We start from the raw sequence: 72,089 nt of genomic DNA on the forward strand, positions 1-72,089 counted from the left end.
CCTGTTACTGCGGCTACTATAGCCAGATGGTTAAAAAATGTTATGCAGGAAGCAGGTATTGATACTCAAGTCTTTGGTGCACATTCTGTTCGGGGTGCTATGGCCTCTAAGACCTTCATGTTGGGGTCCACTGTCCAAGATATCATGCATTCTGCGGATTGGTCATCTGAGTCAACATTTAAACAGTTTTATTATTAACCGGTGGGTGACATATCCTCTGTGGTTTTTAATCAGTGTTAAACTAGCATAATACGAAGCCTCCGGTCCTGTAATAGAATAAAAAATTAGCTAGCATTCGCGCCAATAATTTTCAATTCTATTAAGGACACGGAGGCGAGGATTATCCCACCCGGTTAAATTACAGTATTGTAATTCTTGCCCACCCGTTTGCATATGTATTCTGGTTATACAGAGGTTACGGGTTGTTCTATCTCTGATTTTTTCAGGATCCGACAAGAAGATGGATTAGACGTAATCCTGTTTGAAGTTGACGTTCCTCCCAGCTGGTCTGGTTCTTCCACGTTGGAGGCTGTTATTGGACTTTTTGTTGATATAGTTAGACTTTGATGTTCGAAGCAAAGAAAGAGGACAGGTTCCGGTATTGCTGGCTCTTATGGGGCATTGCAGGGAGTGATGTGGTGCATGCATCATGGGAAATGTAGTTTGTTTTTACACAATACAAGTTTCATTGGCTGCTGTGGGTAGCAATAAATAAGAAAGAGAAGCATAATCTTCGCCTCCATGTCCTTAATAGAATTGAAAATTCTTGGCGCGAATGCTAGCTAATTTTTTATTCCTGACTTTCAGAACGCACAAAAAAGGCACCAGAAACGAGGCTCACACCCTTATGCCCAATCAGAAACTCAGATAGGACGGAAGGCTGTCCTTTTCCTTTATCATGGCTTCTGATAGGGCATAACGGCGCATGACGTACTGGCTCCGATTCACTATTATTATTATTATTATTATTTTATTTTGTAGAGCGCGTAGTCACCCGGAGGTATCCCAGCGCTAACAGATCCTAAACTCAGATTCAGTCAGAGTCATTTACATCCCCATGTACCAGGAAGGGCCCTGGCACTTCTAACTATATCTGACATGCTGCACTGCCTGGCGCGAGTGCAGCATGTCAGATATGTATTGCATCTGTGAACAGACGGGCTGTAACAGCCCATGCCTGACACATGCGTAATACAGCTCTGGGAGCCCTCTTCTGGTGCAGGGTGATATTGCAGCTTTTACATGTGAGGAAATAATCATTGAGATTGTTTTGTTACATATAAAAGCTGTAAATATTTTGTGAAATAAGATGCAGCTACGACGTGATTGTCGGGGGGGGGGGGTCACCGCCCTTTTGGCCCCTATGGAGAAGCCGTCCAGGGCTCGACAAATCCACTCGCCCGCTCGCATATGCGAGGTAAAATGAATGAGGGCGAGCTATTTTTAGGTCCTACTCGCCCTTTCTGGCGAGTAGGAAAATAAACTAACTTTTATCCTCTGTCTTTAAAAATGGAGCAAATGTGACAAGTTAACAAGATTTAAAGGCATTTTTATTGCTCACAAAGCTAATGAGCAATAAAGATGCCTTTAAATCTTGTTAACTTGTCACATTTGCTCCGCTTTCAGAGACGGAGGTCAAGTAGGGTGACATTAGGTCGAGGAGATTTTTGAAGGTACTAGACCTGCAGGACTAGTACCATTTTTCGGATTTTTGAGCCCTGCCGTCCCTGGCACCACCAGACCATATGGTGATGAGAGAGGAGACAGACTTTCGTTAGAAGTGCCAGGGCCCTTCCTGGTACATGGGGATGTAAATGACTCTGACTGAATCTGAGTTTAGGTAGATGGCAGTGGGTATAGGGTGAGGCGTGCAGTATTTGTTGTGAAGGACAGCAGCCCTTTCAAGGGGCTCATATTGTTGTCTCTGTGAGGAGGGGTCATAATTAGCTGAATGCACTCTCCTTTCAACTCTTTGTACTTCTGTGGTGGGCACTCTACCTGGAGACGGTCCTGCTCAGCAGAGCATTCCTACAAAGTCCAGGCTTGCAAGGTGGCCTGAATGGGACACATGAAAGGTGAACGATGCAAACCAGTTCCAAGGAAGTAGACCTGGAATGCACATCCCTTGTCGGCGAAACCAGTATGAAGAAAGATCTGAAGACCCATCGCTGTTCATTGTTGTGGTATCATCTACCAAAGAACGGGTAATCTGCAGAGTACTCAATGACTACCAGTCAGCCAAGGTTTGGTGGCGCACTGATAGCCAACGCCCCAGAGGAAAGGGAACATCGCCTGGAGTCTGATCTGAAGAAGAATTACTGCACTGTCCAGGGTGCCAAGGTATCCTCCTACCTGTGAAAGAGGGAGGGAAGGAAGTGCCAACCCTGCAGGAGTTGCCGATGGTGGACGGGAGTGCTGTAATTGACCCTGGCAAAGGGTTCGTCTGACAGAGACTTGCTAAGCAAATACGACGAAGGGCTTGTGGTACTGCCGGATCGGAAAGTACGACCTTCATCATTTATCCCCGTTGTAGCCGCCAGGCATCTGGAGCGGAGTGAGCATGTGGTAGGCCCAGCTGAAGCCAGGATAAACACCTGCTGGTGGTCTGTGTGCTCAACAAGGGGACTGCATGACTGTGGGACTTCCAGGTTGTCATTGGGTCGAATCCAGCTCAAAAGATGAAGTGAACCGAGAGGTGTCCTAGGGGAACCTCGTGAAGAATCGCGGCTGTTGCCTCAATGCACTGTGTGCCAGAAATATTACCTGGCATCCACCATGCCGAAGAATGTGGGTGTGTGACTGTTGTGTTCAAGAAGAAGTGTGAAGTACTCACCGGATGTTGGAGTGAGCCACGCCATGAATCAAATATCCACTGCAGCGCCGGAGTGAACCGTGATCTGCAGTCCACCGCCAGAAGAGGGTGCCTGTTAGAAGCCTCCTCTCCGGCTGTGACCCTCCAAGCGACGTGCTGCTTTGCCAGCTGCTGCACAGCTCCTGAGAAAGTCTGCTGTGTGCCGCCTGGAAGTTCCTGTTGCCGGTGAGATCCTGCTGCTGTGGGACGGTTGAGAGCAGGCCCACACTGCTGCTATGACTTTGGTGAGAGACTGAACAGACCCAGGCCTGACATACTTAGCACTAAGACTAGATCAAAGGGGCAGGGGATATGAGCTACACCCACCAATCTACCTTGAATGCTGAACCTGAGGGGTAGAGCTCAGAGACAAGGGGGGCCATGAGTGGCAGGTGGAGGACTAGTTGGTAGAAGCCCCTAGAGCACAAAGACTCATACCCAGGGCTTTAAGTGGGGGGGGGTCTGTGGGGGTCTGAGCACCCCCAGTTTTTTTGGGAGGGCCTCGAAAGGGGTTTCTATTTTCGGGCCTCAAAGGTCAAAGGTAGGGTGACCAGACATCCCGGTTTTTGTTGGTGTTTCGGGTGAGCATGTGCGCGCACTGCTTAAGGCGTGACGTCATTGCAGCAGGAAGGGAAATCCTTTGAAGAGAGACACTTTCTCTCGGGATTTCCCTTGTCTTTGAACACGCAGCACCACCTACGTCATCGTGCCAGCCATCGGCACAACAACAACTGGTTAGAACCGGCACGACCCTGCTCTTACGGCCTGCAGCAAGATTTCTCCAGCAACCAGTGTGACCCTGCTCTGCCTTAAAGCAAGTGACGGATGAGGGTCTACAACAGAATCCAGCAGCAGTGAAAAGGAAACTTACCTTTGTGATGCCTCCCCAGCCCTACCAGCACCGTCAGGACCCTGCCTCCGCATCAGAGCTGCCTCAGCCAGGATCCTTCTGAAGCCACATAAGACTTGCCCTCCCAGCGTACAAGCCCGCAACGTGAGTATTTTAATGGCCGTTTTTTTAATCCCCTTCCCCGCAGCTTTCTCATTCCGCCGCAAAGCGCCATTCATCTTTTTCAAAACACTCTCACTGCCAATGCTGACTTGTTCTGTTTATTGATTTATATATGCGGTGGTAAAGCACCCTCATAGAAAGCAAGAAAGCACTGCATATGCGTAGAAAAGATTGAACAGCCCTCCGAAGGGAAATCAAGGCAAATATTGAGCCCCAGAATTCAAAAATATTGTTACAATTGAGAATTTTAGTTTTGCTTGTGGCTGCATTCAAAATGTTAAGGCACAATTCAGAAGTAAGTAGATATCTCAAGTCAATAGTAAAGCCGACCCAGACGGACCCCTCTGAGTTTCATTTTCATCTACTTTCACATTGCTCTGCTCTTCCTATGTTTACTAACACTGATGTAATTAAGTCCTGTGTGACACTCTACACAGATGGGGAATATACAATCACACTGACTGGTACCAGTTATAAGGCTGATGTGCAACTTCGCTTCGACTTGTTTTTTGACAAATCCATTACACTTGGGTTTCTCAGTGAGGGAAAAGTGATGGGTGGAATGCTTGAATTATACCATATTTTATGTTTTTGAAAAATGACATCAAACATCCTAAAGGAAACCATTAGTCAGCATCAAGTGCCTTTGTTAATTATGCAGTCTCAGCAAAATTGCTTAGTTACTACTGGGATACCAAATAACACTTACTTGAAATTAGACAGTTTCCCTTAAGTGTGTAATAAGAGAATAATTTTTTAAAAATGGGAAGGGATGGACCGCAAGTGCTCACTTAAAGCCAGCTCAACAAACTTTGGGCAAATTTGCACAGATTACTGTGGAATTTCTCTCTGGTGATGGTTAAGTTTGCTCCAGTCTTGAATTGGCATTTTCTCCAAACAACTGTTGGGAAATATCCTCTCCTAAGTACACTGTTAGTTTTTTTTTTAACAGAGTTTTATATAGCGCGAACTTGACCCGAATCGGGTATCAAAGCGCTTTACATAATAGCACCAGTTGCGTTACATGAGGATACAATCATTTTTTTGTAGTTGGTACTTAATAAATATACCTTTTTGCCTATTTTATTATCCTTTGCTGGATGCGACTTCATGATTTTCTTAAGCACACAATGCTAGTTATCTTGATTTAGACCACGCCCCTACTTGGATAGGCCACACCCCTTTAAGAATTTCGCCACGCCCCTTTTAGAGCACCCTCGGGTTTTTTTCCCCACTTAAAGCCCTGCTAACACCCATGAACCGGGTTATCGTGCATTATTGATTGAGTAGTGGAATTCTATGTTTCCTCTATACTAAAGCATTTGTCTTTTCTATAATGAGAACCACTGGGCTGGACATTGATCTTATTGTGCTGCTGGGGAGTGGTATTGATTCTTGAGGCTGAGAAACCCCCACATTAACCTCCCTGAGAAGCCGCGCCTGCTTGCCCTCACTACTACTGAGAATCAAGTGTGAAAAGGGTTGTACGTGGCCCCGTTTGAAGAGCCATAGTAGGGTAGACACTGAGACATTAGTGGTAAAAGCCCTCAAACCCCATGGCTGTGGCCCAGTAACCCTGTGCCTGCCACGTGGCCTCCTGAACGGATTCTGACACCATATATTTTTTTCCCAGCTTGCCAGTATGCATCCATATTTATTTTGTGTTCTGTGAAATAACAAAATGCAGTAGCCATATTAATTTGATAAATATCCACTCACTCTTGGATGGCTATTGGATTTTAGCTTTATGTTCACCCATACATAACATAACAGTACACACATATGGAAATGCCAGCTCTATAGTACATATCTGCAGTTATTTAAGAAAATCGTAACCCTTTTTAACAACCTGTGCTCTTAATTTGTGCTGCTATGGGCTGGACAGCCACGACTAACAACAAAAAATTAACAACGCAAAAAGTTATACAAAAGAAAAGTACTATCTTTATTTTTTTTATTACAAAAATACATTTTGACAGGTTCTCACATTGTATTATACTTGTTTATATATGTAAAAATAAGTTTAAAAAACTGGAACAGGGAACATTAATTATTTATAATTGACAGATTCGAGACAGATAGATTTTGAGTACCAACAATGATAATTTCAGCAGGCAGTAGAGGGCGCACATGATCCACATACGATGGAAATAGCACCTTATATATTTACTAAGAGCACAATCTGTTCTGGTTACCTTTCTTAAAACTGTACTTTTGCTACATTTGCCAACGTCTTGCAGGATAACCCGCAAAGGAGACAACTTCCAAATTTCATTAGGGAGTGGGGGCTGAGCCGTACGTTACGACCTTTCAAACATGTGACATCAGGGCACAAGTCCTAAAAAATAGAAGCGGGGTGTCTAGCCAAGTTAGACATTATGCAAGTAGCATCACGGTGCATGACATTGCACGTGGCGTCGCAGGATGTGACATCACTGGAAGTGGCTTCACAACCCATGACCTGACAGTAAGTTACATCACAAGAAGTGACATTAGATCTTAAGACCTCGCACATATGTTTAGCACGACTATCATGAGCACATTAAGAAATTTACCAAATTAGATTTTGCACCAGGGTTGTGCCAAAAAAGTAATTCAACCCGACGCGAAATCTTGACCCCAACTTATACAGTGTTTTAAAATTCTTACACGAAGAAATTGGCAACAAGTAGAAATGTGGCATTAAATTCATTCTGCTCAATTGTTTGCAAAGTCTGCATTTTAAAATATCCTATGGGTTTAAGACACCTGCTGTAGAGATGTTTGTGTGCCCAGAAAATCTCAGGGAATGAAAGATAACTCCTGAGGTTAACACATTTGCTGGAGAGATCTCCTTTTTATCTGCTCTCAGTTTTGATTCGAAATAGCATAGAGGGATGTCTCCTGAAAAGCACATCATGCAATATACAGGTGGTAGATTTTTATTTTATGTAGCTAGAAGTGTGGGTTACTGCTTTTAACACCAAGATTATTTTGTTACTTGCAGCTGATAAATTGTAATCCTTCTAATTTAGCACTGTAAGCTATGAAGGACATGTGACTGACTACTTCACCTTGTAACCCTCACAGTTTTATGTAACTCATCCTGTACATTGATTTACACACTTGCATGATTTATTGTCAATGTATTATGTATACGTATGATGTAAAGCACCCTGACACCCTGCATCCAGATGAGTAGCACTATCAAGGAATATAACGAAATATTGGTATTTAAATTATTATTTGTGTAAATACTGTGACAAACCAGCACATCTGACATTGGTATAGAGCATGCATATCTCTTATAGAGAAGGTTTGAATAAAGTCAAAAGCAAGACTCTCCTAAGTACCTATGAAGTCATAAGCTATGTGCCTTTGTTTCCACTCCACTGCATTTAGGTGGGAGGATCCTGATAGCTTCCATCCAGAATACTCCAACAAAAGGAAGCCTGATGGCTCCTTACCTTCGGGCTTTGTTATGGGTCCAGCTGGAATCTGATAAGCCCCCTCCTTGCCTGCACGTTGCTGCTCGGAACCGAAGCAGACAATGTGCAGGCGCTGCTGAATGTGCTCTGGTGTCTGAAAATGACACTGAGATGAGTTCAGCATATTTCTGTAGGGGCACCCTTCTTGGCAGGTTAAACAGCGTCCACCCTGTGAAAATAGTGGGTAGACGCCATCTACCCGCATGCACCCTCGACTCGTGCCATGTAACATCATTAAAGAGACATCACCAAAAGCCCTATCGTCAATAACATGGAGTATTTTTATTTATTTATATGTACTTGTAGAGCGCAACATTCATCCCAAGGGACATCACGGCGCTGAAACATAGAGGAGTGCAAGCAGAAGTAAGATTCCAATTATCAGATCAGTAACTGGGGAATAGATGTGTTTTTAGCTTTTTTCTAAACATTAGGTAATCTTCAGTCAGGCGTAGTTCCACAGGGAGTTTGTTCCAAATGACCGCTGCTGATGATTTTGAGAAAGATCGGTCACCCATCCTGGCTTTAGTTGTAAGCTTGACTGATGCCAGGGCCTGATGGCGGGATCTCAGATTGCGCAAAGGTACATGAAATTTTTATTTACCATGTAGGATTTGTGGGCCTGTTTTATATAGCGTTCTATGTGCATAGCACATGAGCCTAAAGTTGGCTCTTTGGCGTACAGGTAGCCAGTGTAATTCCTTCATACAGAAGGAGGCTGAACTGTATCTACTCTTTTTGCATATCAGTTTTGCAGCGGAGTTTGGGACCACTTGTAGTCTGGTAAAAAGATAATCAGCCATGCCAACATACAATGCATTGCCATAGTCTAGCCTACTCACAAGAAGTGCTTGTGTCACCGTTTTCCTACAGTTTAAAAGGCATCCATGGAAAAAGTCTTCTAAAAAGTTTTAATGTGGCGAAACGTTTCCCGCATAGTAGTCATACTTGATTCTGCATGGATAGGGCATCATCAAAGATGAAGCCCAAGTTCTTGGCAGCCTGCCTCGGTTCAGGAGCGGTTCCCAATGCTTGGGGCCACCAACTATTATCCCAAATTGCTTGAGCGCCTCAGAAAAGTAAGATCTCTGATTTTCCGGCATTACGTTTTAAACAATGTCCAGACATCCAACTTGCAATTTCTGGAAGACAGTGGATGAGATTATCTTTAGTATCTACTTTTGTCAACCTATCAAACAGGGGAATTATCAATTGTGTGTCATCAGCATAGGAGCATATGTCAAAGCCCCATTTCCTGCTGATATCTGCTAGGGAAGAAATATATATATTGAAAAGAGTAGGGCACAGAGTAGCTCCCTGTGGCACTCCATAAACAATTCTTTTTGCAGTGGAGGAGTAAGGACTCATTTGAATTATCTGGGTTCGGTTTTTAAGGAAAGACGCGAACCATGTTAGCACTTTTGAACAAAGTCCTTTTTCGTGCAGAATTTGTAGTAGTTTGCTGTGGGATACAGTGTCGAAAGCCGCAGTGAGGTCCAAAAGGATCAGTGCTACAGCTTTGCACTGGTCAACTAGAGACCTAATATTACCTGACTCAGCTAGCAGGGTAGCCTCAGTGCTGTTGTTAGCCCTAAATCCAGTTTGTGAAGGATCCAGTAGATTGTTGGATTCAATAAAGGTCGTAAGTTGCTTATTAACCAATTTCTCTAAAACTTTAGACAGGTATGGTAGTTGGGAGATTGGTCTATAGTTGGCTGGATGGTAAATTTCGAGACCTGGCTTCTTTAAGAGGGGGAAAACAGCTGTTTTTTTTCCAGATATCTGGGAAGGAAGCAAGCTCCAACGATTGGTTAAGGGCTTTGGTGACCTGGGGACATAGTACTGACAATAAACGAGAGAAAATGAAGTGTGGGCATGGGTCTAATGGGGATCCTGCCTTAACTTCTGTCATGACTTTAGCCACTTGTTCTTCGGAGAATGGTGACAGACTATCTAAATAGGTGTGAGCCGCAGGGTGAGGAGCTAAGTTTTCCCAAACCATATTGTCTTCATTGTTTGAGGGAATAAAAGTTGCATAGATTTTTGTCACTTTATCTATAAAAATGTTGTTGAGTAACTCACAGTTCTCAAACGAGGGTGCCATAGATTGTGACAACAAGGTGGGCTTACAAAGTTCCCGAATTACTTTGTAAAGTCTTCAACCCTTTCTGTGTAGTACTTAGTTTTAGCCTCTTTTAGAGCCCCATGGTAAGTTTTTTGTTTGGATAAATAGATACATCTATCTGTACTAGTCTTTGAAAGCCTCCATTTGTGTTCCTTGATTCTGCACTCTCTTTTCATAAGTTTTAATTTTGGTGTATACCACTTTTCTGATTGAGTTTTAGTGGCTAATTTCCGAGTAAGTTTAGGGGCACACTGATCGAGTGTTTTTTCAATATCTAGTTGGAGCTGTGTAATTAGTGTGTTCATAGGGTTTTGATACAAAGGCCTAGAAATACAAGGGAAGAAGGCACTGAATGATTCCTCCGTGATTTGATTCCAGGCCCTAGTCTTTGACTGATACCTTATCTCAGTCTTAGGTGTATTGTTGGGTAAACTACAAGAAAAGGAAATTAAGTAGTGATCCGTCCAGAATAAAGGTTTAATTTCATGAATATATATGGATTCTATGTTGGAGAACAATAAATCAAGGATGTGGCCGGCCACATGAGTTGGTTTAGTAATCCTTTGGAGTAATTGCATTATAGCCATGTCATCATCGAGGTGTTTAACTCCTGGGTTTGTAGGCTTTTCATAGTGAAGATTAAAATCTCCTATAACTAAAAACTGATTTTGTTTTAAACAAAGAGGGAGAAGTTGTGTTAATAGACTAGTACTTAATCCGGGCTGGTGACTTTGCGGGTTGTAAATGACCACCTCTCCAAATAGTTTACAGTCATCCACAGACACTGAGAACGCTAGAATCTCATGTGTGCCTGCTTCAGTGACCGTAATGGGAACACAGGCGAGGTGATCTTTATATAAAATTGCTATCCTTCCTCTGAAAACAGGTGGTCGAAGACATTGGCCATGACACGACATTTGCTACAACATCCCGCCTCCAGGGGCTCATTGCAATTGCCCCGGTGTCTGGTGCGACATGCTAGAATTGTGATAATTATTGCTTATTTCAAGATTTTTTCGGCAAAGGGACATTACTGCACATATATCATTATTCAGACTACAGTCAGTCAGGGTTCCAGGGGAAGTGCTTAATTTAAGACGGTGTTCTCGGTGGGAGCCATGGCACCTATTGTTGAGGAAAGGCCCTTTTTTTTTTTTCATCAGACATTTGCCAAAAGCAACAGAGGGAAATACACAAGGTGTAAAGTTGGGGAAGAAGAGACAGAAAAACAATCACATAGGGAGGAAGCAGTAGCCAGCAAGAAAGCGATAAAGGGACAGGGAGGGTTAGGTAGTGGATTAAAGAGGCCTGAGTTGGATGTAAGACTATGCAGCCTTGGTATTCGGTGAGTTGATATTTAATTGCACTGGCAGTGGGCTTCTGAGCTGAGCTTCGAGCACTGGCTAGGAATTCCATAATATGTGGCATTTCCTTACATCACACATCAAGTGAGTCACTTTATTGATCAGAGACTCATGGCCTTCATTCACTCCTGTGGAAGTTTTGGAACATTATGCATGTTGACATTGTCTCTTCTGCAGTCATCACGCCCCAGCCTTTGCTCCCAGGTGGGTTGAATCATTGGTGCGCCAGAGCTCAAACCTGGGTAGTTTAGCCCCCTTCTGGTTGGTGGAGCATAATGCCCCAGCTGCTCCTAATGAGCCCTGGGCCCCCTGGATTGGATCTCGTTTGCTGCAAAATTGATGTAAGTGGAACTGGAGGATTGTGCTGCTCATCTGCGCAAATGTATCCTTCCCACCCATGCCGCCGTAGATGCAAATTAGTCAGGGGGCATGATTTCAACATTTTTTGGCTACTAGGCAAGGGTGCCCATGGGTTTATCTGGATGCAGGGTGCATCTGAGATGGTAGACACACATGGCATTTCAGCGGGGTGCTCACTGCCCATTGACATTTGTCAGAGGAGGGGCGATACTTGGCTCTGAAAATTCATCAGGAGGGTTATCTTGGCTCTCAGCGAATTTACTATATCTACCACGCCAGCAACAGCTTTAAGGAGAGCGGATGTCCAGTTGGCATGGGAATTAGATAGACTGATCAACTTCTCAGAATCCCCCAGCGGTAGAGGCATGATCTCTTTAGCAATAACCGGACTGGCAAGAGGGGCAAAGCAATTTCTACAAGAAATCGAAGAGAGCGTATACTATCGCCAAAAGGATTTCTGGTACTCTTGTTTGAGCTCAGGAGTTTCCCAGCATTTGGCCGTGCAGGGGAACCCCCCTTTTTCTTTTAAAAATTTCCGCCAGTGGTCTCCTAGGCTCCCCCGCACTATGGAGGCTGGGCCAGGCAAGTAGCTTTAAGTTTATAACAGTTCAATAGCGATTCGACTTCTTTTATTAGCGTGTCAATTTCAATTTACTTTAGAGCTCAAGTTACAGTTAGTTGAGATAACTGTAACAGGAAAATTTAATTGGTTCTGTTGGTTGAAAATTGTATTTTTTAACTGACATTTTCATCTAACTATAACGTCCCTTTAACCATTGTTTTTTTTTCCCGGGAATTTCTACTTTTTTTTAATGTGAAGTAAGATATAATTACAATTCCTAATTATAATGTCACTTTAGACTTTGTAGGGCTTATTTACAAGCTTCTTGCGGAGCCGGTTTGTCACTTTTAAAATGGGAAAAAGTGACGTACCGACGGCGCAAGGGGCTTGTAAATAAACCCCAGTGATTTTCTTCAGTGAATTTCTATGTTGTTTTTTTAGCATAAAGTAAGATGTTCTTTGCCGTATGCAGCATTGAGTTGAATGCAGGTTCTGGCTTGTGTCCAGGCCCTGCGTCCACAGCCCCATTGGCGCGCAACACCAGGCCAACGATGTAATAGAATGCAGTGCAAAAGCCAACCCGTTGTACAACATGCGTTGTAAAGTCATGCGTGTTAAACGCACGCGTGGTACCAAGTCATACTCCTATAAATGCTAAGATCATTCAATTCCTGCAAATGAAGCGTAACACCTCCCTCCCCCCCCCCCACAACAATGGTCCATTCTAGACCTCCTCAAAGTGATTCATAGTTATTGTTTCCTTAACCCTACATTAAAACCAGCATCCCTTGTCTTCCCCAAAAACACTTTACCAGAAAGTCTCCAAAATGCAACAGCAAAAAGCACTGTTAAAGAGGTATCTTCTCCAACTTCCTCATCAGTGACTTCGGAATGTAAACCTCTCATCGACCTGTACTCATTCATCCACCTTTCCATTTCCCCTGCTGAAGGTTCATACCCTCAATCCCACTTGCAATGAAAGACCACCCTTTCCAATGTATTGCCTGTAACAGTAGGAAGTAATTTAATCCCCTCTGAACCAAGAACAATATAAACAAGCACGTCATCCCTTTTCAATCAATACATCCTCCCTCACCACTCTTCGTTCCGCACAATGTCCAACCAGACCTGTCTGCATTCACCTTCACAGACAGTGCCAGGGATTGCTTGACCAGCTCCTGGTCTGTCACTTCTCTAATGTCCTAACTCTATCACAATGCTTTGTGGTGCCCCTGTCATCCACAGAAATGGCAAGCTTACAAACCCTCTTCTACTGAGGATGACTCAAAACATCATCCAAGTTATTATCAGGAATGTGATTTGCCCTAAATCCAATGTCTTTGTTGGGGTATTATAATTATTTTAATTATTTTAAAAAAGTATAATCGCATGTATTTCAGTTTTTTCAGCAAGTTAACATAAGGTTCCTATAACATAGTAGGCTGAAATTCAGTAACATAAAAACAGAAAGAGAGGACAAAAACCTCATGCTGGGTCCGTCATACACCCCTCACCCACCCTAGCAGACATGCTTGAATCGTTTTAGTTATAGGAAGATAATAAGTGATGTGTGCCTAGGGCGCAGGTCTTAAAACCATAAAAAATCTACACACTTGATCCCGTTACTGGGGGAGAGCTAAGGAAATGTTCTTTCTGTCATAAAAAACAGCCCATAAAAAAGATGCCATACTACTGCAAATCTCCAAGGAAGGTAAAGACTAGATATAAATATGCAGGTCGACATCGCGTAAAGTGTAAAGATCTTATAATCGATACAATGTAACGCTTCCTCTGATGGGTATGAAACTTGCAAAAAAACACCACATGTATGGTATTTTGGGCCATCGCATCATTACATGGACAGCTAGTTAGAGTTATAGACCAGTCATTCGTATTTGGGAAACTAACCAAATGGTGAAAAGTGCCCAGACGTGTCAAGGCTAACCTATGTCTTGGATTTAAAACTGATTTAAGATAGGGTTGTATATCAAAAGTTGTTAAAATCATTTGGTTTTTCTGAACGCTGAGTTTAGAAATTTCAAGTGTGAGTCTAAGATTCTCCAAGTGTTCCATTGCTTCATTTTTTTTTTAAATCCCTACTTATGATGGCTAGTGTTTCAGACTTCTCAAAATACTCAGGGTGACCCAAATCATTACAGAAACGTTGGAAATAAACAAGCCACGGTATACGCTGATATATACTTGAATTAAGGCAATCCCTGATTATAACACGATTCAACTCAGTGTAATCAGAAGTCCATACTTTATGCCAAAGTAGGATGGGCAGTAGCATGATTAGGTCTGTAATTAATGGGGCTCCAAGTTCAGCGTGGAATACATGTACTGGAGCACTTTTAGGGGTGGTAAGAAGGTATCTAAGAAAATTAATTCTCTACTAGCTGTATATATAGACATTTCTTGTGTCCCCACACACCAGCCCCGTATAGTGCAACGCTAAGACATTTAAGTTTGTAAATTGACATCATCAACTCTGGTGGGTTAGAACCCAGACGTCTGGGAAACCCTCTGTAGGCCATACAGGCTTTACTAAATTGTAATTTCCTATTGGAAATAGCATTGTTCCATAGGCCGCCTTTATCGAAGAAGATCCCCAAATAGGAAAAAGTATAAATAACAAAAATATTGTCTGACATAAATATTGTAGTCTAAATATTGTTTACAAAAATATTGCTCTATTTAGTGTAGGTTATCTATTATTAATTCCAATGGGCTAATTTTTGTAAACCACATTAAGGGGCATATTTATCATTATATCACCCAGCACAGCAAGTCACCTTGCTGCACTGCGTGATAGGGAAAGGGCAGGAATGCGACATGCTTAATATTGTATGGCGCATTCCTGTCCTTTCCCAGCACTGGTGCACAATGTGCTGCCTAGCGCCAACGCAGGCACTCTTGCACCATCGTGAACGGGTGCCTGCATTGTTAGCAGGATTATTTTAGTGCAGGAAGGATTACCTTCCTGCACAAAAACAATTCCCTGAGGCATTTTTCTCTTTCTATGTGTGCTGCAGAATGCAGCACACATAGAAAGATGAAAAAGCAAGAAGAAATAAACATTTCTCCTCATTACAGTTCACCTGAGGCGGCACAGCTGTTTTGGCGCATTCCAAGGTCTACCAGTTATGGTAAATCTGAGAATGTCAATATCCATGGGTTTTGCATACAAACATTAATGCACCGCCCATAGAATGCCTCCCTGGGGCAGAGTAACTCAAGCAGCAATTTGCGCTGTGTTTCATTACTCTCAATTTATCAGGCCACTCAGGTCCACGTAAAGGTGGCCTTGTGTGCCTTGATAAATCGCATATCAAGGCTTGCGGTCACTCCGTTGTGTGGTGCAAAAGCAATGCAACCCTTTAATAAATATGGCACATAGCAGCGGCGGCTGCTCCATAGGAGCAGACGAGTGTCGCCCCCCCCAGCTGCAGAAGCGTGAAAAATACAATCGCAATAAAATAATTTTATTACCGTTTTTTTTACTCTCTGCTGAATGGAGTGTGGGGGTGGGGCCTGTGCATCATTGCTGCTGATTGGTAGCAAGGAGGAGTGGCCACTTCAGTTTGAATAGCGCATGTAGGTTTGGCCGTTTTCTTTTTACTACAGCAAGCCTGATGTACGCAATTCAAACCTCTCCAACCCATTGGTTGGAGAGCAGGCATAGGGATCCAGTGCCTTTCAGAGTGCTGAGTCAGCCTGCTCCACCCAATCCAAATGCGTCACTCATGCTGTTTAACAGTATTAGCAAAAGACACACAATTGATGGACGGAATGCAGAACAAATCAAAACATTCACCCCCAGTCACGAGATCTGGGTTAAATCCATCATTCTTTTGCTCACCATGCCACCCCAGTTTAGACCTGGCCATATGCAAATCAGTCTTGACCCTGTGCCTCATGGGAACAGTCCAGCCCGAACTGCCAAGCAAGGTCCTCCCTGGACCGTAAACAAGCATCCTAGGACCGGTTTCGGGGTTTAACAGTATGAGAGCAGCGTCTACTTACTAAGGTAGTTGGCTGTGTGATGTCATCTCGCACTGGGAGGAGTCTGGAGCTAGGGACTGGACAAGATCAAGGACGTGCTGTGGGACAAGGTAAGTGAAACTTTCATTCCTTATTTGTTTAATGTTTATTTCTTTAAAATGTTCGTATCGCCCTACCATTATTTTATGTCACCAACCACCACTGGCCCTTAGGACATATTATTTTTGTTATACAATATTAGGCCATGGTATTCTGGTACAAGTCCGCTGCCACTTTTAAATATGTCTCCAGTTATCGTAAATCTAGGACTGAGTCAAAATCCAGGGGTTTTGCGTGGGAACACACACCATGGAATGCCTCCTTGGGGCAGAGTAATGCAATGCAGAGATTTCCACTACGTTGCTTTACTCTGGATTTATCAAGCCACTCAGGGTCATGCAAGGTGGCCTTGTGTGGCTTGATAAATCGCATCTTAAGGGTTGCATCTCTTGCACCCCGTTGTGTGGTGCAAAGGCCACGCAACCCTTTGATAAATATGGCCCTTAGGACATATTATTTTTGCCAGACAATATTAGGCCATGATATTCTGGTACTAGTCCCTTACCACTTGCAAATCTGTCTTCACCGCTTGAGGACGTCTCACATGGTGATGATGAGGGCATCCTGATCTCCTCATTGATCCTGCAATGTTCCACAAAATGGCCAATCAGGGAGAATATCTTCTAATGCAAAAATCGGCTCAATAAATGTGACTAGGTCTGTTTTCATTCCATCTACATCATTCCTAATGCCTTTGCCACAAATGGTACCAGTTCATTTGGTTTTTGCAATGTTTCCTTTGGTAATCTAGACTCAATGGCTACCAAATCTAAACAATTAAAAAATTGCTACCGTTGGACCTCTGACTTTTCTGGTGTCAATGGAACCTCTAACTCCACAGTTAAAAATTCCTCAGTAATATCTTATCTCATCAAACAGCTTTTAAAAACAAGTCAAGGAAGGTGCTGAATGTTGCAATGACGGAGCAGGAAAGGGGGGCACCCAATGGGGATTGGCAGGAAGTGTGGGCATCCAATGGGGATTGGCATGTGACATATATGTCTCCACAAACTGCATCGCTATGAACAAAAATTATCCACATAAACTTGGAGCAGATGGTGAGCTAATTTAATATCTCAATTTTCCATCAGGGCACCCCTTCCACACCACTTATGAATAATTCCACCACTAATTGATTATTTCATATGCAACTCCTCTCTTCTAAAACCATTCACTGATGCGCCTTCTGGTCCTGATTATTGATGGATCATTCAGAATTCACCTACCACACTTAATGGTGAAATGCTTACATTCTCCAAGGTGCACTCTGGACGGGGGTCCATTGCCCTCCCGTGCTCGATTTCTCTGGGCCTGGGGGTGCCGCAGGGATCCTCGCTGAGTCCCACGTTATTCAACCTTTACATGAGACCGCTGGCTGATGTCGTCAAGCAGTGGGGCATGACTATGGTCTCATATGCCGACGACACTCAGCTAGCGGTTACTATCAGCGGGGATGCTGAGCAGGATGCCCCTAGGTTCCAGAGCGGACTGAGGGCGGTGGCGAGCTGGATGAATGCCAACTGTCTCCAGCTCAACGCCAAGAAGACCGAGGTCATGGTTGTCGGGAAGGGGAAGGAACTCTGGGGGGACAGATGGTGGCCTCCGGCGCTTGGGCCGTCTCCAATTCCGGTAACGGAGTTGAGAAATTTGGGAGTGTGGTTGGATCCCACTCTTAGCTTCGTTGGGCACACTAAGAAAACCGCGGCCTGCTGTTTTGGGGTCCTTCGGGGCTTAAGACCTGTCCTGAAGTTTTTTGACCCCCCTACCAGGCAGCTGGTGGTTCAGGCAACAGTAATATCTCGTCTGGATTATGCCAGCTCTCTCCTGGTAGGGGCAAACCAGGCAGAAATCACCCGCCTTCAACGTGTCCAAAACGCCGCAGCTAGAGCCATAGTTGGCTTGCCCAGGTCCTGCTCTGTCTCTAGAACCCTTCGATCTTTGCATTGGCTGCCGGTTAAGACAAGAATTCATTTTATAGTTTTATGTCTGGCTTTTAAGATCTTGAAGGGATCAGCCCCCCAGATCCTCTCGAATCTCTTGTCTTGCTATGTTCCGACCCGCTCTTTGAGATCACTGGGCCAAGCGCTCGCTGTGGTCCCGAGGTTTAAGCTTAGCCGAGCTGGTGGCCGGTCCTTCCGGGTAAAAGCAGCAGTGCTTTGGAACTCTCTTCCGATTGAGATTCGCTCAATGGAAGACCTTTTTTTGTTCCGTAAAGCCATAAAAACCTTTCTGTTTTAATTTTTTCCCTCTTATTAGCTGTGCCCTTTTCTCTGTTTCCATGCTCAGTGTTAGTTGTGTTTTACCTTGTCATGCGCCAGGATGCCCCTTAGCTTGGGCAGCTGTGCGCACTACAAATGTTCCTAACATAACATAACATAACATAACATAACATATTGGGCTCGGATTTCTGTTATGTCTTTTGCTGACTGTAGGTTTTCAGCCAACACGTGGAAACATTCTCTTAATTTCCTCCCCCCAATGCTTCTGCCACCATCCTCTCTGAGTGGTACTCCAGCCATGCTTGAATTAAAGTGGAAGAGCTTTTTCCAGCAGCCCCTATTCGGAACCCTCCACCTGTGCTCCACTCCAGTGCTCTTGGCTTGCCTTACTGCAGTATACAAAAAAAATGATGGGTGGAATACCTGAATGAAACTCAGCCATTGGTAGTTACTTTGGCCACATTCCATTCCATCGTTATTTTTCACACCATGCCATCGCAGTTTGGACCCAACCGTACGCAAATCAGTCTTGACCCTGCTCCATTAGGAACACTCCTGGGCGAATTGCCTGACCAGGTCGTCCATAAACCAGAACGCAAGCAACCCAGGACCAGTTTCACCCAGTTCAGGTCTTATCAGCTAGGTATAGCTTGGTTCCATTGACACAGTGTGCTCGTAGTCACGCCTGTGCATACCAGTCCTACTTAGAGTGACACACTGAAGTAATCAAAAACTTGCTGGGTGGAAATTTTGAATGAATCTAAGCGACTGGAAATTACTCTGGCGCATCATTATTATTTTACACAGCATGACACTTCTATTTAGACCCAGCAATATGCAAATCAGTCTTGTACCTACTCCAATACGAACAGTCCAGCCCGACGTTTCAGGCTAGGTCCTCCCTAAACCAGAACACAAGCAACCCAAGATCAGTATTGCCCTTATAGGGGGCTCGTCAGTTGGGTGTAACTTGGTTCCAGTGGCACAGTAAGCACGGGACCCAAGTCCGGGTGTACCCATTGCACTTAGGTCATCACACTGAAGTACATAAAAAAGTGATGGGTGGAGTTCTTGAACTTATCTCAGCCACTGGTAATTACTCAGTAATTCTTCGTTATGTTGCACACCATGACACCTCAGTTTGGACCCAGCCGCTTGCAAATCAGTCTTGACCCTACTCCAATAGTAACAGTCAAACTGAACTGCTAGGCCATATCTTTTCTAAATCAGAATACAAGCAACACAAGACCAGTCAATGTTGCCCTGCCTGGGGCCCTTCAGTAAGGTGTAGTTTGGTTCCTGTGGAACATTGAGCACGGGACCCATGTTTGGGCATGCCTAAGTAGGTTGAACCTGGTGTGGGATTACTTGTAGTTTCTTCAGGAGGGGGGTCTTGTCTGGTAGTTCAGGACTGACTGTTTCCAAGAGGAACAGGGTCAGTACTGATGTGCATAAGGCAGGCTTTTGTCTAGAGTGGCATGGTGGGCAAAGATTGATGGACTGAAATGTGACCCCAAGCGATTGCACATGGTTGAGATTAATTCAAGCACGCCATCCATTACCTTGCTGTTGTTGAAGTACCTTACTGCCTGAAGCACTGCCTTCTCCAACAGCTTTTTTTTCTAATGAAATATTTTATTAGCTTTATGGAATGTCAACAAGACACCATAACAAACCCCCCCCCCCCACCACCCCCCCCCCCACCACCATGGCAATGCATCCATTTATTTTCAAAAGTTCAGTCCGTCACAGAGTTGCGTCCTCTTACAAGCATCCGGCACCCCACAGGTCCAGCCCAGGACACCCCTGGGCGTCTACATCATAGAGCTCTACCTCAGGCAACAGGTTTCACCCCTGTAAATTCCACTTTCAGTCAAACCCAGAGACCCAGCCACCACAAATGTCTCATATTTCTGTTCGCAGCCCAAACCTCGAAAGACTTTCATTTCCATTATTCTACAGTAGTCCATGCCATCCAGCCATTCTAATGTTGAGGAACAGTCCCGAGCCCATTTCCTGGCGATATCTCGTTTTGTCAACATGCATCAAAGGTTGACACACAGTTTGTGATAGCGCGTATGATTCACCCCCATACACCCAACAGCGTCAGTCCAGGCTGAATCCCCAGGGGTATCCCATGTTGCACCCTCTAATGTTTCCCTTACCACCTCCCAGATGGTCCCAACTTTAGGGCAGCTCCAGAGTGTATGATAGAAAGTGCCCTCCTGGCCACACACCCCGATACAATCAGCGTTCGCTACACTGCCCAGTCTGTAAAGCAGCGAATGCGTGTAGTAAAATGTTTAGTTGAATAAGTTAGAGTGACACCAGAATGGCCACCTCCGCCGGAAACATGAGTGCCTGATGCCAGCCGTCTTCATCAAGGTCCCCACAATCCCACGACCATCTATCCTGCAGGCCAGAAAAGGGGGTTGTGTGTTTCTCATCAAAGTCCCATATGTTAGGGAAATCAGTTTTTCGTTTACTGACCCATTCAGCAACCTCATCTCCAACGGCGAGTCCTCCTGCGTCTTCACATCAGTGGTGATGCTGTGCTGAAGAGTGGCTCTCAAATGGGCATATTTCAACCACTGAGTGGCAGGTATCTGGGGTTCCGTTTGCAAATGAGCAAAGGGGAGCACCCTGTTAGCGCCCCAGACCTCTGCAAGGGTCGAAATGCCAAGGTTGCCCCAACCTCGAAAGCCCATCAGGGCTGTCCCTCTTGGGAGCCTGGAGCCCTCACACAGTGGTGTTCTCGGGGTCAGTCGAGAGACCCATTCAATTCCTTTAGTTAACTTCCTCCAAGTCTGAACCAGTCTCCAACAGCTTTAACATTAGTTTCTAAGCATGCCGATGACTCGTGGGAATTGTACCTATTGAATGCTCAACATGCTTTCTTCAAAGCCGAGGCTAGCTTGGCATATCCTCCCATCCCTTCCTGTCTGGGAAGCCAAGAAAAAGAGGTGATACGGTATTAGTAAGCCTTTTAAAGTATGTGTAACAGAAACCAGCCTTTTACAGTGTGTGTCACAGGAACCAGCCTTTTACAGCGTGTCAGAGGCTGCACAGTGTGTGTCACAGGAACCAGCCTTTCACAGTGTGTGTAACAGGAACTAGTCTTTTACAGTATGTGTCACAGGAACCAGCGTGTCACAGGCTGCACAGTGTGTGTCACAGGAACCAGCCTTTTACAGTGTGTGTCACAGGAACCAGTCTTTTACAGTGTGCGTCACGGGAACCACCCTTTTACAGCGTGTGTCACAGGCTGCACAGTGTGTGTCACAGGAACCAGCCTTTTACAGTGTGTGTCACAGGAACCAGCCTTTTACAGCGTGTGTCACAGGCTGCACAGTGTGTGTCACAGGAACCAGCCTGTTACAGTGTGTGTCACAGGAACCAGCCTTTTACAGCGTGTGTCACAGGCTGCACAGTGTGTGTCACAGGAACCAGCCTGTTACAGTGTGTGTCACAGGAACCACCCTTTTACAGCGTGTGTCACAGGCTGCACAGTGTGTGTCACAGGAACCAGCCTGTTACAGTGTGTGTCACAGGAACCAGCCTTTTACAGCGTGTGTCACAGGCTGCACAGTGTGTGTCACAGGAACCAGCCTGTTACAGTGTGTGTCACAGGAACCACCCTTTTACAGTGTGTGTCACAGGAACTAGCCTTTTACAGGGTTTGTCACAGGCTGTACAGTGTGTGTCACAAGAACCAGCCTTTTGGTGCCATCCACTGCAACTATTAAGTCTGTGCAAGATCCACCCAAGTGAATGCTCCATGTCCATCCATCAGGATACTAAACACTTCATATAGCAGCCAGACCAAACCCCCAGAAGTAATCTGCGCTTTCTTACTACACCAATGTATTTAAACATTGGAAAACATTGCTCAGAGAATGCTTGGCAATAGCAGTTGGCATAATCAAGAAACAGCAACATCCAGTTCTCAATGCTAGTTGACACTTTTAGCCATCTTGTTGGTTCCCTTCTTTTATTATTTTGTAGCTAAAATCGAGTTGACTTCACTTGTTTGGCTGTGCTAATATCGAGTGTCTTTATTTCCTTTCCTATTTCTTGAGCTCCATCAGTTTAGTTTTCTGCTGCAACGTATGTGCATGTTATCGGCTTTATCTTTAACCACCTCCACCCCCTTTATATATGTTTGCATGCCAGCTCATCATTTACCTAGTCCCAAGTCGTCAACCACATTTATTTTCTGCACCCACACTCTACTGATGCCATGCTCAGTGACCTCTGCTCTGTGCCACCATTCTGGCACCCATGTGGCATCCCAGTTGCTGCCAATCTTCCCCCATTCGGTTTAATCCGTGATACTTTGGACTCTTTTCCCACGTGGAGCAAAGATGCAGCTCCCCCATGTCCCCCCTGCTCCATCCTCTGCTTGCGACCCACTGTTGACCCTCCTGGCTTGCAACAGTCTTGTGCTATGTGACAGGCCTTCTGCTCCCTCTTGACTTGTTCCGTGCATGGGCTGCCTAGTCACATCTCCTGGCTCCAGTCTCGCCACCCCCTACATGCCCACGGCTCGTTGCAGTGCTCTAAGCCCTTTCTTCCATTGCTTCCATCGTATTTGAATAGAATATTTCTGGTCCTATTTGATGCACAATCTCTGTTCCTTACCTCTAAATCTGACCTCCATGGTTTCATGTTCTACCTCTTGCTGCCTCACTCACCACTTTACTCTCTTTGTCAGGTGCGTCCTTCTCCGGCTTCTACCTAGTCCCCTCTCCTCTGCGGATTACCACCGCCCTGCTGTCCAGCTCACTGTAATCCGGTAATCCAGATGAAATCCAGACAATATTTGTGTGATGCTGCACCCTCTGCCTCTCCTGGCTCACTCGGCAGCCTGCTCCATCCTACTTCACCCCGCATCCATGTCCCACTCTACCCAGCTATCTCCTTTACCGCCTGCCATTCACCAATGAGGTACACTGCAATTCCTCACCTTCATTCTATTATAAACATACCTCTCACATTCTTTTAATTTACACTAGCTTTGGTCTTTCACAACAAACACACATATGTATGAGCAGTGGTTTTGAGAAATAGATCATTAATTGTCTTACTTATTTAAAATAATGTTCCTGTGCTACTCTGAACCCCATAAAAATTGTGAAAGTGGTAGTAAATGCAATGAAATCAGGGCTACAGTGTGACAGGTGGACTTGCAATTTTATCAAAGAAGAAATCATGTTTTCATGTAGAGGCCAAAAGAAGCACAGACTGGATTATTTATGTTACATGTGCATACAGCTGTGGTTGCACTCAACGCCATGCAGCAAAACACAAAACAAGGCACTTTTAACTACCTCTGGTAGACTCGGATTTGCTTGTGAAACAAGCACGCAGAAAAAGATTTACTCCAAGACCAAAGCATCTTGTTTGATCAATAATATTTATTATTTTAAAATTCATGTATATTTAATTAACTTTAAATGCGGTCATATATAAGGCACACATTATTAGTGTTTTTAAATGCTTGATTATAGGGTACCAACATCTTATTTGCACGAATACTGGCGTATGGATGTGAAAAATTAAGGGGACGAGCAAGGGATGCCTCTTACAATATTTCGATCAGGGAATCTAGTCATTTATTTTGGCACCAAAGTGGTAATTTAAAAAATATTATGAATCAGAAAAAAAACCCTACATCGCTCAAAAGTCCACTGCAATGTATTGCAACCGAAGGCTGAGCTGAAAATACCCTCTTTCTTAAACAAACGCTCCTAATGTCATATATCGCAAACCATGGGTCAGTAGTGACACGGAGATTGGAAAGTCTGAAGGCCTCATTTATGAAAACTGTTGCATCGCTGCGTGAATACAGCGATGCAACAGTTTCCACTGCGCCCTCCTTGCGACACGATGGATGCGCCGTATTTAATATACGGTGTTCCATGTCGCAAGGAGTTACAGATACGTCAGCATTTCTGACGTTTCTGTAGATGCAGTAATGACGCGTTGCTGGAGCGTGTCGCAAAAGTGACGCAACTCCAGCAATGGGTCATTACACATGGTCAAGTCCCATGTTAAATGTGCCTGCGTCAGTCCTATGCCTGCTGTGAGGCAGGCATAAGATTTTGACGCAGTGGCGTCCTAGAAGTGGAGCAGTGAAATCTCATAGATTTCACTGTGCCACTTCTATGAAGCTTTTTGCGGGGGAACACCCACCCTGAATACATTATACCTAACGCAGGTATAATGTAGCACAGGGCTTTACAAAGGGACGCATCTGCCTAGATGCATCACTTTGTAAATAGGGCACAACATGCCGCATTTTTCACGCTGCCAGGTGCGTCACAAAAAGTTCCGCAACAACAGTGCAAAAGTGTCGGAAGGACTCATAAATTAGGCCCAGAATGTTTAGTAATTGATGGGGTGAAGGATATATGCAGACAACTCCCTTAACTGCTCTTGCTCCCTCACCACCATCCGAAAATCAGATACCTAAGCGTAACTAATCACAAGAACTATCGCCCCATCCATTAAGATCCCCGCATTTCCAGGGAGTGCAATATAAATACATTTACAAATATGCATACAAATAATGTACAAAACAACATTACCAAAACATTGTGTGGTAAATTACTTGTTTGCTATTCTGTGTGGTAAATTACTTGTTTGCTATTCTCCACTGTACTGCTTGGTTAGAATGTTCATGACATCATAGAATGCCTGTGTGCCTCTCTGGAGATTGTCAGTTGGTCTACTCAGGCTGAGCTGTAAGGAGCTTGCTCCTGGTGGGGCTATCTTTGTACTATCTAACTTCCTCCTGTAATCCTGACCACCTATGATGGAACCAAGCTACGAATAAAGAAGTAACCTACATGAACAGATGGACTCTGTATCTTCTTTTACAACATTTTGGCGACGATTTTGAACCTACCTGTGCAACAAAGGGAAAGAGTCAATCAAGGAACCAAAGGACTAGCAACTAAAGACTTTAAGGACTTTCAAAACGCCAATTGAAAGTCGGAGGTAACGCCCTGGCCAGCCCCACCAGTGTCCTGTTCCACCTGGACAGCCTGCAGCCTTGGCGTTAGTTTCTAAAGTTCACTGCTGGCTTCTGAAAGACTTCAGCCACTCTTTATGAGGTACAACAGGCACAGCAGTGAACCACGTATTTATCTAGAGCTTCCAACAGGGCTTCGCAGTGTGCTCAAACAGCGTCTTCTTTAAAGACTGATTGATTGTGGTTCTAAATGGATTCTGTGGCTGTGAGCACCAGTGTACTCATCTGCGCGCTATATCTGACAGTCAGACACTGAACACTTTGATGGTGTTTCGTTCTTGGTGTTTTGTGGACACAGTGACGGCATTGAATCGTCCTCAGAGCCTTGCTGGAGAAACTGATGAGTGGTTGGTGTCTTGAAGAACGGCACCTTTAGTGAGCACTTGGACATTTTTTGCTTGCAGAGACTGTGTATTTTAGGTGCGCACACGCTACTGTGGTGCTAGAGGGATTAGGTTGGTGCAAACTGCCGAATCAGCGCGCAGGAAAATTAAAAGTGAGCAACTCGTCGGCGTACCTGAAGCAGTTCCCGGTAGTGGCGGTTATTTCGTGAGGAGGTCCGTTGCCTGCGATCCCTCGTTTTGCTCTGGTGACATCATCGAATTTTCGGTGGTGACAGCGGTGCCTCGCAGGTACAGCGTTCTACGTTCTTCCTTGTTCCGTGTTGTCAGACGATTGAGCGTCATCCACGTCCTCACGCGGTTACGTTGTCATCGCCATCTTGAGGGTTGTCATGGTTACCCTTTCGTCATTGTGCCTCACTTCATTATCGAGCCTGCGAGTCCTGTGAGTCCTGTGAACTATTGGAGTTTGTGAGATGCGTACGTTTTGTGGTGAATCTTGGTGTTTGTGGTCAGCACGCACACAGCGATTCACACGCTTTGGAGTTTTCACGTTTTCACGTCAATTCACTGGGTACAGCCAAGGAGCTCAGAAGATTCGGGCTGAGAAGCGATATTCACGAGCGATGACTTCGTATTCCCAGCAATGTGTTGGACAACGGAACAGACAATGTATGGACCTGCACTTTCTATTCTGGCAAGGGCAAGTACTGCGCTCCTGCCTTTGTGGGCACTGCCCAGACAACTGTGTGTTATATGCATTGGTGGGTGGAGGTTTTGGTGGCACTCAGTTTTCCTTTTATGTTAGTGCAGCATGTATCCTTTGCTTTGGGGAGGGTGTAAAAGGTGTGTCATTAGATGGTGGGTGTCCTGATTTAGTCGCTGTATATAGAGTGTACCCATTGCTTTGGGGAGGTTGTGGGTGTGGTCAATGTTTTTTGTAGTCTCTCTTTATAGAGTGTACCCATTTCGTGGTTGCGAGGGTAGTCAATGCCTTTAATTTTCGTAGTCTCTGTATTTAGAGTGTACCCTTTTCTTTGGGGAGGTTGTGGGGGTAGGCAATGCCTCTAGTTTAGTTTTCAGTTTTCCAGGGTTTGTTAACATTTGGTGTACCCTTCTAGGTTTAAACTAGTTTGGGTAGGTTGTGTATGTGCTGGTCAAGGCCTCATGTTAGTTCCCAGGGTGATTGTCCTGTGGTGTACCCTACCTAGGGGAGTTGTTGTGTTTTGTAAAGTGTTTGACTCGTACTGTACCCATCTCTTTGGGGAAGTTGTGGGGGTAGTCAATGCCTTTAATTAGTGAGTCTTCATACGTAGAGTGTACCCATTTCTTTGGGGAGGTTGTGGGGGTAGGCAATGCCTCTATTTTAGTTTTCAGTTTTCTTGGGTGCGTGTACTCTTTGGTGTACCCTATCTAAGGGGAGGTTGTGTTGTTTTCATGGGTTAGTACCCTGTCGTGTTCCTTGGTGAAGTTTTTGGTTAGTCCTTAATGTTATCTTGGGTCTTCCTTTCATGTGGACACCATGCTCCGGTCGAAGTCTACCTGCGTGGAATTCGTGGCCAAGGGTTTCACGCTTGTACAACTTTGAGGGGGAAGATTTTTGTTTTTTTCATTGGTGTTTAGGCCTCTTTATGTGTCAGCATGCCTTCTACCAAGGGACCTTGTGTTTTTTTTTTTCAGGGTGTTTCTTCTATGGTGTGTATTTGTTGTGGTGGTGACACTTTTCTTGTCATCTGGTCATCTGGTGTGTCTAGCCACTATTGTTTCTCTTTGTTTTCTCCCAAGGGTCTGTGTTTTACACCCACTTATGTTTAATGGGGTGTCTTCCCTGTGGTGTACCCGTGTTTGGGGAGGTTGTGTGGGTGACCGCTCTTCTTTGTGCAGTGTTTTTATCTTAGCTGCTGTATTTTCCCTAAGGGAGGGGGATGGGGCGTGTAGTAATGTTGTTTGCAATTTTAATGTTTCACTGGTTTTGCATTTTAACATACTTCTGTTCATGCCAGTGAAATTCATGATGCCTCATGCAATACTCTTGTGGATAGGTGTACCTCATTGTTGCACCTTCTTGTTAAGAAATATTGAGGTATCCTATTTGTCTTTACTTTTACTTCTGCTTTTGTTCCCTAAGGGAAGAGGATGTGTGGTAAATTACTTGTTTGCTATTCTCCACTGTACTGCTTGGTTAGAATGTTCATGACATCATAGAATGCCTGTGTGCCTCTCTGGAGATTGTCAGTTGGTCTACTCAGGCTGAGCTGTAAGGAGCTTGCTCCTGGTGGGGCTATCTTTGTACTATCTAACTTCCTCCTGTTATCCTGACCACCTATGATGGAACCAAGCTACGAATAAAGAAGTAACCTACATGAACAGATGGACTCTGTATCTTCTTTTACAACACATTGCATAATAAATTAGGATGTTATGTTCATTTACTTCAGTCCACTTAGAATTTTATATCAATTTCCTTCAGTCCACTTATGAGTTTATGTCCATTTCATTCAGTCTACTACACAGGTGCTGCCAGGAATTCCACAGCTACCATATCAGTAAGATGGCCGCCTTGTCTGCCTCCCCTTTGTTCTGTCATTCAGATAGAAAATCAGCACTCTAGTTCTGTATTCGAACTTTGTTATGCATAGCTGGAGTCCTGACCCCCTGATTAGTCTGAGGTTCACTCTTCACTTCCAGGCCATTCTTAACTGCCCTTTCGACCATCCAATCGTTTTCAGCCGGAGTTTGAGCTTCCAGTTGGTTATAAACTGGGACCCTTTCTGCTCGGTCACACTTGGATAGGCCATGATTTCCAGGCCATTATCAGCTTGTGCTGGACTTCCAGACTATGGTCAGCTCGGGTCTTGGCTTTCTTCAGTCCAATCCTGATTAGGCGAGATTCTCAGAATCTGGCGCATTGTCCCTCGGCACAGTGGGCATGTGGCAGATGCTTTGCAGACCTTCTGAACGCAGCTGTAGCAGAGGCAGGCATGACCACACGGCAAGATGACTGCATTCACCTTGGAGGAGAAGCACACCACACAGCTTTCCAGCTGGCCTTCGGGATAAAGCTGAGGCATGGCAGGCACTGTAGAAACAAAAACAACATTTCACTGCTATATAGGGACATAAATTCAGATATTCTTACACCTTCCTCTAACTGGCTATGGTCTAGTCTGATTGCATGTTCCAGGCTAAGGGTCTGCCCCTTACTAACCCCTGCATTTGAATTCCCAACCGAGAAAATTCCCTCACGTTGGACCCCTATGACCTCCACCACCTCAGCCTCATGGGGATGCCTTGGGGTGGGCCAGGGTGCTCATGGTAAACACCTGCTGATTCTTCCTCCGGGTGAAGGGTCTGAAATAACCAGGCGTCCCTGACTGTTGTTGCAGGGTCTGTCTGGGAATGTGTAAACCTGGCATCGATTGTTCCCAGGCCAGGCCTCTCAGTGATGCTAAGGCCCTATGGTGACCTTGAACAGGCTGCTCCTACCCTGTGCTACGCCCTCCTGCAGAGAATGGAGCGAGTGACCGAGCATTGAAACGGGAGGCACATACCTGTCTTTGTTGGACTCAGAGCCGAAGAGGTAGATCCAAAAATAATGGGGGCCTTCTCAGATATCTGTGCGGGCTGGGATGGATCTAAAGGAGGGAAACATATCAAACGTCAGACACCAGGCACAGTGGAGAGAGAAGGAAGGGAATGAAGGAGTCTGAGGGAGGAAGATGGAGCAAAGGGGAGAAGAGCATTGGACAGAGGAAGGGGAGCAGAAATGATGCAGAGGCAGAGGATGGAGGGCCAGAAGATGGAGGGCAGAGGATTGCAGCGGTATGGTATAGAGGGTGAAGAAGCACGTGTTTGGGAGAGGATGGAGAGACTTAAAGGGAGAGTAGAATGGAGAGCAGAGAATGGATGGGATTGGAAGAGGCTAGACGGACACTAGGAAGAGACCAAGGGCAGCATGGTGGAGAAAGAGCACCAGAAGGAAAAAGAGAGGAAAGGGATAAAGGGACAAAGAGAAGAAGAGGTTTGAGGACCATGCAGACGGATGAAATTGGGGAGAAAGTGGTTGCATAGTCATGGATGGAATGCAAGGGAAGGAAGATGGTGGAAGGGAAGGAGGTGGGCTGAGCAATCACAATGCATTTATGCAACCGACCCCCTCCCTTTGCACGCAGGAGGCAGTGTCCTTACCAAGTAGCTGTACAGCCTTGGTGGTGCCATACACATCTACAACACCCCACATGGGGCAGCAGACCGGGAGGCCATTTGCCAGCATCTGAGGAGGCTGCTCTAGGTTGATCTTGCACCAGAATGTCCCTCTTCTGTCAAGCCACATCTGCACGAGTGTTCCTTCCACTCGACAGCTGTCTGGCAGCACTGCAGCCCAGAACCCAGGGCGGCTGCTGAGATCCGGGCACAGGAATCTGGGCAGCTGCTGAGGGTCCATGATGGAGGGGTCCACGCAGGTGAGGCCAACCCTCAACGGCCCTTCCCAACGCTCCTCGACCTGGGTGATCGTCAGAGACAGGACCTCTTGCACCCACAGAGGACGGTTGGTGAAGACCAGGCCATCGCAGAAGGTGGCGCTCCGCTGGGCGCAGCACAGGGACTCATCTAAGTCAATCCTGTTGCCCTTGACATAGGGGTTGAAGAAGAGTGGACCAGGGGCCTCTTGCAGATACACATCTTCATCTGGAAAAGAGATGGTAGACTGTTAAAAGCACCATCACTGCAAACATCGTATTCGCTTTTCGGGGTACATGTGAGGCAACCCAAAAACAAGACCTGACTGTGCAATAACATAACTCTGTAAGATAGTTGTCCTCTCTGTGCATTAATAGTGATATGTAGGATGTCAGTAACATATCCGTTTGTGTGTTAATTAAGTTTTACCTTAGGCAATCTCTTAAAATAAAAACTTAACTGGCTGTAAAGCCATAACAATCAACACCCCCTTCTAGTGCTGATCTTATTAGAATGAAGTCTTTCAAGGCCTGAATAAATTATCCAGTATGTCTCTAGTGGGGATTGGAATTATGTGGGTGAATGAAAAGGGTTGTTGAATTAAAAATGCAGCTTCATAATAAATTTAAATCAATCATTGTCAATGTCAATAGGTCCGAGCGTTACTCAGCATGCCATTACCCCGCATTTTTACACCACAAAATATATTACAACGCAGGGCTTTACACCGCAAATTATTACAACGCATTTCCCAAAGTAACGCCCCCGTGGTGTTAGAATAGTAAATTACGTTGTAATGGGGAATGCGTTGTAATGGATTGCGTTGTAAAGCCCTGCGTTATAAAAGATTTTGCGGTGTAAAAACTGCAGGGTAATGGCACGTGGAGTAAAAGTGTGCGGGGTAAAGTGTCCTATTCGGTCTGATGTATAACTGAAAGTGCCTCTTCCATCACTGAGGAGTTTAGAAGCTCACTAAGTCATTATATATGCACTCTGGCACTCATCCTTGCATTCATGCATCCATTTATCCACCAACTGATTCATTTTTGCATTCACCCACCATAAAACGGACAAAAAAACTCAACAACCATATCCAAAGGAAAGTTACAGACTAAAAGAGGAAAAACACTGGTTTCTAAATCAAGTGAGTGTATGCTCGCAAAAAACAAATGAGTAAAAAAAATTGAAAAACCAGTGGATGGCGATTTAATAAAGCATCATAAAAATATGATGGAAAGAAGTGAAAAAAAGGGCCTTTAAAAGAAAAAAAATTGAGAACTAAAGGAATGGCCACTCCTTTTCAGTCAGATGTGCTTATGAGTGGGCAAAAATGCAATCACTCCCAGTGTAATGTAGTCAGTGGCTCAAATGTGCGGACACCCTTCCTCATGCCGTAAGCAACCCAGGGTTGGTAGAAGGTGTACCCAACAGCAACTTACTCGCCTACTATGGCAATCTGAGGGATTCAGGTAACAAAATAATGGTTGACAGGCTTTAACACAGTGTAATAGCAATCCACCCTTAATGGCTTTACGGCTTTAACATATCCTTTTCACAATAAATAAATCTGTCCTACATTTGTAGAAACTTTTTATAATAGCCTGTGTTAGCCTATAGCCTGGATCATTGGCTTGTCATCATGAACATCTCAGTCCTGCTGCATTAATCACACGCTTTCCCCAAGGCAAAAAGCGTGCACTACAAGCCTCTTTTTAGGCAGCAGCACGTAACTTCTTATCAATCAAAATCTGTATTCAAGATAATCATCTTTGGGTAGAGCCAAATCCCTCCTCTGAGTAATGCTTCTTAAATCTCTTTTTTTCTTGAACACATAAGGACGAAAGAGCTCTGCTGGCAAACAAGCCTTAAAGATTGAATCTCAACCAACCTCTCAGACAATGGGCACATTTCAACTGATTGGTCCTTGTTTACAGTGGGTGTGCCATGAATAACCTAAATTATGCCTGTCGGAGCGGAGGCATCCAGAGCCTCTGCCTGGCTGATTAAATTGTAGCAAACCAAAGCACAGGACGCCTCATACTCAAATTTCAACTGCAGTGTTTTGCTATTAGACCAAAGAAAAGTCCCATAAAGAAACAATAGATAATATGCTTAAGGAAAGCCTCTAGTGCCCTGGGTAGGTAAATTTGGCACCCCACTTAGCTTGACACCTTAGGCAACCACCTAGTTCACCTACATGAACTGACCGCAGCTGGGATGTACTCAGTAGATCAGTGTAAACAGTGCTTGAAGTGGGCAGGTACTGTCTGGTACGGAGTACCTGCACTTCTTTAATTTGAATGGGAGAATACCTGCACTTCTCAGCGATGCTACAGTATGTTTAATGGGAGAAAATATGTCCTTTTCAGGAGTAAAAAAGCACTCTAGATAGTGAGAACCTGCACTTCTATATTTCCATTTAAAGCACTGAGTACTGAGTATACAGGTTAAGTGCTGTCTGGTTGGGTAGATTTGTATTCAAAGGTTGGCCCTCCAAGAGAGTTAAAGCTTAGGTGCCAGAGGGTAAGACATCCTCGGGCAGAGGATGTGGCAAAATAGCCAGAGCTGCCGACGTTGGAGCTGGGCAACCAGGTTCGAATCTGGCGTCAACTCAACATCCTAGGATTCTGTGCAAATCTCTTAACCTCCCCATGCCTACGAAAAATGAATGTGTCCATGTGTAACGTAACTAATGCTCACGTAAAGCTCTCCAATACCTATGAATAGAGTGCATGCTAAATAAACTGCAGGCATTTTTTTTTAAAGACACCATAAGCTGTTTATTGTCATGAATTGGATGACACCATGTGTGACTAAGCGCCCTCTCCTTAGGCATGGGCAGGCCTTAGGGCCTATCAAAGTGATAGAATGAGTGCACTAGTCATGCTTCTGGATGCACACCACGTGCACTGGGTATTCATTGTGATCTCACCAGCCCCTACTGAGGTTCGTGGTTGAAATGAGGAGCTGCTGTAGCCAGATGAGAAGCTAAACAGGAAGTCCCTGCATGAGCAGTTCACACTGGCAATGCAAAGGGTCTTGTTGGGGTATAGGGAGCGCTTGGCTCGATTCCCCTAGGATGAGCCAGGCTACGAGGATGTGTTGGCCACCTCCCCGCTGCTCAGGCTCCTCTGCTCGATGACCTTGGCAGTTCCATATTCCCGTCTCCATCACACATTATCGTGCAAAGACTGAATAAGGCCTTATAGCTTCATCTGACTAGTGTTATTATTGTATGGCAGATGAATAAGCTCTAATCGCCTCCCTTCCAGTGTTGTTACCAGACGTCACGTTGATAAAGTTGCTGCTGGTGGTATTTTCAGGCATGTGATGAGGCCTCCCCAGTTTCCATTCCTGGAGTTCTCTGTAGGGCAGTAGATGTGATGCAATTTCCCTTGACTGATACTGTGGTGCTATTGGACTGTAATTGTATCCATGATAAATACAGTGTTATTGTTTCCCTTCACAGTTATTGAGCTGTTTATGAACTGCAGGTGAGTAAGGCATTATTGTTACCCACTGTTGTGATGTCATGAGGGCCTTCCAGGCCACGCTGACCTCCCTGAGAGCCTGTCCACCAGCGGTGCTTGTCTGGTTTGACTGAAAGCAGAAAGCACAGATGCAGGGTGGGGAAGGAAGGTGCAAAAAAGGTGGTGGAGATTGGTCAAGGATGGCAGGTAAGTTATTTTTTAACCTTTGGGACAGGGATACATAACATAGGCCATGTTATGTATGGCTCCCCTATGACTCCTCTGCATAGCAGATGAAAGCAAGGGCAGATAAATTTGGGGGCCACACAAAATTAACGATGGTCAAAAAGTGAATTATGGGGGTGTTTCACCTCAGGTTTCTGAGTGACGACATAGACAACTCAAGCTTTGGTCTCCTAGTCTACCTGAGGGCATACAGAACCCCTCGGTAAAAACATCCGGTAATTCACGGTTACCCATCTATAATTCTATATATTATCGTTGCTATTCACTGTTATTGTACTTGCAGGTGAATAAGGTGTTAATGTTTCCTTTTGCAGTTATTGCACTGCAGGTGAATTAGGTATAATCGTTATCGGGCAGCTCAATGAAACATAATCGCTTCCCATAACAGTTGTCGTTGTAGGCAGGGGGATAAGACCTTATCTCTTCCTGTAATTTGTGATATCATTCAGCGCGCAGATAAAGCGGCGTCGTTCCCGGACTCCACTGATAAAGCCGCTCCTGTAGTCACGTGACTGGTAAGGTTGCGCGCTCTACGCTCATTACCTCCTCGTCCAGTCTTCCTCGCCACAGTATTCACAAATGAGCCTCAGGCTCCACACAGAACTCCAAGTAAAATTAAAAGAGCAGCGCTCTAGTCTCCCCTCCCTCCTCCAATATGGCCCCCAGTGTCTTCAGCAAATCCCATAAAGGGATACAGAACCAACATCACGACCTGTTCTTTTTTTCTGCACTTCTCCGAGTGCTGTGTTGCCTGTGTTGACCGGTGGTGTCATCAGGTGAGTGGGGCTGGGTTCCTGCTTCAGCGGTCCCGTTATGCCCTTGGGTATTTAGTTTGGGGGTAGTAGTGTGTTTTTAATCGATAGTTTGTTTAATATGTTGTATTTGTACCTCCTACTACTGCCTTTGAAGCCGCTGGTCCTGCTTTAGCGGACTTTCAGTGGCGTTCATCTTGTTTTTTTCCTGTGTCGTACGGTGACACTGACGATCCCTCGTGGTCTGTTTCATTTCCCGGCCGCGTGTCCTGCTCAGCGGACATAGCGCGGCCGGATGCATTTGCTCTGGGGGCCCGAGGCTCCCGGTATCATTGTTACCTGCTATTAATGCCGCGTGTGCGTGCTGTGGGGGCGGGTAGCTCCCGTAGGCATTTCTTTGCCTGCTTCTTAGTTGTGAGTTCCTTGTTGTTCGAAGCTGTCTCGATCCTCGCTTGCACGGTATGTGGATGCGCGCGGCTGTTTCTCCTCCCTTTATGGTTGGTTTGTCTGATTACAGGTTCTGGCTGGTTTGGTTACCTAGCAACCCCGGGGCCTTTTAAGCCAGGCGTGTTGTCTTCTCCTATGCCTGTGTTCTCTTCATGCGTTCACTGGTGTGTTGCTATTATGGAGAGTGGTTCTGTTCCTGATTCTGCTCCTGGGGCTTCTGGTTCTGGTATCCAGATCCCGTCTATGGAAGTGTTACAGCAGCTGATCAATTCTGCTGTAGCTGCTGCTATGCAAGGTCAGACGCCTGTTCCTCCTGCGAAGCGGGCTAAGGTGGATGTAGCTGCGGCTGCTGATTCTGACATGGAGGAGGATGTTGATGTCAGAGGTCGTTTTGTGCAGGGTGCCGACCTGAAGGAGGTGCTGGGTCACATTAGAGAGAACTTGGTGTTTCCTGCTTCTGTTGTTCCTCTGGATGACGATCTCTTTGCACAATACCAGCGTCCTGCGCCTGATTCTTTGCCTTTACACTCTTCGGTCTTGAAGGTCCTGGAGAATGAATGGAAAGATGTGGACAGAGGCTCCTTTCCACGCTTTTTGAGTAAACGGTACCCGCTGCAGGACTTTGATGTGAAATTCCCTTCTTCGGTGAAGGTTGATTCATTGTTGGCCAGCATGGTGTCTCATGGAACTGTAGTGTCTGAGGATTCTTCTCCTGCTGACCCGGTTGACCGTAAAGTGGATGGTGCGGTGAAACGCACTTTTGCGGCTGCTAATTTCTCTATCAGGGCGGCTGCCTATGCGTCTTACACTATACAATCCTTGCTTAAGGATTTTCAGTCTCTGTCTGAATTGATGGACCAGGGGGAGGATGTTTCTTCTACCCTGGCGATGATGGAGCAACAAGTTCGGTTGCTTTCGGATGTCTCCTTTGACTCTTTAGGTGCTGCTGCTTCCGCAGCTGGGTCTTCGGTGGCTGCGAGGAGACAGTTGTGGCTTCGTTCGTGGAAGGCTGATGCTGCGCAGAAAAATCTCCTGATGAAGATTCCTTTTTCTGGGGTTAAACTTTTTGGGTCACTGATGGATGACATGGTTAAGAAAACGGCGGAGGACCGTAAGCTGATTGCTCCTGAGAGGGCGGGTCACTTCCGTTCCTTTGGTTCTCAGAGGGCTTTTGGCCCTTCTCGGAGGGGTCGAGCTGGTCAGCCCTTTCGTGGGAGGGGGCGTGGCCGGGGTGCTCCTTCCTTTGGAAAAACCCGGTTCTCCGGTTCCTCTTCCTCCTCCACTCCTGCACCAAAGTCGTGACTGGATCGCTCCTGGTATGGGTCCGGTTGGGGGTCGCCTCAGTTTCTTCCTGGAGTCTTGGAGACTGTCTGTTTCGGACAATTGGGTGCTGCAGGTGGTTTCAGAGGGTTTGCGGATTGGATTTATCCTGACTCCCCCAGACTATTTCAGGGCTACTCCTTGTCCCAGAGATCCTGTAAGGAGATTGGCGCTTTTGGAAGGCATCGACTCCCTGGTGGTAAAGGGTGCGGTGGTTCCTGTTCCCGTCGATCAGTTGGGGTTGGGTGTGTATTCCATCCTATTCCTGGTGTCGAAGCGCACTGGAGATCTTCGCCCTGTGATGGACCTGAAGTGGGTGAATACTTACATACCTCACAAAAAGTTCAAGATGGTTTCCCTTCAGTTGATCCTTCCTCTGATATCTCGGGGCGACTTCCTTGCATCGATAGACTTGAGAGATGCTTATCTACATGTCCCGGTTCATCCGGATTCTCAGAAGTTTCTCCGGTTTTGCGTGATGGGTCAGCATTACCAATTCCAGGTAATGCCATTTGGACTCTGCTCTGCTCCCAGGGTCTTTACTAAGGTTCTGGCTCCTCTTATTGGCCTTTTGCATGGGGAGGGCATTAGTGTGTTTCCTTATCTGGACGACATTTTAATTTCTGCTTCTTCTCTTCCCAAGGCGGAGTTGCATGTCAAGAGGGTGTGCCAGGTCCTGGAACGTCATGGGTTCCTAGTGAATGTACCGAAGTCCTCCCTGGTTCCTGCACAGGAATTGACTTTCATTGGGGCTCTGTTCAGGACTCAGTTGGGTATGGTGTTCCTTCCTCCTCCCCGGATTCTGTCCCTGATGTCTGCTGTTCGTGCCCTGTTGGTGGGACATTCTCATCCTGTGAGCCTATGGCTGAGGGTTCAGGGTCTGATGTCGGCGTCATTGTTGACGGTGCCGTGGGCTCGACTACACATGTACCCGGTGGTATCGCACGTTTTGTCGCATTGGGACCCCTGTTCCCTAGATATGACTGTTTTGATTCCTATGTCGGAAGAGGTTCGGTGGTCCTGAGTTGGTGGTTGGACGAAGGTCATCTGTCCAGGGGCCGCCCATTTCTGATTGTTCCCACCCGCGTGGTCACTACCGATGCCAGCCTGCTGGGGTGGGGTGCTACTCTGGGGGATTCAACGACTCAGGGGGTTTGGCCTCAGTCGGTGTTGTCATGTTCCTCCAACTACAAGGAGCTGAAAGCCGTCCTTCTGGGTTTGTTGGATTTCTCGAATCTGGTTCAGGGTCACCATGTGCAAGTTCGAACGGACAATTAGGTTGTGATGTCATATATAAACCATCAGGGAGGGTGCAGAGTTCAATCCCTCAGTTGCCTCAGCCGTCGGATTAGTTGTTGGGCGGAGTTGAATCTGGAGTCCCTGTCTGCCATTTATCTTCCTGGCACGGGGAACACTGTGGCGGATTGTCTGAGCCGGGTGTTTCCCTCCATGGGCTCTTTGTCCCTGACGCCTGTGATTTTCAGGAGGTTGCGACGGATGTTTGGTTGTCCGATTGTCGACCTCTTTGCTTCCCGGGACAATTTCAAGATCCGTTGCTATTGCACAATTATGCCTTGCCGGGATGCTTGGAGGGTGGATGCCCTGTCGTTCCCTTGGCCGAAGGGTCTCTTGTATGCCTTTCCTCCTGTTCCCCTGATTCCGGCGGTCTTGCAGAAGATCAAGAGGGAGGGATCCTTTGTGCTTCTCATTGCTCCGGGCTGGATGCGTCGCCCTTGGTATCCCCTGATGTTGGAATTAGCTGTGTCTCCGGGGTGGGCCTTGCCATTCAGTCCTTACCCTCTGTTGGGTCCTCCTCTTCCTCTGCCTGTGTTCCGGTCCTTGGGTCTGCGGGCCTGGCTCTTGAGAGGGATTCGTTGATGCGAACTGGCTGTTCATTGGCTGTAGCTGGGGTCATTCAGCAATCCAGGAGACCTTCTACTCTTAAATCCTATGCTAAACACTGGGATCATTTTGTTTCTTGGTGTCTGGGTCGCGATCTGTCGGTGGCTTCTTTGGATCCGGCTCGCATTTTGGATTTTTTGAATGATGGTTTTGTGCTAGGCTTGGCCATTTCGACTCTTCGGGCTCAGTGGGCTGCGATTCAGGCGTTCCATGTCCTCCCTTTGATTTCTGTTTCACCTTTGGTTGCTAGACTTTTTAAGTCTCTCTCTTTCCAACGCCCCCATCCTATTATGTGTCCTCCACCTTGGGACCTGCCTTTGGTTTTGCGCTCCTTGCAGTTGGCTCCGTTCGAGCCTTTGGAGTCGGTGGAGTTGAAGTTTTTGACACTCAAGGTGGTGTTTCTTGTGGCGATTGCTTCTGCCAGACGTATGGGGGAGCTGGGTGCATTCCTTCGTTCTGCTCCCTTTTTGTTGGTTTTGCCGGACAGGGTGGTGTTGCGCCCTCATCCTACGTTCATTCCGAAAGTGGGTTCTTATTTTCATAGGTCTTCTGAGGTGGTGCTTCCATGTCTTTGTCCTGATCCTTCCTCGGATGAGGAATCCCTGTTGCACCTCTTGGATGTTCGGCGTGCTTTATTGATATATTTGTCGCGCACGTCTTCATTTTGCAAAGTGGACAACTTGTTTGTCAATTATGGTTTGTCACGTCAGGGACTGAAACCCTCCCTCTCGACGATCAGTCGATGGATTAAGGAGGCCATTTTGTTGGCGTATGCTTCGGTTGCTGAAGTTCCCTCCCTTCCTGTTCAGGGGCGTTCCACCCGCTCTGTTGCTGTGTCTTGGGCCTCCTTCAAAGGGGTGTCCATGGAGGATGTTTGCCGGGCTGCTACTTGGTCTTCACCTCATACATTCATGTCCCATTACCGCCTCCAGGTTGGGGGTGGGGTTCTGTTTCATTTGCATCTTCTGTGTTGACTGCGGGGATGCCTTGAGAGGTTGTCTTTGATTGCTGTACCTCTGTATATTAAATATAGTTTCACTGCAATTTGATGTGGTCTTTTCCTTACATGAAGCTGATTGCTTTGGTATCGGCTCATTTGTGAATACTGTGGCGAGGAAGACTGGACGAGGAGGTAATGCCCCGATTACTTACCGGTAATCTTCATTACTCCGAGTCCTAGTCTTCCTCGCCACAGTATAGTTTCCCTTCCCTCCCGGCCCTGGTGGTGGCTTCATGTCTGCGGCTTGGTGTATCAGGTCGTGATGTTGGTTCTGTATCCCTTTATGGGATTGGCTGAAGACACTGGGGGCCATATTGGAGGAGGGAGGGGAGACTAGAGCGCTGCTCTTTTAATTTTACTTGGAGTTCTGTGTGGAGCCTGAGGCTCATTTGTGAATACTGTGGCGAGGAAGACTAGGATTCGGAGTAATGAAGATTACCGGTAAGTAATCGGGGCATTACGGCAGACAGACGAGCGTATGAAGAGCGCTCCCTCCTGGTATTAAAATAGCCCCTGATGTTACTCGGCCAGATCTGAAATGAGGTTTCTGCGCGGGATGAGAGTACTGTGATTTGTATACATCTGGTCAGGTTTATGTTGGAGGGATTAGTCCAGGGCAGAGCCCGTCGGACTTTTGCTGCAAGTCTAGTGGCAAACAAACCACAGAAGACTACATACACTTCTGTAAGGGGTTACCGGGACAGTCTTTGGCGGCAATGAACATGGAGTGGATTTGCAATGCAGAAATAAAAAAAATCTGTTTCATTTTTGACATATACAAGAGAGTGGGGATTTGGAGGACGTTTCTACCTTGGAGCGCTTGCTGACCTCAACAGGTGTATGAGGCGCTATATAAATGCTACTGTGCAACGTAAGTGCCGAACACTCACGCATTTTTTGTCAGCCCGCAAACAGGTGAATAGACTCATCAGAGCACACGGCCCGAGAGCAGAGAAAGGCGAGAGGCGTTGGGTGATCACCGGAGTGCGGCCCTTACCCCCCAGGGACGCGATGGCATCGCCAGACTTGGAGGTACTGGGAGTGGAGACTTCTCTTTAGTAGTCCACACACCTGGATGCCAATAAGGCGTGGCCAATGGATAGCAGCTGTCAACCTAGACTTGCCCTCTTTGTGCCCCTGGCACTGCCCTTGCTTTTACTGGTTTCTGGGGGTCATAAAGGCAGCAGAAACAGAAAGTAATAAAAACATTGGTCAAGCCAAGCGGTAGGTCAGAACTTACTAGAACATTTGTAAAGTACTAGCAGTTAAAACAAAGTAACAAAAATGTTTTATGTATGTAATGCATCTACGAGATAAAGAATATAATAGACGAACATAAAAATATGAATTGGGTAGTTTCAGGCCCAGCATAGAGATGCTCTCATGGTAGCTTCCTTTCCCTTGGGGGTTCTGTCACTGCACAAGTTGAGTTCTGATTTACTGAGGCCCCATATCATCCCATGCAATCCACCATATCAAACCGGTTAACTGTTGTTACCTTTTACAGAGGGTCAGCACATATTCTTGGATTCGTTTTTGATATGTATTGTATTAAAACTTAAATCAGTGCTTCACTTCTGCTTTCAAAGCTCAAAGGTTTATATTTGATACATGTCCAATGAGATCCTTGACCAACTCTTGTTTCGTGGCGTGTCCCTCTTCTTCATGGCTTCCAAATGTATTCACAAGACTTATGTCTGTGATCACTGCACTTCTTTAAGCGTGCTATGTGATTTTTAAATAATCTTATTCATGATATGGCTCAGTCTTTCTGGCCACAAATGCCACTTTGTGTATCATGGTTTAATATTGGATTATTCAAATTACTTTTGTGATGTCAAATAGTCCCTGATGCATTCCAGTGGATGCACTTCCTGGGAGGTGGAATGATACACCAAATAGCTAATAGCTTGTGGTGAGAGAATCTTGCTCATCTGGGTGGAAGAAAAGCCTACTCTGTATGTTTCAAAGAATTAACAATAGGTCAAGCAGACAGCTATACTGTAAAGCTAGATCTACAAACATGACTGTAAAGAGCGGTGTTTACTTTCAATTGTGACCACTTTTTGTCTTCCTGTAACAACTTAGAGCCAAGTAGGTTTTTGAAGGGCTCAGGTTGGAGCAATTGGTTAAACTTGTGATGTCCGTGGCTGTCAAAGGATAAGTAATGTCCCTTCCGTTGACCTGCCATTTTGGTGAATCGACTTCAATGGTCACACACAGAAAATTAGTGACAAGGGGAGGGACTTGCCTCCATTCAAATAAAATATCAGCTGCAATGTTAGAGCAGAGAGCTACTTATTGTGAAGCAAGAACCTCCTGGAGGCGTGAAGACATGCCCCGGGAAGCACGAGGCTCAGTAGAAAGGGAAGCCTGACCAAACACATTACCATAACACTCCAAACTGAATAACAAACTATGACCACTCGACTTATAATAATAATAGTAACCTGGCAAAGGTCCCCTGCATCCGCAGAAACAGAACCGGCGGAAGAGCTTTCTCCTACATCGCAGCCAAGACCTGGAATGAGCGCCCGGTCAACATCAGACACCCACCAACCCTCCATACGTTCAGGAAGGACCTCAAGACCTGGCTCTTCGACTGACCAGGATCTGCTCCCCCCCAGCGCCTTGAGACCCTCACAGGTGAGTAGCGCGCTATATAAACCACTGATTGATTGATTGATTGTTTTTATGGTTTCACTTTTTTTTAAATTATTTTCTACAGTACACATACCGTTGTCTACAACCAACAGGTCAATGAGGAGCAATGCAAGATGTGACACAACTCGACAACAAGAGCACAACACAACAGAGCAATCGCCCCCAACTGCAAAGTAACGCTCTCCCTGCCTCATCTCCTGGCAACTGCTGTGCTCGTCCTAGACTAGGGCAGAGTGGAAATGGTGTCTCAGCATAGTAAGGATTGATATAAACTTACAGGAGTTATGTGTCTCCAGGAAGAGACATAAGTTCTGCTAGGTGACATGTACAAGAATGAGACCTAATACTTATATAAATCTGGTTCGTGTTAGCTCTTTATATTCTCAGGACAGAATCTGAATCAGTGACTGTGCCCTATGGAGAGTGTAATCTTTTCCATACAAAGATCTCCCACAGTATCAGCAGCAATTCTCTAAATGATTGTTTCCCCCAGTGCACTAATATAACGTGTAACACAGTTATGGTGACAACTGTAATTTGTTTTCCTCTCAGGGATCTGTGGGTTTACCCCAGTGCTTAATATGAGCCGGCGGTTTCTGGTGCTCGACACCAGCACTTAATAGTCAACACTGGCACTTGTTGACAGTCTGCCACAAGGTTGTGCTGTCTGGCTAATTTAGAGATGACCACACAAACAATTAATTAATAATTCAATATACATTAACAATGACTAGTACCCGCAGACCAAACCATTCTTATAGCTTTGGGGGCCTGGAATAGACCGAATTGTCACACTTGTAGGAGTGTGATGGTTAGTAGTTATGTTGTTACTATCATTGGCAGCGTAGCAGGGGCAATGTGTGGTGCAAGCTGCAGTAACCTCCTGACAAGAGCCCTGGCATTTATTTGTTTTTTTCTCTCACAAATTTAGCACTGCATTCCCCAGATGGGTATTGCAGGGTTGAGAAACTACCCGCGGGTGCATGGGGATATGAGCACCAAAAGCCAATTTCATTAAGAAGGCTTCCCGGTATCTATGTCGCTTGAGGCATGACCACAACAAGTGTGTTAGGGTACCCGTAGCTTTGCAACTCCCTCTGGCAGGTGCTAGATCTCGATTTGTCCCAAGCAGCTATTTTATATGGAGTGTGATACAGCATGTGAGGATTTTATAGTATGTAGTATGGTATGTCTCTAATGTTTACATTCTGGTCCGAAATACAAGCTTTATTGCATAGGCCAGTAGATCTTAACCTTTTGACTTCTGTGGACCCCCACTAAATCATTACTGGAATCCGGGAACCCTCTCTGAGTCATAATTAGAAGATGAGGGACCCCAGCCTAAGCAATTTATAGAATTTGAACCTCAAAACAATACACAAAAATACAGAAACAAGTACACACCAAACAAATGCTCAAATATTTTATTTAATTCACAATCCAATATAGAGAAAGTATTCACATTTTCAAATTTGCTTCATTATTTGTATACATTTCATTAATTTTTAATATCATTTAATTTTGTAACACATGTTCAGACCCCTTGAGTCGACCTCGCGTACCCCCAGGGGTCCTTGGACCACAGGTTAAGAACCACTGGCGTAGGTGTTTCCAGCTTTTGAGAGAAATGTTACCTTCCACCTCTCTTTCACACAGTCTTTGACTAGGAGTTTTCTGAGTGGGGCGGTACCCAGAAAGTGTTTGTAAACAGTTGAAATGACCTGTCGATCATGCGTCCCGTCCACAACTTGTTTTTTAGGTCGAGCCTGGGCAGCGCATACACTGCTCTGCGAGGCATGCTGCATTGGAGTATGCACTTGAAGCCCCGCCCACTCTCTACCCATATTTGTCATTGGCTTGTGACATTGTCCTTTGTAAATGCTGGCTTCTGATTCGTAAATAGGCTTGTTAGTCCCTCCTTAGTACCGCTTTGTCTTCATGTGTAACTTCCCATGAGGACACCCCTTTTACACGTGTTGTTGCTTGGTTGGCTTTAATTACATCCTCTGTGCACTACTTAGTTTAGTGGTTTTCACATGACTGCTATTGTAGGCAGGACACAATCTCGCGCAACAGCTTTATTATTATTATTTTTTTGCACGGCACGCTGATAGTGGCGACCATGTCTTTGCTTTACTTGCTGCGCTAAAGGCGGACGCATGCTTTTTAAAAACTTTTTTTTACATGCCCCATGTCGCTTTTACACTTTAATGTCAGCCGCGCCCCTTTCCTTAAACTAGCCGAGTCTACGAAAAGGGGCATAGCCGCCATTAAAGTGAAAGAGTGGCATGGGGCGCTTTTACAGAAAAAATCATTTGTTAAGTTGACAAACAAATGCCTTTTTTTTATAAAAGCGCCCCATACCACGCTTTCACTTTAATGGCGGCCACGCCCCTTTCTTTAGACACGGCTCGCCTAAAGAATGGGGCACGACTCGCATTTGTAATGCAATAGGTGTTTCTTTTATGAAATTCTCGTAAATGCGAGACCTATTGCATTGCAAATGCTTGTTATATTCAATTGCTGTCGTTTCCAACTGCTGTAAATGACAGGGGCTATTGTTTAGTTTAATGGTGCTCAGTGCACCGACCTCAGAACGATGGAGGGCAGAGTAGGCCTCGATGCTGCTGAGCCACACAAATGTCACTTTGCTAATGTACTTGGAAGCACGTGGTTTATAAAGGCACAGCTGAACATAATTACAAAGTTTTAATTGAAGCACGCGACCACGCATTATAGTATTTTGTAAAATTTTACAAAATACCACAACTGGCTGTCATCCAGCCACTTCCAGAAATGTTTAGTTCACTCATACCCTGCATTAGTTCATAATGTTTTAAAGCTCACGCCTATTCTTTGTATTATTCTTTTTTAAATGGACAGCATTAGAAGCATTGCCAACAGAAAAATCCCAACAGATTTTCAACCCATACCTAAAATGCTAACGACTAAACTACAAGTCCCAGAATGCAGTGTAGCTGTTGGCTAACTCTGCAACGCATGACGCGAGGACACTCAGCAGCTATGCTCACCCGAAGTAGCACAGCAAGCAAGAGATCATCGGAGGTCAGTGCGACAGTCAGTTTCAGAGGTGTGGTTAGAGGTACTGGGGGTGTAGTAGAGACAGAAGGTGGCGAGAGGACTCGCCGGAGGAAACAGAACAAGTCAGTGGTAGAGCCGGAATTTGAAGCACAAAGAAATGCACATGCAGTCACTAAACCAGCGACAGAGCCACAGTTACAGGTACACGGAGGGTAAATAATTCCCTGGGGTAAACAGGGTAAGTCGGAGAGTCGGGGTTAGAATGGAAACAGAGGAAGAACCTGCCTTAAGTCACACAAGGAATCAATGTGCTAAAGGAATAGATTTGCAGAGCCGGGAAGCACACCAGGGCACACGAAAAACTCTCTTGAGGAGACAAAGCGAATTAAGGCAGAACACAATTTGGAAGCTCGTGGAGGTGAAGAACCTCGCCTAAGGTCACACCAAGCGTCTGCTTCAATCTCCAGGCTAGAGCTCGCCGGACGGGAGAGAGGGAGTCGAGGGATCCACCCGTGCTCTCACGGAGAATCAGAGGCAGAGTATAGTTCACAGGCACAGGGAGCGGAAGGGTCTCGCCGAAAGTCAATGCCAAAGCCAGGGCTAGAGAGAGGAAGGAACGCTGACCAGTCGCCTAAGGAAATGTAGAGGGGTCAGAGACTGAGTCAGGCTAAGAAGGGGGCGGGAGGCTGTCAAAGCTCCCGCTCGAGCTCGCACAGAGGGTCATGGTCAGATCCCAGCATGAGGAAGTAAACACGCAAGTGGCATGTTGAGAGCTGAGTGCAGAAGTGCCCTTACCTAGCAACGCTGAACTGACACAGGCGCCCATCTTGCCCTTCCGGTGCTGTCCGCAGGTTCTGTTCTCTGGCTGCTGCTCTGAGTGAAGGATCAGCTCAGGGTAGCGCCTCATATGCCTTCAGTAGGAGTGCTCTGGGTGGGAGTGGGGATAGGTGTCAGCCCATCGGATCACACCCACTTGCTCGGGTTTTCCGGCTAGCAGGGGGTTTCCGCGCGTCTATCTGCTGAGTTAGTTACCGCGACAGCCCAGGGATCCGTGCGTGACGAGATCAAAGCCATCCCACGAGACAGCTTAGAAAGGTTAAAGCACCTGTTGCAGGCACCTGTATATAACCTGCAGGCAGAACTGACAGAAGTACTGGCAACTGGAAAATCATTTCATAACTGCACATTAAACGAACATCAGTTGAAATGATGCAAGCAATCCAACAAGAAACTAGACAAGCATTTGCAGTGCACTAGATCTCGCATTACACGAGTTTTAGCTATTGGCATTGTAAAGGAAAATGTGCCTGAAACAGCCAAACTGTTGTGCTATTTGGAACACCAAGAGAATTTTAAAATGGTCACTGGGCACGAACATGTAATTAACAAGCACTGGCAAAGCCAATAGGTTTGGTGCGGTTAGTGTGCCCTTTAGCATTCCCAATGCTTATTTTGTTTTGAATGCTTTTTGCGTGAAGGCACATATTGTTTGAGAGCAAGAATTTTAGCTATTGGCATTGTAAATGACAATGCCTTTTACTTTTGTGTTTTGAAAACCTGCCAGCGTTGCTTCTTGTAAGCAACGACTATAAGTACAAAGTGCGTGTTTATGCACCGCTTACAGGTTTTCAAAACACAAAAAAGGCAACTAGTAGGTACTGTGAAGTATTGTGGTATTTTAAAGTGCATTTGGTGTGTTTGTGAGTATATGTATGCCTGTCAGGCACATTTTCCTTTACAGTGCAAAATAGTTCGATACTACATGTGCGTGGACAGATAAGGTGGTCTGTAACAATCTGTATGTATGTGTAGTCATGTACCTATTTCTCTAGTGGTATTCACTTTGTGTGTAGCTGGCCCAAGTGGTCTGCGTATGTGTGTATTCGACTGAGGTAATGTGTGTGTGCCTTATTGTGTGTACACCAATTCCATATATTGCATGCATGTGTCTCTATATTTGTATCCATGTTATATGGTAAATTTATGTACGCATGTCTTTTTGTGTGCTTGGGGTTACCTAGATCTTATGCTGTCTGTTTCAATATGTGTGCGGCACTGGTGGAGTGATGTATGTTACTTTGTGTGTTTGTAAGAATCTGGCTTAGGGTGATGCATGTCTGCATGGGGATGTTACTGCTGCAGGTGGTGTGCGTTGGTGTGTTTATGTATGCACAGCTCAGGTGAACAGCATGTTCATGGCTTAGGTGCAGGGCCTCTGTTGTGGGTGTGTGCATTTGACTCAGGAGGTGTGAATCTGTACGTACCCAGATCCAATGTGGTGTGCATATATTTGTGTTTTTATTTTGTTTGCATCAACCCTAGCACCATGGGGTATATGTTCCTGTGCACCTGGCTCTCCTGCTCTGCTAATTTTCTGTTTGTTAATGACTAACGTGACAAAGGTGCAGAGTTTGGCTGTATGTTTGTGACTGGATTGGGCTGCACATGCTTACGTGGGCTCTAGTGGCTGTGTGCCGCTCTGTGTGTCTGTATTCATAGCTCAGTTTGTACATTTGTGTGTTGGTAATATGGAAAAAGTTGAAACTTATATGAAAAGCTATACATTTATTTATAAGAAAGAAATTGTGTCTTTATTAACAAATTCTCTTGTTGTGAACTGCACATCAACCCGACTCACATACGTAGTTAGGCAAGCACTGAGACCTAGGCCTGATTGATAGGTCACAGGTGGGAAAGCATGCTGTCGGCAGACAAACGCACTAACAGGAAACTGTAGATCAATCCCACAGATTGGCACAGAAACACTACAATGGTCAAGGGAGATTGGCCCCAATAAAGCACACATGGACAGAGGGGGTATGGGTGCTCCTAAAACACCCTAAAGTCGGAAGCCACATGAGTTAAGAACATATAGTCAATCAGGACACAGCACATGCAGTGATCACGCGCTCCCCATGCTAGGCATCTGGACACGTTACCTGCTTGCCACATTGTGTTCACGCAAGGTCGAGGCCCACCCGTATTTCCTATTAGACAATTTATGACTCCAATGGCAGCAACCTACATTCCTTCTCCAGACATGGTTCACCTGAAGCCCGTTATTACCTACGATAAACTGCATAATAGGAGGCCGCAGACCGATTGTAAATTGAAGCAGTCAGCAGACCCTATGCGTGTAACTGTTCTCCCAGCCGCTATGTTTAATTAAACAAACTGTTCCTGTTTTGCCAAACGCCTCTTGTCTTTTCAAGGTATTTCATGTTCAAGTAACATTTTGGTGAACGACTATCGGAGCTGATTGGTACCTCAAACCTGACTGCAGCCAAAGGAAGGAGACCCTGGGGGATGGATTCACATTTGTGCATCAAGGAAGGTGAGTAGACACCAAAATTTTGGGCCTGACAGGGAATCTACCCCCTTTTTTAGAGTGACTCGAGGCATCAGGCAGGGCTGTGTTTTGGCCCCTTTGCTTTTTTCTTTATTTGTTAATCAAATTGATTCAATTCTTAGGCAAGTCCCTGCCGATGCCCCCCGAGTAGATGGCGACCCCATTCCAATACTGTTATATGCGGACGACGCCATCCTCCTGTCACGTACTCAAATAGGCCTTCAACGTTTAATTAGCTGCTTCTGTAGGTTTATTGATGATAGGAAACTGCTAATTAACAAAGAAAAAACTTATGTAATGACTTGCGGGAGCAAGAAAGGTGCTAAAAAGACCTTCTTCCTGGACGAGAATAAAATCCAATCCGTGACCAGTTTTTGTTACCTCGGTGTCACATTCTCTGGTGATGGGAAATGGGATAACGAATGTGATAATGTGCGCCTTAAAATGGGGTGGCGTAGTGGGCAAAAGAACGATGGATTTAACCCAGATCTCTTGACTGGGGGAGAATGTCTGCATTGTCAGCATTCCGTCCATCATTTGTTTGTTGTAACGCTTTTCGCCCTAAGTGGGATGGGTATTCCCAGACGTGGGACCCGTGCTCACTACGCCACTGGAGTCAAGCTATCCTGGCTGATGACGGCTGATAGCCAGAAACCGGTCCTAGGATGCTTGATTCCGGTCCAGGGAAGACATGGCTTGGCAGTTCGGGCTGGACTGTTCCCATGAGGCACAGGGTCAAGACTGATTTGCATATGGCCATGTCTGAACTGGGGTGGCGTAGTGGGCAAAAGAACGATGGATTTAACCCAGATCTCTTGACTGGGGGAGAATGTCTGCATTGTCAGCATTCCGTCCATCATTTGTTTGTTGTAACGCTTTTCGCCCTAAGTGGGATGGGTATTCCCAGACGTGGGACCCGTGCTCACTACGCCACTGGAGTCAAGCTATCCTGGCTGATGACGGCTGATAGCCAGAAACCGGTCCTAGGATGCTTGATTCCGGTCCAGGGAAGACATGGCTTGGCAGTTCGGGCTGGACTGTTCCCATGAGGCACAGGGTCAAGACTGATTTGCATATGGCCATGTCTGAACTGGGGTGGCGTAGTGGGCAAAAGAACGATGGATTTAACCCAGATCTCTTGACTGGGGGAGAATGTCTGCATTGTCAGCATTCCGTCCATCATTTGTTTGTTGTAACGCTTAAAATGGTAAAGAACATCAATGGAGTGTTTAGATTTGCCTCCAAGCTTGGGAATAGTAGAATTAATGATATGATTTCGATTTATAAAGCCAGATGTATTTCTTCCGCTTTATATGGTGCTGGTGTATGGGGGCACCATACCCTTTGTGGTAATCATATCCAACTCGATGAGAACTCATTTTTGAGACGTCTACTGTGTACCCCCGCATCAGCTTCCACGGAGTTAATTCACAGAGAGGTGGGGCTAGATTATATCGAAGATCTTGCAGCCCTTCACCCCCTGACTTTATGGCGTTCCATCTGGTCTAAAACCGAAACCATATTTACCCAAAGAGTAATTAGAGATTGTCTAAGGCTGGACTACTGTCTGTATATACCTTGGCTCAGACATATCTATTACTGGTTCAAGCTCCTTTTCAATCAAGATCCTTTTTTAATTCCAGAGGAAGCTGCCAGTATATCTAAATTAGATCTCAAGGTGTCTTTTTTACGTTATACAAGACAATCTAGAGATCTTGTCCGTCTTAAACAGTGTACTTATGTCTTCTATGGTGAAAATAATCTAAACGAAGGTTTTCAGCCATATCTGACCGAAGTCACAAGAAGATCTCATCGCTTTGTTCTTACCCGCCTAAGGCTCGGAATAGTACACCATCTTGTGTCCTTTCCTATCACCAGGCAGCATAGTAATATTTTATGCCCATGTGATGATTCATCCAAACAGAGTTGTTGCCATTTTATGCTTTTTTGTAAATTTTATGTATTTTTAAGACGTCACTTTTTAAAACCTATCTTTTTAAAATACAATGTCCGGACTACAAAGAGCGCAATGCAGTTACTGTTTAATCTGGAGAGTGCAGATATATGTTTTCATACAGCTACTTATATTTTGAAATGTATGTGTGCCAGGAAATCTATTATTATGTAATTCTCTTGGCCTTCCATAAGTTGCACTGTCACTTTAGCGAGTGAGCAATACAAGCGACTCTTTGCACATGTCCAGATTCGTGAATTGCACTTTACTTTGCATTTCTTTTGCACTCTAACCGGCATGTTTGTTCTTTGGTCATATAAATTGTAAGCCTACTGGAATTATTTTATCTGTTTTATATTGTTCATCCTATCATGCACTGGCACTTTATACGGGGATGGTAACCTAAACAATTTCTTGGGGTCAGCATATCAATTATGTCTATTTTGTACCTTTCTATGTAACTGGTCTATATCCTGTTATTCTAAAGTTTTTATTGTATGATGTTGTATGTTATTTCATGTTTGCTATGTGGCTGTTTAAACATGCCGAATAAAGCATTTTTGAACTGAACTGACACCACAATTGATTGGAAGTTCAGCTGAATTCGCGGGGCCGAGGTCCATCCTGAAGCAGCCATCACAGAGGGTAAGAGACTAAACAGAACCTAATTTGAACCATTTGGCGTATATGGTAAAGTAGAGAGAAGCGTAAAAAGATAACCTGAGGGCCCTGCCACAGACAAAATCCGACATATTACCTATTTTACATGTCCTAGCTGGGTAGTCATAAGGCGGGCACAGAGGCAAACCCGCGGAAGTCACCTTTTATGGTCGAGCCTGGGCAGCGCTTGCGCTGCTCTGCAAGGCATGTTGTATTGGACTTCTCAACACTTCTGGTTGGTTGGCCTGCCTTTCGACATTCCTCTATTGTGGTGTGTCAATAGTGTCTATCTGTCCTGCCTTTGGGTGCTTGCTTCCCCCCACAAGAGACATCCTAAATTGATCTTTTTGGTTGGCCACCTCTGGCCATCTATTGCCTCCTTGCTGTCACCCCCTCCCTCCCATCATTGCTGCTGTCCTTCCTGCGCCGCTGCTTGTTTAATTTGTAGCCTGTACGTTTGTTTTGTGAACTCGTTTTCATCCGCTTTTGAAGAACTATTTGTATGTGGTCAGTCAAACTCCCTCACATCATACACTATTTGCCCTTTACCTAATTGCCCCGACGCACACATTTCAATTGTGTCGACGCACGCATTTCAAGCATGCTTTTTGGCAGCATTTTTGGATTTATGTAATAAACGTACACTGAGCATGTGTGTAAGAATGTGGCTCTGTATATACTGTACCCAAGTGAGGTACAGGGTGTACAGAGTCCACAGTCCCTAGAGGTTTGGCAGAGGCTAAAGTTAGATATAACCTTACTCTCTAAAATGGTAGCTTGGTCGAGCTGTAAGGCAGTATCAGAGGGCAGTGTAAAGCATTTGTTGTGCACACTCAGTCAGCAAATAGTCTCACACACTCAAGAACTGAACTCTAGGCCAATTGTTTTGTATATAAAAATATATAGTTGTTTTTACTTTAGAACCACAAGTAGGTATAAAAATACTTTCTCGGAATGAAATGCTCTAGTTGATTACTTTCAATAAGCAATAGACTTTTAAATGCAATAGTTACAGTTGTTGCAATAGCCAATACAATTCAAACACAATTATAACATTGAGCTCAATGGGAATTTTTAAGTAAAGGCAATATCAATTACTTTGCATAGATTTTTCTTACTCAGGGTTGGATCCTGGTTTCAGCCCTGGTGCATCTCATGTAAACAGTTTAAATAAATCGTTTTTGTTACACAGGGGATTTTTAAGGAATATTTGTATGTTTCAAAACTCGAGACTTAGAAGAATTTCCAAGTGAAACCAGTCAAAGTTACCCTATGGAGAAAATGTAGGTTATTGGCTTTCAGGTTAGTACTCGACTGGCAGAGTTAAGGTCCTGGGCATAGACTCAGGGGTCTCCCAGGGTCAGGTAGGTACAGTTGTTACACCCTCAGAGGCACAGGGGCAGCCGGGTGCAGAGAGAGTTAGACCCAATGTTAGCCTATGGCGGGCAGGGTGCCTTTGGTTGGTGGGTGCTAGCAGGCAGGCCAGGCGGCTGTGGGAGCTGGACTCCTGGTCACTTACACAGGGCAAGTGGGGAAGTAAGATAGGATAGATGCTACACTTTCAGGGGCACTCGGGCGGCTGGTTGCAGGGTGCTTTTGAGCCGTCGGGCGCTCAATGTATTTCAATGAAGAAGCTGCAAGATCAACAAAGGCTGCAAGCTCTGGGACGGAGATTCTTCAGGTGCGACCACCACTTCGAGAGGTAAGTTGGGAAGCTGTAGGTTAGGTAGGCACCCAAGTGTTGGGCACAGGGGGCCGCAGGGCGCCGGGTACATGGGTGCCTTTTGGCATCGGGAAATCTTACCCTCAGCTGGTCGCGGTTGGAGGGGTCCCTGGTTGTGAGGCTGCAGGCGTCATCAGGAGCGTCGAGGAGGGTCCTTGGGTGCTGGATTCTTGGTCACAGTCGCCGGGGGGACGTCCTCGTGGTCTTTGTTCACTCAGGCACTGGCCGGGCTCGGCGGGGCCAGAGTGTGCTGGATTCGCGGTTCCTGGCTGGCACCAGGGGTTGTTGCTGTTTGAGCAGAACCACTGCTCGTGGGAGTCCCAGTCCTTAGATGAGCAAGGCAGTCAGGTCCTCTGGGGTTTTCGAGGTTGCTGACCACTGGAGACACCAGGTTTTAGCAGGAGCAGGTTTGATGGTCGACAGGCCTGTAGGGCTGGGGCCAAGTCAGTTGGTGTCGTCCTCTTGTTAGCAGCTGCACGGCAGGTCTTCTTTCTTCTTGTTCTTCTTCTTGTTTCAAAATTGGGATCTGAGGAAGGAAGATTCAGGGTGCCCCTAAATACTAAATTTAGGGGCATTACAGATAGGTAGGGGTCAGGGATCAATGGGTCCCTTCCCTGGGGTGGGTACACCCCCTAGCCTGCCACTCTCCAGTGGTAGGGGGGCAGGAGCCTAGTCCTGATTGGGTAGGGCTCCCCATCCTCAAGATGGCGAGAGCCGGGAGTTGTGCTTCACCTCGCCTCCCCCACCGAGGGGTGGTGTTGACAGAGGCAGGCACACCCCCTTTCCTCACGGGTTTGCCGCCGATCTTCCCACCAGAGTGGGGGTCAGAACCAGTGGGGGCCAGTTGCTGAGTACAGCAAGTGGCTTGGAGAAGCAAAGGTGGCATGCCTTTGAAGCTTCCCCTGCCCATCCTGGGGGAGGAGACCTAGCACCTCGCCCAGGATGTGCATTGTTGCAGACCCACGAGAGCGGATGGCTCCCTACCCAGGGGTCCAGCAACATGTCTGCTGGGTGGCAGCCTCTCAGTCAGGACGCTGGTTGTTGGTTAGGTTCAGGGGGCATCTCTAATATGCCCTCTGTCGTGCATCTTACATTAAATCTCACACTGGCATCAGTGTGGGTTTAATGTGCTGAGAAGTTTGATACCACACTTCTCAGTCTTCAGTGTAGCCATCATGGTGCTGTGGAGTTCGTGATGACGACCTCCCAGCACCATATACTCTTAACGGCAGCACTGCACTTACAGTGCCCAGGAATGGACCTGGGTACTGTAGGGGTACAGGGCTCATGCACCTGTACCCACACCACTGGCATAGTGCACCCAGCTAGAGGAACGACTGAGGTATGCCAGGGCAGTGTGTGTGTGGGCATGGCACACAGGGATGTGTGCCATGTCGACTCTCTGTTTTGTTCTGCACCAAGACACTCAGCCTGCAAAGGCAGTGTGTGTGTGTCAGGGTACAGGTAAGGGTGGCACAATAAGTGCTGCAGCCCTAAGGGGCCTTCTCTGGTCACAGTGCCCTGGGTACCCATGGTACCATTTACCAAGGGCTGATATGTGGCCAGAGAAGCCAATTGGGTTTAGGCTTCAATGCGGTTTTAGGGAAGGAACACAGGCCCTGAGCACCTGATTGACAGGAGCCCAGGGCACACTCAGTCAAAGTACATCAGCAATTCAGCAACAAGTGGGGGCATACCATGCAAGAAAGATGGCACTTTCTCACAATGTGCACAGAGGTAGTGTCCCTGTGCGCTTACTCATCTGTCTTCTATTGCCCCACACTAAGCATGGGCAAGTGAGCAGTATCTTTTGAATGAGCGTGATCACGGGGTTAAAGTAACATCCTGTTGATGCACCACACACCATCTTTTTTGAACGAGTTTGTTTTTGAGGTCAGTAGTTGCAGGGGTATTCATCCGTATAGTCTCGTCCCTCCTGCAGCTTAGTTGCTCCCAATAAACAGACTTTACAAGGGTGTGCCCAAAAGAGGTTCCAAGGGGCACCTAGTGACATCCTGTGGTACTGCACGCTCTTAATACTGCTTGTTTTAACATGGAGTTTGAACTGCCATTTTCTCTCCCAGCGCTACGGCACCATTGCAGGTGTTTTATATTAGCAACTACTGCATATAAAATAAATTGAGGTGGCAACATGAATAAACGATAAAATGCACCTGCTGCCAAGGGAACCAATTTTGACAAATTAGAAGGTGTTTTTTTTTTTGCATGCTTTTATTTCACAGACTCCGATATTATGCTATTCTATGCATGCACATGTTTTAAGGATTTTGAGGGCTATTTTCACAGAAAATGTTCAACTTCAACGAATATCAGAAAGCCATTTCTTCCAAATTGAGCAGTGCTTTTGAAAAATGTATTCACGGTTGCCATGATGCATGTTTTTGATACAAATAGCATTGCACTTTGCACAGTAGAGGACTATCATGTTTATTTTACATATTTAAATTGCCCTGCATTACTTGAAGTGTATATAAAACGGAAGATCTTTTCAAAATAACAAAAGGGTACTTAATGCTGTTGAAAATACTACAAAAAAAGACACACAACAGAGCTCTTTATTTTATTAAGTTGGGGAAGGTATATATATTGCATACATAAAAAATTGGCATTTACAATGCCAATCGCTCCAACTCTAACAAATGCGAGGCCTATTGTATTTACAATGCTTGTTTTGATAGTCAGCACGCTAGGAAAGGCGAATATTTATTGTTTAGCCCTTGATAACTCCCAGAACTCTGTTTTGGGGATAGAGCTATCCTTATTGGGCAGAGTTGGCACCTCAACCTCATTTTTAGTCTAAAAGTTTTTCTCATTGCTATGGGTTTCTTAACACCAGTGGTATCTGAAAGGAGTGTGAGGTGTTGATCGCTTAGTCTGCTGAGAGTGACACGACAGTACGCTTTTTCCACTGTGTGTGACACAGACGGTACGCTTGGACCGCTGGGTGTGATACAGGGTGTGATTCAGGCTTTAAGGAAACAGATATGGACCTGGGAAACTATGTGTAACTTGTGTGTGGCCAAGAGTGGCCTGTGGTTCCCGAGTTATTCCTTTTTCCACATCTATTACTATCAGTCTCTCTTAGTATTGTGTACCGCGCAGAGCCTCCCCTGCTTACAGGATAGCATGTGCTAGGAACGGGCTAAGAAATTTTTCACAAAGCAATCACTTTCTTCTGTAATGAACATGTGATGTTATGGTGCTGTTATTTATTGCAAACTGTATTTTGTGCAAGAGTACGCCATAGTGATACGGACCCTACACACGCGTGTATGGACCGTATCACTATGGCGTACGCCTACGGCAACACAACCATAGTGATACGGACCCTACACACGCGTGTACGGACCGTATCCCTATGGCGTACGCCTACGGCAACATAACCATAGTGATACGGTCCCTTCACACGCGTGTACGGACCGTATCCCTATGGCGTACGCCTACGGTAACACAACCATAGTGATACGGACCCTACACACGCGTGTACGGACCGTATCCCTATGGCGTACGCCTACGGCAACACAACCATAGTGATACGGACCCTACACACGCGTGTACGGACCGTATCCCTATGGCGTACGCCTACGGCAACACAACCATAGGGATACGGTCCGTACACGCATGTGTAGGGTCCGTATCACTATGGCGTACGCCTACGGCAACACAACCATAGTGATACAGACCCTACACACGTGTGTACGGACCGTATCCCTATGGCGTACGCCTACGGCAACACAACCATAGGGATACGGACCCTACACACGCCCTCAGAGCGTGTGTACGGTGCGTTTCACACCTTACACTGGTGACAGGCGGCACACAGAAAGGAATTGAGCTGTCATACTTGGCCAAGGCTGGACATCAAGTCATTGTCAGTGCAGTCCTACATGTCTCGGGCCTAGGTGTGTCAGGCTGTGATGTGGCACATATCTCTTCATGTTTGAACCCAATAGATGTGTGATGAGCTGTGTACATATGTCATGTGTGAAGGTGCACTATGTGCCACACATCCCCTTCACACCTTTGACATGTGTGCATGTAGTACAGACTTGTTGAGCAATGTGTCACTGGCATGGCACAGTCGCCAACACCCGCAACTGTCTCCTGATGCCAGGTACACGGATAATTACACCTGACATGTGACTACCGGCGTTGCACGATGTGAGTATGTCATGTGTGTGTCATGTGTTCCCATAAGCTTGCTGTTGGTGTTCCGTCAAATGCATCTTCAGTTGCTGCATCCAACATGTGCCTGTGTGTGGATGGGCATGGCACACTATTATGCACACCAGGACACGTGGAATCAGACGTAACGTGTGTATGTATGCATCGAACATGGACTTGCGAGACAAGGACATATCTGCGTAGTATCAATGTATGTGTGATCAGTCTTGACATGTACCCCTTCATGGCAAGGTGTGTGGTCTGTCCTTTTTTCAGGGACTTGTGACCTGTGCCTCTAGTGTTCCGCAACCTGTCTGTATGATAAACATCCTTCTTCTGCACATATGTGGATGTCTGTCACTCCTGTAATGCGTCTGCCAGTTCACTTACACTGGCCCACAGCTAGTTTCATGCCATGTCATATTGAGCTTGAGAATCCACGTTTGTAGCTGGCTCTTGGTAGGAGTGTCACCTGCCTGGCATACGTGTCCAGGATATATTGCACAGACCTGACTCTGTATGTAGCATATGTGTATTGGCTGTTTAACATGTGCTTAGTACATTGACATTGTTGTTGTACTGTACTCACTCTTCGTTGTCCCTTCCAAATTACTGCAGGGCTCCGCCTCTCCCCCGACCAATGCCAGACTTGGCTGCCCTGAGGGAACGTGACTGTATACGCCGCTACCGCTTCACCCAACGGTTGATTGAGAACTTGACAGCAAGGCTGGCACCACACCTCCAACCACTACACAGGTATCCTACTGCACTGACACCCATGATGAAGGTGATGGCAGCCCTACATTTCTTTGCCACGGGTACGTTTCAATATACCATAGCTCATGTTGGTGGCATGTCCCAGACCATGTTCAGCCGTGTCCTGCATGATTTTTTAGAGGCCATGTTGGTTCACCTGGATGAGTTTATTTATTTCCCAACTCCTGAGCAGTTGACAGGTGTCAAGGGTGACTTCTATGCCCTGGGAGGTATGCCCCATGTCATTGGGTCTATTGATGGGACACATGTGGCTTTGGTACCACCACAGGCACAGGAGCTAGCCTTTCGCAACCGTAAGCATTACCACTCCATTAATGCCCTTGTGGTGTGTCTTGCTAACATGGTGATTTCCCATGTCTGTGCTCGTTTTCCAGGATCAGCACACGATGCCTACATCATGAGGCGTAGCAGGGTGCCTGAAATGATGCTGCAGCTGCGCAACGAACGAGCATGTCTTGTTGGTGGGTATACTCTGTTACTCCTGTATTTAGCGTCATCTTTCTGTCTTACTGCTTCTCCTGACCCACTTCTGTCCATGATGTTTCCATGTAGGGGACTCTGGCTATCCCAACATGCCATGGCTGATCACGCCTCTCCGCAACCCCAGAACGGCTGGCGATCACCGGTACAACAACGCCCATGGGCAGACCAGGCGAGTGATAAGAGAGGACCTTTGGCCTCCTGAAGAGCCGATTCCGGTGCCTGCACAAGACCGGCGGCGCACTCCCATATGCACCGGTGAAGGTCTGCAAAATCTTCCTCGTGTGCTGCATGCTGCACAACATGGCAGTGGAGAAAGCTGTGCCACTCATCCTGGATCCGGATGAGCAGGAACATCCACCCGTGGAGGATGAGGGGCTTGGTGACGAGGCAAGTGATGTTGAGGAGGAGGAGGAAGAGGACATCCGGAGTCGGCTCATACGCAACTTCTTTGCTTAGTGGTGAGTTGCAGTGTCTGAGTGTGCACGCATTGAGCCTTGTGTGGCATGTGTTGCAATGTGTGGGTCCATCTGCATGTATGGCAAGTGAGTCAGAGGTGTGTTTGGATGTGTCACTCGAGTGATGGTGTAATAAAAGAATGTCTTTCCTGAGACACTATTTTCACCAAGCATGTTGACAACCTTATACGTGTCGAGTACATGCCCATGCATGCGGATGTGCTTCTTTTGGCTCACTTCTTGTGTGTCTCTCATCCCCAGGTATTTGCGCATGCTGTCTGCTGGTGGCATTGTTGTGCTCCTGCTATTCCTCATGAATACAGCAACGTGTGCTGAATCAGCGTAACATGCACGGACATGTCGAAAATTCTCCTTAGGGTAAGAGATGCAGCACGGCTTTTTGGGTGTGCTATTTGTTTGGAATGTGTGTGCACTGCTCCTATTCATGTTTGGTTACTTTGCATACATGTAGAATCACCATGGGGCACATGACATGGAGCTGGATTCACCTGAACTGAGAGTCACACTTGGTGACAGTCATCTGTAATGTGATTGTGGATTGTGATGAAGGCATCAATGTGTGTAACACTGCCCTCGGAAACATACGGGATGCACCGGGTTGACATAGTGTGGGACATCCCCATTAGAGGCTCAATGGTGAATAGCAGCCTCTCCGTGAGCAGCAAGGAGTGTTTGCCTCAAACCCGTCACTTGTGTGCCAGTTCTATGGATTTCCTGCATCTGTGGTGCAAAGGGGGGTGCCAGTGTAGGTCCCACATGTTCATCCACATGACCTGTGCATCTGTTAATATAGATGCATTTGCCTTCCGGCGAACATGATTAATAAAGGTGTCCCTCAGCCTCCAAGGTGCCTCATCTCTGTCAATGCAGGTCTCTTGCCACTGTGCATGCGGCATGTCTGGCATAGTTATCACAGATTGAGTCTATGTGTAGAGTAGCAAGATGCAAGCTGTTTGTCAGGGATTATGATATGTATTGTGCATGATGCACATGGCTGTGTAGGTATTTTGGCATCTCAGTCCCCACAACGGCCACTTTGCTGCATGTGCATCCATTGTCTGTGTGTGTGCCATGTTGAACCAGACACTCCTTCCTTATCATACACCTTTTGCAGTAGTCCTTTCTGACATGCTTGTATTTGTGTGCAACTTGTGGCATGGTTTTCAGGACATGGCGCCTGCTGCTGCAGGCCCTGCAGCAAGGGCACACAGTGTTTCTATATTTGGCCTCACACACACGCCTCTAAGACGCACTCCCCTTCCTCCCTCCACCCATTCATTTTGGTGTAATCTGCTTGTGTGTGACACAGTTGCGGTGGCAAAGGCTGGACCGTCTGCACATGCTACGTGCACATTGCACATGCCTCATGTCCATGCATGTGCCACATCACGCTACACCATGATGTTGAGGCCACCCACCAAGCAATGTCCATCCAATACATCTGTTGCATGCACTCATCGCCCACACAACACCTTTGCATAATGAGTGTGCAACTCCAACTGCCTACACAGCGCTGGCACGCCTTCCAGGCCCTGTCACACCAACCAGGTCATGTCCCTCCTACTCCCCACCGGCTCTGTACCCCAACAAGGCCATGGGAGTGGTACTCCAGGCCTCTGCATGTAGTATGGTGTCGATGTGGGACACATGGCACATGTATCATGTCTCAGCGTGTCAGTCTACAATGTGTCCAGGATCCCCCTCTACACCATGACATGCGCACTGCATCTCATCATCATCTGGTGTCCCATTGACAGCCAGGTGCTCCTCACCCTCCCCAAAGACGCAGTCCTTGCCAGTTCTCATATTGAATTATGCATGGTATCCATTGGCAGATGGCTGAACATCGGCCACCTGATGCTGGACTTGTACACGACTGAGGTGTTCATCTGCGGATTGTCCCTTACTGCTGGGTCAACAGCTTGTGTCCCACCCGCAAGGGCCCTGCACAGGCACACAGTGTCCACGCACACGAGCTGGTGTGCATCATGGATTGCTTGCTCACATGTGCTATGCTGATCACCAGCATCTGTACCTCAGGCTTCAGCACACTCTGCATTATGCACAAGATCCACAGTTCGATCCACCTCAAGGCAAGACAGACCATCCCCCAGGTCAACTACAACATCCGTGTCTAATCCTACCCTGCACTCTACGGAGAAGTACGTTACAGCTCCCATGATACTTGTCCACATCCAGGGTGCATCTGCACAGCTCTGCTTCAACATCCGGCGACCCAGCCACATCACCATCCAACAGAGATAGCTGCAATGGATCACTGTCAGCTGCAGGATGAGCTTCACAATCCACGCCCACACTCCGGATGCAGCCCACGACCACGACCCCAACACAACCTTGTGGCACTGTCATCCAAGACCCCATTGTGCCATCTCCATGCATCCAACCTTGGCCTGGCCACCATTCTCCACATCCGCCTGACTCCAGCATGCAGGACATAGTTCTCCCACCTGGCTACACATACCTGGGACTCCCACCCCAGGACACTCCACATGATCCCTGACCTCTGCGCATGACTGTTTTTCTTCGAAATAGGTCTGTCCGCACAGTTCTGCAGGCACCCCCTCAGCTGGTTGGGCCCATCACGGGTGAGTATGGTGCTCCATGTCTGTATTGGATGATACATTGTGACCCATGTGTGTCCTGTGTCAGACTCAGACCCCAGGGTATGCATGGTTGGAGTTGCTTCAAAACTCAGGCATGGTTTGACTTTCCAACACACACATGTTATGGAATAATGCAAAATGACGGCATCATCACGTGATTTTTATGATTTTTGTTAGTGGTGGGGTACGTGTTTGGGGGGATGTAAAGAGGTGCTCGCCGGGTGTCTGTAATCCAAAGTTCACAGGGGGAGTTGGGATCCTTGCCATTGGAAGTCCTCAGAGTCCATGCCACAGTCTTTGTCAACATTGGTCAGACAGTGACCAGCAAGTCCATGTGGCAGAGAATGTCATTGGATGAGGTGCTGTTGTTGCTCCAGAGGGCCAGGTGCCAGGCCAGGTGACCTGGGAGATGGTGATTGTCCGCTGACTCTCACGGTCTTTTGCGTGGACGACCCACCTTCCTCCGGGGACCCTCAGAAGCAGGCAGTGACGATGTCTGTGATGCTCCGTCAGACGAATCCTCCTGATCCCTCCCTGTGGCTGGTGGTGATCTTCGCCTGGTGGCACAGGGAGGGTTGCCCATGTTTTCGGCAATCCGACGGAGTGAACGGCTCATGTCCGTTTGCCCCGCCACGAGCTCAGCCAGTCTTGCCTCCATCCGTCCTTGGTGTTGCTGTTGACTGGCATATTGCTCTGCCTGCAGGATCTTAATCTCATTGAGGGTCTCCACTGCCTGGCTGATGCCCCTGGTGTCATGCCGGTATGTGTCCAGGATGTTGCGGACGTGTGACATAACGGGTTCCTCAGCTGTCTGGTCAGGTTCGCGCCTCCGCCGTCCTCCACTCCCACCACCCCTGCCCACTTGAGCCTGGCCTGCCGTTGTGGGCACATCGTGTCTCCGGGACCCCTGAGCGATGGCATTTGCGGGGTCGCCTGCCTCCTCCTGGGTGCCCGGAGTACCTTGTCCCTCCTGGTCAGACTGGCTGCGTTGTTGTGTGCGAGCAGGGCTCCTGTGTGTATCCTGGGATGTGGCAGGAATGGGGGTGGTGGTTGGCACAGTTGTACCTGATGCAGGTGCTGCAGGTGCTTGGGTACCAGAGGGGCCAGGTTGGTCGGGTCATCCACGGTGTGGTGAGAGTCGTCGCTGCCGGTGGGATCCTCGTCACGCCGAGCCTGGTCCTGTGATTCTTCCCCCCCAGTGTTGGGGGGAGATCGACGACGTTGCCCTGTGTGTGAGAGAGAGACAATGTTAATGGTGTTTCATGCGACATCCATGTTTCATACATACTCAAGTTGGCACAGTTCCTCTGGGTAGTTGGATATGTTTAGCATTCCTCTCACAGTGCACTTGTGGATGGGTATGTTGCGGGGGACAGATTGATATGTACTCCTGGTTATTTGGCCTGTCTAATGAGTGTTGGGATGCTTATTTGCTATGGATTGGTCTTGTTGTGTCACATATCCATTGTGGGAGTGCCAATTTGCGTTGGCTGCCCCGGGGGCTGTGCTTGTGTAAGGGGGGGGGGTGTGTTTGTGACCGGGCATGCTGTTGGGTGTGGTGTGATTTGTCATTGGGTCTACCAGGTGATGTGTCTATCCCCTCATGGTGCATGCTGGCATGACAGTGAATGTGAGTTCCTGTGGTAGGTAGGTGGCATGTGGAGTTGGTGTTTGAGTGTACAGTGGTCACAGGATTGCCTTGTGCTGTCTACAGCAGGGCCAAGTGTCATCTACCTTGTCTGTACTTGGCAAGTCCCTGTGCATTGTGCATGGTGCATGGGTATGTCCCTTGGCCACAGCTTTCAACACTTTTCCTATGTGTGACACACTCTTTGTTGTTGCCTCATTTTTTAACGCAGTGAGCAGTGTAGCGAGCGTGCGTAGCGAGCGATGCAGAACCGGCTTACGTGTTGCACTGTATGTGGGCAAATGGTGCTTTTTCATATCTATTGGAGAATGCAGGTAGGTAACATATGCATTTGTGACTGGGTTCTAACAAACACAGTGAGTGGGTATACTGGGTGTAAGGTTAGGTTTGTGCCTGCAGCAAGGATCTACTCGTGCACAGTTTGACACATGGCCCAGTGATTTCCAAACGAAAAAGGGGTGTTTCACGCACTGCCAGACCTTGTCAACATGCACACAGTCCACCTGCTGACGAGCGGACATGCCCACACCACCCAAGGGTGATTTTGTCTCCCTCTGTCTCCCTCTCTCCCTCCCTCCCTCTGTCACCCTCCTCCCTCTGTCTGTCTCCCTCTGTCGCCCTCTGTCGCCCTCTGTCTCCCTCCCTCTCTCTCCCTCTCCCTCCGTCTGTCTGTCACCCTCTGTCACCTCAGCCCAGCTTCCTGGGCACACACACTTTGCAGGTCTTTCAAAGGCCATTGGCTTGTTCATGGGCCTTTGTTTAGAATCTCCTGGCCCCCATTGGGCAGAGTATCTCTGAGTCTGCGCTGCTGCGGCGGTGTGTGCTGACACTCTTTCACAGTGATGCCTCTTCATTAGCTGCTGTTATGTGCAAATTGGGCCTTCATACCCATGTCATCCTGCGACGTGGCCACCATTTGCATGCGACACACCGGGGTGGGGTGGGGGTACGCTCCGTACCTACGGGGGTGGGGGTACGCTCCGTAACAACGGGGGTGGGGGTACGCTCCGTACCTACACGGGGTGGGGGTACGCTCCGTATCTACGGGGGTGGGGTGGGGGGTACGGCACGTACATGGAGGGGGGCTGGGGGTACGGCGCGTACTTGGCGGGGTGTGCTGGGGGGTGTTCGGCGCGTATGCGGGCACATGTTTGGACGTCTCCATGGTTGCTATGGGAGTTCGCTCCGTACGGTGTTTTTTCCATACGGTTGTGCATTCGGACGGACGGGACGGATCGTACTTGCGCGCTCGGACTTCAGTTTACCGATTCGTACGTAAAACTGTCCGGGGACATGTCGGACACTTTTTCCGACCCGAGGACGTGTCGGGGAATTTTCCCAATGCGATTCGTATGGATTTTTTAACATACGAATCGTACTTGCCAGTTTGTACGGGACTTGTACGATTCGTATGTAAAAAAATCCGGATACGATTCGTACGGGGAATTTTTTTACCGGATCGGAATCGGCACCTTGGTTGGAGACCCAATGCTCCTGAGAAATAAAACTAGAGTTTTACAATTAACCCGAATGCCTTCACATTCACACACTTTCACACCAGAAAATGTAGTTCATTCACACAGAATCCTGTCTTTCCCGAGAACAGCGAACAGTCTGTCCTACTACAGAATTATGACATACGTTGATAAAGTAGCACTTCCCTCTACTTTACCCTTCTAACAAGCTTAGGGAGCACCTATTACCTTTCTAGTGATAAGCGTTATCGGAATGCCATTTGGACTCCTGGTACCTAAGACCAAAACTTCACAGGTGACCTTCGCTACCATACACTTCTTTCATACAGGAGATATTTCTAATGGCAACACGCGACGATGTCACCAGGTCGAACCCAGACAATGCGTTGTGCAACTTCAATCGTTACATGTTTTTGCCCTGTGTACCTACAGGGCAACAACAATTCCGTCTTTCCCGAGAGCAGCGCTTACCTCTGCTCCACTACGGAACCGTTACAAACTTCCGACTTCCTACATCCCAGAAGCCGTGCAAACAACATAGAACTCGACGCGACTAAACATACAGTGTTAATACATAAACCAATATCAATCATTAACCAATAATCAATAAGCAATTTACAAGCTATATTCACCAAACCAAAACAATAACAACCATCATACTGCTACCAGGAAAACTGATGCAGCGTGGAATTTTAAATCCTCCCTTCGTCACAGATCAAATATCACACTAGCACATTCACTCAATACATTCATTGGTGGGGCCCATAACACCAACACTCATACTTCATTGATCCGTTCTCACGGGAGAGATAAATTATCCAAACACTGACATGAAAGGAATACCTTTTCAACTAAGGAACCTAATTTTACCTGAACCTACATTAAGTACCTTTATTAAACTCAGAACCTCGAGATATTCCCTCCATTTAATTGATGAATCAGTTAGTTGATTTTGGATATTTGGTGACACAATTCTTTAATCTACATTTAATCTTATTCTAATTTCTCTAAATAAATCACCCGACACAATTGTTTGTTAGAATAATAATTTTGTTTATCTCATCAATTTCAATAAGTCATAAACCAAATCACCAAACATCATATTTACCTAATCTGGCTATTGGTCGTCCTCCAAGTCAATCAAGTCGTGGAAAAGTCTTTAATTCATCAAAGTCAGGCAGCAATTCAGTCTTTCAAAGATTCAGGATAACAGCTGTCCAGCAGCGTCACCGTCCTCTCCGTCAGCATAACGTCAGGAAAAAGGAAAATTCACTCAGAAAGAAGGATTCCAATTCACTTTGTCTACCCACTTTTATAATGAAACTAACGTCAAAATGTAACAAAAATCAGTTTTAGACAGTCCTGATTGGCTGGTTTGGGGTCATTCGGTAAAGTTCTCACATAGTTCGTTAGGTTAAGTCATCACACTTGCTGGTTCCAGTTTTAAAGACAGTCCTTTGTTTCGTAAATTTGGCGATTCTCCCAGTGTGTCCTTGATGGGTACATCTTGCCTGGGGTCAGGACGAGGCCACTGTTGCTGGCGGTGGCGCAGGCGCACTTCACCCGAAACCTCGTGAAACGGTAGTAGTCACCTTGTGTGTCTCAGTCAGACATCTTTTCTGAGGCCCAAATGGTCAACTTAAGCAAAATAAACACAAAACGTAATTAAAACATTGAAATGGCTAATAAAATGTTAAATCCTCACTAATTCCCCTATGTGTAAGTAATTATCTAGCATTATAGCAACATTCAAAGCGTTTGTACTCACCCAGTGATGTCATCTGGTGAAACTTACAATTACATCACAAAAGCAACATTTATCATGCAATATTCTAATTTTCTACCATTAATATGCGTACAAATATTAGTATACAGTTAAGTTAGCCATGCCAATGCAATCCCACGTGTAATTGTTTCGTTAATATAATTGGTGAGTTATCACTTCAAACAGATTAATAATATTACAATTAATAGATTATTCGGATTAATATAAACATGCAGAAATGGGGGGGTATACAACATTTTGTACTACCCGCTCCAGCAATATCACTACAAACAAACTAACAGGTAGGTAGCCATCTTGCCATGGAGGCTGTGTGGGGGTGGGAGGCCTGCACAACAACTCCCACCATGCCCCCTGTCCCACCCTTGAGCAGGATGTAGCACTCCACACCACCCAGAATCATTTGGAAGCCATTGTCCCACTACAAACAAACTAACAGGTAGGTAGCCGTCCTAACAGTGAGGGGTGTTTGTGGGTGTGAAGACTGTACAACAACTCCCACCATGCACCCTGTCCCACACCTGAGCACGATGGAGCACCACCTCCACCCAAAAGCATGTTGCACACATTGCATTGTTGACCGTAATCTAACAGGTAGGTAGCCACCCTCACAGGGAGGTCGGGGTGGGCCTGCACTACAACTCCCACCAGGCAGCTCTGTCCCAACACAAGCAGGATGGAGCACTTCACACCCAGAAACAGCTCCAAGCCATTGGCTCGCTACAAACAAACAGGTAGGCAGACATCTTCCATGGGAGGTCTGTTTGGGGGTGGGATGCCTGAACAACAACTCACCCCAGGCCGTCTAGTCCCCCAGACCATCACGATGGAGCCTCCCCTCCCACCCAGATGCATATGTGTCAACCATTATATCACCACAAACAAACTAACAGGTAGTTAGAAATATCATGCTTGCTAGTCGCACCCCTGAGCAGGATGCAATCCTCCACCACACACACACACACAGATGTGTCAAGTTAAAGCCAAATGTGAAAACAGAACAGGTAAGTAGCCAGTATGTGCACACAGCCATTGTCTGCAAAAAGCATGGTGCCACATGACAACACCAACCCTCTCATTGCACACACATAAACACAGATCCTATTGCAACTCACAGTGTGCACACAGCTAAGCAAATTAGACTGTCACAGCAACCAAAGTGTGACACACCAATGCACATGTAGAAGAAAGTCTGGGCACAATCATGCGCAGCACTGAATTCCATGTGTAAGTGCCATGGGGCCAGAGCAGCTAGGACCAAATGAGAAACAAGAAAGCATGGCTGGTGGTACAAATCCATATATGCACAAGACAAAGGTATGCAGGAGATGACAATGGCCAGTTCATGGCCAGATGTAACGTCTGACAGGGCAGAGTAAGCAAAAAAGAGTCCTCACCAAAAGTTTTTCTTGTGTTTGTCCCTAGATGGCAACATGTCCCTGTACTCAGAAATCATGCACATTGCACATGGTAGGTATTGACACCTCACACCATGGACAAGTAATGCATATACCACAGCACCATGTCAGGAGGCACAGTAGTGCACATACAACAAAATGTGATGATTAGTCACCTGTGTGGTGTACAAACAGTGAATGACATACAGCTAACACAAAGCTTTTGGGGTGCACTACAATGACCATCTCCCATCTGACCCACAGGTGACCAAGAACTCACTGCAGAGGACAACACCAGCAACCTGCACAGCCAGTCTCCCCCCCCCGGTACATGGACTCTCGGATGTTGACTCCCGGGATTCTCTGGACAGCCACGCAGCCCACAAGGACGCCACCCGCAGACATCACCACCTCATCAGATTAGCCAAGAGATCTTCCTTCAAAGCCCGCCTGGACAACAACGCACACGACAGCAAAGAGCTCTTCAGCATCGTTAAGGAACTCTCCAACCCCAGCGCCAACGACATCCCGCCCTCACAAGAACTGTGCGACTCGCTGGCCACCTTCCTCCACCGCAAGATCGCTGACATCCACGACAGCTTCAACACCTCGACCACCCCAACAACGCCAGTCCCCACCCACCCGACGAACACCACCCGCATCAACGGCCTGACCTCCTGGACCAACGTCAACAATGACGAGACACGCAAGATCATGAGCTCCATCCACTCAGGATCACCATCAGACTCCTGCCCACACCACGTATTCAACAAAGCAGACGCAGCCATCGCACCCCAACTATGGAAGGTCATCAACATCTCCTTCGAGACAGCTACTTTCCCGGAAAGTTGGAAGCACGCCGAAATCAACGCCCTTCTCAAGAAGCCCAAGGCGGATCCCAAGGACCTCAAGAACTTGCGGCCCATCTCCCTGCTCCCGTTCCCGGCGAAGGTCATAGAGAAAATCGTCAACATGCAACTGACCCGCCACCTCGAGGACAACAACATCTTAGACCCATCCCAGTCCGGATTCAGAAGAAACCCCAGCACCGAGACAGCCCTCATCGCCGCCACAGACGACATCAGGCGCCAACTAGACAATGGCGAAACATTAGCCCTCATCCTCTTGGACCTGTCAGCCGCCTTCGACACGGTCTGCCACCGCACACTAAAGACACGCCTCCAAGAAGCCGGAATCCAAGAGAAAGCCCTCGACTGGACCACGTCCTTCCTCACCGGCAGAACCCAGAGCGTCCGACTCCCACCCTTCCGATCCGAAGCCACCGACAACTGCGGCGTACCCCAGGGCTCATCCCTCAGCCCGACGCTGTTCAACGTCTACATGGCCCCCCTCGCACAAGTGGCCCGCCAGCATGACCTAAACATCATCTCCTACGCCGACGACACCCAGCTAATCCTCTCCCTCACCAAGGACCCGCACACCGCCAAAACCAACCTCCACGAGGGAATGAAGGACGTCACTGAATGGATGAGGAGCAGCCGACTGAAGCTGAACTCAGACAAGGCGGAGATCCTCATCCTCGGACCAACCCCCTCAGCCTGGGACAACTCCTGGTGGCCGACCACGCTGGGAACAGCACCAACACCCACTGATCACGCACGCAACCTAGGAATCATCCTCGACTCCTCCCTCTCCATGTCGAAACAGGTCAACGCCTTCACCTCCTCCTGCTACAACACCCTCTGCATGCCCCGCAGGATCTACAAGTGGATCCCCACCGAAACAAGAAGAACAGTGACACAGGCCCTCGTCAGCAGCCAAAACGCCTCCGCCCGACTGATCCTCAACATCCCTCGCCGTAGCCACATCACCCCCCACCTGAGAGACCTACACTGGCTTCCCGTCGACAAGAGGATCACCTTCAAGCTCCTCATCCACGCACACAAAGCACTCCACAACACCGGACCAGCCTACCTTAACAGCAGACTCAGCTTCTGCACCCCCACCCGCCAGCTCCGCTCCGCCAGCCTCGCCCTCGCCTCTGTCCCCCGCATCCAAAGAACGACCTCTGGCGGCAGATCCTTCTCCTTCCTCGCCGCCAAGACCTGGAACACCCACCCTACCCACCTACGACTGACCCAAGACCTACTCACCTTCAGAAGACTCCTCAAGACCTGGCTCTTCGAGCAGTAGCGGCACCCCCTCCCCCAGCACCTTGAGACCCTCACAGGTAAGTAGTGCGCTTTACAAGTACTGATTGATTGATTGATTAACGATGAGCTCGAAGCCGACCCATATGGTGGGCCAGGGCGCAACAGGTCCCAGGACCCCATCGTCCCCCCCACCACATCTGCTGCAATAACAACGTCTCTGCAGACCCCTGCTGTTACGGCCTGTGCGTCCTCCACCACCACCATCACCACCACCACCACCAACATCACCACCACCAGTGCTGCCTGCAACACTCCCCCTGTCCCAGAGGATGACCACCCCACCGACTGAGGAGGGCAGGGAGAGGATGTCGGTGCCTACAGTGGTGAGGCAACAGGTCCGTGGCAGCTGGGAAGGTGGGAGGGGCAGGGTCACTCACAGACAACAAGACGCTGGGATCCAATCCCTGGACCACATCAACAGAGTCCTTGGGGCATATCAACGGGCCCAGGGACGAATGAGTCGGTTGGATGAAGTGTTCCGCGAGCACATCCTGCTGATGAGGTCCATCGACACCCGCATGGGACAAATTGTGGACCTCTTGGGCCAGCAAGTGGCAGCACTGAGCAGGCCTGCGCCACAACCAACACCTCCACCTCCCTCTGGTGGGCCGCAGGATGACAGTTCACCATCCTCCCCTGCGCCGACAGAGAGGGGTGAGTCCTCAGACCCCACTGGCCCTACAGCAGGGCCCCCCCGCCAAGCGACGAAGGGGCTTTCCTAAGAAAACCCTGGGAGTAACTGGAGGCAAAGCACCTGCCAAATGCCAGTCACTGAGCCAGCCCTGATGGCAACCCTCTTCACCACTGCATTGACTTTTTGGACTGTCCTTCCCACACTGCCTTGTAAATGGCATCTGTCTGTTGGACTGGGTCACTACTCAATGTGGTGGCAACTTGATTATCTCATCTACCATAACTGTCAACTCACTGCTCCACTAATCACCTCAATTTAAATGTTCACCCCCTCACATGTCACCATTGTAAATTAAAAAACCTTACACACATGTTGTTGTGTCTGCTCCGTCTTTATTCCAGGATGTACTGTCTTCAACATGATTACAATGTACCAGGAGTATGGAATGTATGTAGGCAAGGAGAGGTTGAAGACACCTAGGAAAACTCAACCGAACAACATTCACTAGTCTTGTTGTGGCATCACAGACATCACACAACACCTACCATCAAGATAATCCAACATGCACAAATCACAATGGGCAACAAGTGCCAACATACACAGCCTCTCGAAGTACAAAACTGCCCTGTTCCAGAAACATTGTCAGCCACCACTGAGTCAACAACCGGCTGCAGTCACAAAGCCCACATACACCTTCACAACAACAGCAACATCATCAGACAATGGATCCGTTGTACATTGTCACTCACCTTCAAGTGAAGTAGCAGGTGATGAGCTGTTGACGCAGGTAAAACACCTTCCTCCTCTCCACTGTCCTCATCACTGGACACGGGTTGGTTTGCAGGCGGGGGCCTTTGCAACTCATAGCATCCAGGAGCAGGGGGATCTCCTTGCGAATGGCTAGGTTGTGGAGCATGCAGCATGCCACTACAATCTGACATACCTCCGGTCTTGTCCAGGCATCGGAAACGTGACTTCAGCAGACCAAAAGGTGCGCTCCACCACACGACGTGTCCTCCCATGGGCATCATTGTAGCGGACATCGGCTGGTGTCCTGGGATTCCGCAGTGGGCTCAGCAACCAAGGACGGTTGGGATATGCAGAGTCACCTATGTGTGACAAACACAGATACACATTGCAATGTTGATGGGTCAGAGGACAACATGTCACACAGCACGCTATTTGACTAGACGTACTCACCCACAATCCATGCACGCTCCGGAAGCAGATTAGCCATCAGCTGTGGTACAATGCTGTTCCGCAGGATGTAGGAGTCATGGGCCAAGCCTGGAAATTTGGCACACACGTGCGAGAGGATCATGTCTGCCTGGCACACCACCTGCACATTTATGTAGTGGAAATGTTTCCGATTCTGGTAGATGTGCTCACGTGCCTGTGGTGGTACACGCCCAACATGGGTGCAATCAATGGCACCAACCACATGGGGGATGTGTCCAAGGGGATAAAAATCTCCCTTCACAGCAGCCAATTCCTGCCCCCTGGGGAAATGGATATGTGTGTCATTGTATTGAAAATCACGGTAGGCGTGCTCCGCCACCACATAGCCAGTCATTGGATGCAATTGAAAGATGTACCACCGGGGTAGCTACAGCCTGGCCCCTGTGGTGTGTCACCGCCATGGACCATGCCCTTACAGCCAATGGGATCCGCTATCGCGGTAGCATGATTCAATTTTGAAAATCGCAGTAGGCGTGCTCTGCCACCACGGAGCCGGTCATTGGAGGCATTTGGAAAAGGCTGACCTGGAACACCAATTGCAGCAGCTTAGAACCACTGAAACGACACCAGGGGGCTATATATGTGTGGGAGAGAGCCCCACATTTCCACTACTCACAGAGCCTGCTGCCTGAGACCCCTCACCTGCTGCTGCCTGAGACCCCTCACCTGCTGCTGCCTCCAGGGACTGCTGCCTGAGACCCCTCACCTGCTGCTGGCTCCAGGGATTGCTGCCTGAGACCCCTCACCACCCACAGCCGCTGCT

The 72,089-nt window shown here is 47.0% G+C and overlaps 1 protein-coding gene across 1 annotated transcript; it reads right to left on the reverse strand.

The window, feature by feature from the left end:
* Positions 1–23,461: 23,461 nt before the first annotated feature.
* NEURL3 (neuralized E3 ubiquitin protein ligase 3) lies at positions 23,462–45,657 on the reverse strand. Its single transcript, XM_085634370.1, has 4 exons — positions 45,541–45,657; positions 29,630–30,130; positions 28,993–29,076; positions 23,462–28,520 (listed from the first exon to the last, which is right to left on the reverse strand). The coding sequence occupies exons 1-4, from the start codon at positions 45,650–45,652 to the stop codon at positions 28,285–28,287; spliced, it is 933 nt and encodes a 310-aa protein (XP_085490496.1). The 5' UTR covers positions 45,653–45,657; the 3' UTR covers positions 23,462–28,284.
* Positions 45,658–72,089: the final 26,432 nt, after the last annotated feature.

Source organism: Triturus cristatus, chromosome 11 (genome assembly GCF_964204655.1).
Source record: "Triturus cristatus chromosome 11, aTriCri1.1, whole genome shotgun sequence".
Taxonomy (NCBI): domain Eukaryota; kingdom Metazoa; phylum Chordata; class Amphibia; order Caudata; family Salamandridae; genus Triturus; species Triturus cristatus.

Coding starts and splice junctions, on each gene's coding strand:
- NEURL3 (XM_085634370.1), bottom strand. CDS start 45,652: ATGAGGCGCTACCCTGAGCTGATCCTTCACTCAGAGCAGCAGCCAGAG. Junction 30,131..45,540: donor TGTCAGTTCAGCGTTGCTAG/GTAAGGGCACTT, acceptor TCTCTTTTCCAG/ATGAAGATGTGTATCTGCAA. Junction 28,521..28,992: donor TCTGAGTCCAACAAAGACAG/GTATGTGCCTCC, acceptor TTGTTTCTACAG/TGCCTGCCATGCCTCAGCTT.